At 58.0% G+C, this 68,323-nt stretch overlaps 3 protein-coding genes and 1 non-coding gene across 9 annotated transcripts; 3 read left to right on the top strand and 1 right to left on the bottom strand.

The window, feature by feature from the left end:
• Window positions 1–4,999: 4,999 nt before the first annotated feature.
• On the top strand, window positions 5,000–11,314 carry ZNF596 (zinc finger protein 596). Of its 2 annotated transcripts, none has more exons than XM_054565839.1 (6): window positions 5,000–5,044; window positions 6,240–6,305; window positions 7,919–8,045; window positions 8,557–8,649; window positions 9,288–9,370; window positions 9,837–11,314. In XM_054565839.1, exons 2-6 carry the CDS (start codon window positions 6,294–6,296, stop codon window positions 11,070–11,072), a joined length of 1,551 nt encoding a protein of 516 aa, XP_054421814.1. In that variant the 5' UTR covers window positions 5,000–5,044; window positions 6,240–6,293; the 3' UTR covers window positions 11,073–11,314. The 2 variants fall into 2 exon arrangements, with proteins under 2 accessions (XP_054421814.1, XP_054421815.1); XM_054565840.1 differs by having other exon boundaries at window positions 7,754–8,045.
• A 4,087-nt stretch (window positions 11,315–15,401) lies between these two features.
• FBXO25 (F-box protein 25) lies at window positions 15,402–43,327 on the top strand. Of its 5 annotated transcripts, none has more exons than XM_054566212.1 (11): window positions 15,402–15,475; window positions 28,688–28,828; window positions 30,036–30,139; window positions 31,039–31,088; window positions 33,673–33,765; window positions 35,776–35,869; window positions 36,934–37,118; window positions 38,860–39,039; window positions 40,535–40,678; window positions 42,010–42,036; window positions 42,760–43,327. In XM_054566212.1, exons 2-11 carry the CDS (start codon window positions 28,695–28,697, stop codon window positions 42,847–42,849), a joined length of 1,101 nt encoding a protein of 366 aa, XP_054422187.1. In that variant the 5' UTR covers window positions 15,402–15,475; window positions 28,688–28,694; the 3' UTR covers window positions 42,850–43,327. The 5 variants fall into 5 exon arrangements, with proteins under 5 accessions (XP_054422187.1, XP_054422186.1, XP_054422189.1 ...); XM_054566211.1 differs by having other exon boundaries at window positions 15,402–15,502; XM_054566214.1 differs by lacking the exon at window positions 38,860–39,039 and having other exon boundaries at window positions 15,402–15,502.
• LOC129064915 (U1 spliceosomal RNA) lies at window positions 31,913–32,070 on the top strand. Its single transcript, XR_008528529.1, has one exon. It is a non-coding gene; the product is annotated as a U1 spliceosomal RNA (small nuclear RNA).
• A 6,155-nt stretch (window positions 43,328–49,482) lies between the features above and the next one.
• Window positions 49,483–61,753, bottom strand: TDRP (testis development related protein). Its single transcript, XM_054565838.1, has 3 exons — window positions 61,564–61,753; window positions 50,879–50,982; window positions 49,483–50,090 (listed from the first exon to the last, which is right to left on the bottom strand). Exons 1-3 carry the CDS (start codon window positions 61,666–61,668, stop codon window positions 49,745–49,747), a joined length of 555 nt encoding a protein of 184 aa, XP_054421813.1. The 5' UTR covers window positions 61,669–61,753; the 3' UTR covers window positions 49,483–49,744.
• Window positions 61,754–68,323: the final 6,570 nt, after the last annotated feature.

Here is a 68,323-nt window from a genome sequence, read left to right as displayed (position 1 = left end):
ACAGAAGACTAACCAAGACTGCAGGTACGCAACCACCTTCTGGAAGAAGCAAGATGGCCGTGGAAGGACAACTGTGGTTCTACTGACCTGGACACTGGCCTCGTGACAGGAAGGTTAGTATCTGCCAGGTGGAAGCACGCGGCTGCTGGTCCCCCGTGGGTACCGGGGCGCTAGGGACTCCCCAGGGGAGCAGAGGAAACGGAGAAAGGTGTTAGGGAACGAAGTACACAGAACAGAGTCCTTAGACCAAATACAGATCCGCATATTAAAAATGTGCTTAAATATATGCCAATCTTAGACAGGATAGTCCCTGAAGACTGTCAGCCACCCAATGAAAAAAGAGCAACAACGCGACCCGCTCTGGCCCGCCCAGCCCCCACCACGCAAGGCAGAGGTCGGGATCCACGCTCCCTAAGCGGAGGGACTCGCTGGGAGACACCTGCGTCTCTGCGCCTCTGGGCCCTGCCGCCGCTGAGCGTGTGGCCGCTGGAGGGAGTCCTGGCCGGGGGGGGGGGGGGGGGGGCGGAGCCGCGCCGCCCGAGGCAGAAGGGAAGGGACGGCCAAGCCACTCAGCGGAGCTGCCACTGAGGCTGCTGGGGGTGTCTTCTCAGGAGTGGGGAGCAGCTCACAGGTGCCGGGCACGACCCCCACCCGACCCCCAATTGAGGTTTGGCTGTCCAGGCAGCTGCCCTCTCTCCGCACTGTCCCGCAGGCCTGGGGGCCAGCGTGGACTCACCGTCAAGGCGCTCCAGGCCCCTGCCACCGTCTCTTGCTCCAAGCAGCCGTTCCCCATGGTCAGAGCTTAGACAAAAGGGGAAGCTGCTAGGTTTCTCTAATTCCTTCAGCCACTCAGGCAACAAGTGTTTTCCCAGCGTGTCTCAAGGAGTGACGCCTCGCTGCCACAGGCCCGCCGGTCCCTGCTGGGTCGAGCGCCACTTCTTGAGCACGGGAGTGGGGAGGGGAGAGCAGACACCGTTCCTGTCATCCCCTCCTCTCCGCGGCCACTGCCCTGTGGCCTGTGAGGCCTTGGGAGCGCAGGATGGTGCCCCAGCGTGTCCTTGCCGCTCCCGGCTGTCATCCAGGATACCAATACCCGGCGGGGCCAAGCTCCAGAAGCCCAGGCTTGGCCGATGACGCCCTCCCAGTCCTGCACCCCAACGCCCACTTGTTCCTCGGAGGCCACAGGCCAAGAAGGGACACCGAGGGCCGCCTGGAGGAAAGGGCAGAGGACCCAGAGCCCTGACGCCGCCCTCACGACGACCACTCCTCGGCTTCCTCGGAGGAGGGCAGTGACGGCCAGAGAGGACGGGCCCATGGGCCAGGCTGGGCCCCCCCCCAACCCAGCCCAACCCCCCCGCACCCAGTCTGAGGCTCTCGGGCTGCAGCCCAGCCCCCAAGACCTCACGGGGCCTCTGGGGGGCTGGGGTCTCGGTGCCGTCCGTCTCAGAATCAGCGCTCGGTTCCCAGTGCAGCCTGTTGGACGCCAAGGCTCAGTCCTGGGCCTGACCCGGGGCCCTCCGCTCGGCCTGGCCTGCGGACAGGCGGACCTGGCTTAGGAGGGGCTCCAGGGCAGGACCGGACGCTGGACTCCTGGGGTCCTCGAGCCAGAGCCCAGGAGGAACGTCGCCCACCACAGTCCTGCCACCAGGCTCCAGGGGGCTCGGGACAGAGGAAAGCACGCTGGGCCTCGGCCTCCGCCTCCGTGGGTGGCCGTGGACAAGTGACCTCTCCCACCGCGTCCCCCGTGTCCCGCTGCCCCGTGGGAAGGTCGGGCTACACGCCCCGCGAGCCCCGGGCAACCTCCACCCCCGGACGCCCCTTCCCAGGGGAGCAGGGCGGCGAGGGAGGCCGGCGCCCCCACGGCCGTCAGTGCCCCCTCGCCCGCTCTCCTGGCCGCAGCACGGGCTCCCGTGTGCGCCCTGCGCGGAGGACGGGGGCTGCTCCCTCCGGTCTGCCCCGCCCCCACCACGGGGCGGGCGGAGCCCGACGCCCAGGCCGGGCCCAGAAGGCGCCTGCGGTGGCTCAGGGACGCCTGGCCGGCGGGCAGTGTCCAGACCTCGGCGCCCCCGCCGCGGGAGAGGCCTCCCGGGGCACCAGGCCCCCGATGCCTGGACACGGGCTCTTTCCAACCCTTGGATCCAACGGTGGGAGCCATTTTCTATTAGGGGACAGTGACCTCAGTGGAAACAAATCATCGGCTGAGGACCAAACAGCGACGTCAAGTCCCTTAATTTAGGTGTGGAGGCTGCTGCGCCTTCTCGTAATTCAGAGAGACGCACAAAGCATCACACACACCTGATCTCTAGAGGAAGACAAAACCACACTGAACGATCGACATTTATAAATGATTTACTCCAGATTTTGGGTAGTTGAGGTGACTTGACTTGAAATAATGTGAAGGAAAGCAAGAGTAATGAATTGTGGAGAAAAAGAAAGAGAGATGAGAAGGTAAGAAAAGGTACAGGAGGGAGGAAGGGCAGGGCAGCGGATGGGGGTGGGGGAGACGGGCGGGCAGAGAGCCAGGGCGGCTCGGGGGCGAGCGCGGACCCGGGCCTCGTGCCCCCCTCGTGGCTCAGGGAGGCAGCGTCCTCCCGTTTCTCCAAACAGCGGGACGTGCATGCTGGTGGGTACACAGGCTTTCCCAACGGCTGGGGTGGAGCCGCCATTTTTGAGGCCGCACCCGCCTGGTCTGGGGGCCAGCGCCGGGCCGTGGTCACCTTGCTGTCCAGTCAGTGTTGCTCAGAGACGGCTCTGTTCCTAAGGGCGCTGGCCTGCTGGGGGCGGCGTGGGGACCTGGGGCTGGGACCCGGCGGAAGCGAGGCAACAGCGGGGCTCCGTGCAGGCGGCAGGGGAGCGGGGCTGGGCTCCAGGGAACTCAGGAGTCTGAGGCGAGGGCGCCAGGCCTGGGACGGCCCCCGGCTCGCGTCGCTTCTCTCCATGCCGAGGTGAGGGACACCCAAACCTGTATTTACAAGAATGTATTTGAGCCAAACAGACACAATCACTGGGAAGCAAGGCCTCAGAGGAGGACACTCCGGCCGCCCTTTCATGGGCTTGCTGGGCGGGGGCTGGGTGCCAGCCGGCTCACAGGGTCAGGGGCTTTCCTGAGAGTGGTGAGGGTTATTTCCTAGTCTCCCTCTTACGATGACCCGGTGAGGGTTTACTGCAAAGGTTAAGTTTAGCACCCGCGCCCCCTCCCCCGGCCCTGACATTTCCTCTTCTCCAGCCTGCTCTCTGGCGGCGTGTGCAGTGGAGCCCAGTCTCCGTCCGCTTTGCAGCAGCCCCTATGCCAATTACAGAGACAGTCCCACCCGGGAATGAAGTCTTGCTGTGCTTTATTTAATGTGTCGTTGGGTTTTTTTTTAATGTATCACTTTCCAATAGCCCTGCGAATAAAGAAAAAGATGAAGTTACAACCTATTTAGGAAGTAATCACTTAATCAACTTATGAGATGGCATCCACACCTGTGGAATCATCCCAAAGGCCTTGAATTTACAAGTCATTTTAGCAAGTATGAAACAGAAACAGTTACATGTGAGCGGGCTGTACCCGCGTCGCTGGGGAACCAGGAACAGGGAACAGAGACACAAGGCATGTTCCCCGGCGCCGTCCTGCCTTTCTGTGGCGAGCAAGACCAATAAAATGGCGTTGGTCCGGTCAAGAAAGCACAAAGTATAAAAAACAAAGTGGAGTCATTCCTGTCGACCAAGATGGCTGCCAGGCAGCCAGGATGCTTTGGTCCAAGAGGGAAACTACCTGTCACACTAGACACACCCGGCAAGGAGACACGCCCAAGATCTCTGCACACGCGGCCAGAACGGCCGCCTCTGCACAGCGGAACCACCCGCAGATCGGCTCCTGGGGAAGCTCCCCAGTCGCCATCAGGGACCCAGAAGGGCGCAGGACATCACTTTCAAGGTCCAGGGGGGCAGGCTCCGGACCACCGCGGAGACAGCCGAGCTCTACGCCCCAGGGCGCTGCTCCGCGCCACGCTGGCCTCCCTGGGCCTTGGCCGCCGGAGGCTCTGCCCTGCCGGACCGAGGACTTCGTCTGCTCGCTGCGCGGCTGGCTCTGGAGGTCCTTCCTTGCCAGACGCCGAGGCCCCTTGCCCGCCGCGCTGACTCCCGGACCTGCGGCCTGAGCCTGCGGGACTCGGGCTCGTTATCCCCCATTCTCTCATGGGCGTTCTTACCGATTGGCTCTGAGGAACTCCTGTTGTTAGTAGGTTAGGACAGACTTGGATTAAATCTGCGTTAATGAAATCCGAGCGAACAGCACAGCCACCGGCGTTGCCCCCGTTCTCTCTCGGTGCCGGTGACACCGGTAGGGCTGGTGGCCGTACAGGCGCTCGGCGCTTTCGGTTCTTGCGGCCGGATGGGACGACCGAGCGGGGCCCAAAGGCTGACTTACGGGACGGCTACATCGCGACGGGGCGCTCGGGACACTCGCACGCCCGGCCTCGGGCTTCAGCACAGACCGCTCGGGCCTTGCTCAGTTGAACGGCCCCTTCCAAGTGCAGGAGCCGCAGGCGCTCGGGACCCGCCGCTGCCCGGACGCTGCGCTTCCCGCCCCGAGGCTCAGTCCAGCCCCCGGCACTCGCAGGACGCTTGTCTCCAGCGCGACAGACAGTGGACGTAAAGCGTTTCAACTTGTCAGTGGTTTAAATGGCCTCACAGCTCCAAGCTCTTGCCTTGAACTGTCTTAAACATTTAAACTGAAGTCGGGAAAGGAGCCCGGTTGCCAATGGCGCCAAAGAAACTCCAAGCAACCCGGACGCATAGACTGGAGGTGCGCAGGAGGGAAGGAGGGGCCAACCGGGCCCGGGGGCAGGGTCGGAGGCTCAGGTCCCGCCCCCCCAAGGGCACGCCCCCTGGCCGCACCACTCGCAGCCCAGGGCCTCTCCGTCTGGCCCCTCCCCGCCCTCAGGCCCCGCCCCCTCCGGCTGTCCTCTCCCAGCCGCCCAGTCACGGCTGAGGCCCCGCCCCCTGGCGTAATTTCCGGTGAATGCAGGACGGGACCTCCCCGAGCGAGGGTCCGGGTTGGGTGAGTGAGCTCCGCTCTTAGAGCTTTAACGCCCGGCTGCGCGGCCTCCGCCCCCAGGCGTCCTCCACGCCTGGGTCCGGGGATCTTCGCGGGGAGTCCCTGCTGCCTGAGAGGCCCCGGGGCGAGCGCTCCGGCGCCGCTTCCAGTCCGTTTCTGTTCCGATCGCAGTCGCTCCGAGGCCGCCGCGCACTGCGCGGTGTCCAGTTCCCACTGGGAACGGGGCTCCTCGCCCCGCAGAGCAGCCGCCCCGGCCCCGGCCCCGGCCCCGTGGACCCCCAGGCTGGCTTTCGCGGTGGCCGCTTCCCTGAGGCCTCGGCCTTAGGGAGGTTCCAGATGGAGGAATTAAACCTAATTCTGTCATTTGTCCGTGAAATACACATAATGATGTTTTAGGGGGGATTTACGCACTCGCCGAAATAAACAAGTGAAACTGCAGCCAACAGTGACTGGCGAGGGCAGGGTTCCAGCTACCGCTTTTCTGAAACACCAGACGGCGCCCTGCACTTCCTCCGGCGAGGCCCCCCTCCTGCCCCCCGTGAGGGCGCCCGTGAGGACCGCAGAGCCGGACGTAGCTCTGCGCCCCGCGTGCTCGCGCGGTTCGCCGCCGCAGGGGCCGTCGGGGTGCATTGGCGAGGCGGCGGCCGTCGGCCCCTGTACGTGCAGTGATGAGCCCGGCACAAAATATGCGCCCAGTTCTCTGCTCGTGACCATTTTCGCGCAGAACCAGTCCAAGGTCCCGGGGCGAGCTTGGTGCTCCGGGAACCTACCCCGGAGCAGACACGCTAATTTGGGGCGAGGTGGGTGGTGCTCCAGGAGCCGAACGGTGGGACGGTGCGGGCCAGCTGCTGGGTGGAGCCCGAGAGATGCTGCCTGGGAGCGCGCTGAGGACGAGCGACTTTGTGGCGGTAGCAGTGCCGGAGGTAGAGGCACGCGGGGGCACAAGCCGGGCATCGGGAGGGAGTCGACAGGGTGCGGCGCCACGGGCTTGTACGCGGGCAGCGCAGCGGTTTTCCCTCTTCTCTGAGGCGGAGGTGTGCGGCGCGTCTTAGCGCACCAGACGGCAGAGCCTCTGGACCCGGGGAGCCGAGAGCCCCGCACTGCGTCTCGGCAGGGCCACCTGCCTCTGCTGGTTGGGCCGGCGAGGCACCGGGACCTCCTGGCAGTGGGGTCTCATGTCTTCCTTCTCCTCCCCCAGCTCTGCCGCCTGTGCAGCGAAAACCAGAGGACAGCTGGCCGCTGAGCCGGTGACATGGAGCCCCAGGTGAGGTGGCAACTCCTCTTTCCACTGAGATCGCATCTCGGGTGGGCGTGTTTCCCTGCAGGCGCCGCCGTTCTGAGTGGGTGCAGGAGGTTTCTCAGGCCCAGCGCGGCGGCTCAGTGTCCCCACAGCTCTGGACGGTCGCGTGGGCCACGGACATGTTCCGTGGTGGGCTCCTTCCTGGCATCACGCTGAGATGTGCCAGTCTCTGTTAATGCTATGCGTCCACAGAAGAGATGAGAAAGGTTCCATTTCTCTCATCTCATTCCTGGCCTTGTTAGGAAAAAATAAATTGCACATTAACCATATTATTAACTGTAATGGCCTTAGGATTGAGGAAGGGGCACAATATTATGGCCGGAAAGGGAGCCAGCTGTTCCCACAAGTGAGCTCTGACCCCCGCGTTACCGCGGGGGCGGGGCGGGGGAGGCGGGGGGGGGGGGGGGACGGGAGAGGGGAGTGTAGGTCAGGGGAGAGACGACAGGCGTAGTGACATGGTGATTGTGCCAGAAAACACAGCAAGAGTCATTCACTTACATTTTCCAATTTCAAACCTCCTAAAGTTTTGATTGACTATATTTGTGCTTTTGGAAATCTAAAAAGGAAAACTGAAATTCTCATTATTACCTATGTCCCAAATCGTGCGTTTTCTGTTTGTGATTTCCCCTTTCTCCAAATGTGATTAAGCGGAAGCAATGCATAGGGGGTTTGTTTCCTTAACTGTGGTTGTACGGAGGAGCAGAGAAGGGAGAGTAAAACTGAAGGACTTGTGGGAATTTTTGATGAACCGAAGAGGCCAGAATAGCCGCGGCGTCAGGTGTGCTCGGAAAGAAAGACGAGACGAGGAAGCAAAAGAGGCGATGACAACTGACATTCGAAGGTCCTGGAAAAAGTGAGCAGAGAGGGCGCGGGCCCCAGAGAGCCCTGCGGCACAGAAGGCTCAGGCCGGCCTGCGCTGCCGGGCAGTCATCGCTGTGCTTCGCCGCGAACGTCCGGCTGCGCGGGGATGAGAGGCCGCAGGTGCTGACCCAGGACACTAGGGCCTGTGCTCGGTTCTGCGGAGTTCGGACAGTGCTCCCATGAGCCCGATCCATCCCTGAAGGGTAAGCGCAGAGCCTGTGTCTCACGGTGTTTGCTAGAGCTACCGCTGTGCTCCTGCTCACTGGGTCTTCAGAAATTCACGACAACTGTTGAACGAGGATAATCGGGCCACGGTCCTGGTGGAAAAGTGGCCAATGATGGGTCTGGGTTCCTTGTGGTAACTTTGCAGATTTCCTCAACGGTGGAAAGGAGTGTTTTAATTATAAATTTTCAAGTGCAAATTTTGTAATCAAGACTTGGAGTCATGTATTGGGATCCAGGGTAGAGTACACCACACCTCATGTGCTATTTCTTTATAAGGAAGTTTTATGCACTTACACTGTGTCTGTCTCTGTGGGTATATCTGCAAGTCAGGTTTCCAGGTCAGCAACGAGAACGGCGTGACTGCACCCGAAATGCTGCCTGACCTTTCGGTACACTCAGCTGCCACCTCCTCAGGGCTGTCCCCACCTGTGCCACCCTCCCCAAAGGCAGGCGGCACAGCCCTGTCTGAAGCGGTGCCCGTGCTGTTCTAGGAAGCTGTGTCCTTCAAGGACGTGGCTGTGGACTTCACCCGGGAGGAGTGGGCCCTGCTGGACACCTCCCAGAGGAGGCTGTTCACAGACGTGATGCTGGAGAGCATCAGCCACCTGGTCTCGACCGGTGAGTGTCTCATTACTCCCCGTTGTTGAATGGGTAAGTAAAGGTGTTGATTTTTTTAAAAAAAGTTATTACTTTGCTGCGGGGACTGTGGTTAGACCAGAACACAGTATTAAAAATAACAAGACATTTTGTTTTCCACATAGAAGTTAGCTTTTCTTTTTTTTCTGGTAGAGGTTGTATTTGTTGGAATTTTTTTTTTTTTTTTTTTTTTTTTTTTTTGCTATAATAGTGAAAAAAACTTGTATTTTTTCACTGAATGAAAATCTTGATGGCTCTGCAGTCCATCTTGAACTTGGGCATGGGCACCCACAGGGGTAGGTCCTGAACTTGTCTGGAACAAGTTCAAGAGCCATCAGTTTGCTGGGCAAGACCTGTCCACGCTGTTGTCAACAGTCTTCCCTGGGCTGACCTGAGGGGAACTTCCTCTTTCTCATGACTTGACCTGTGCTGATGATCGTGGACTATTACTCACACAGACCTCAAAGTCCACATGTCATTTTTCTGCAAACAGGCAGTTGGCTCTGCGAATCCGATGTGATTTCCCACTGGAAGGGCGAGCAGCTGTCAGGAGGAGGGATGGGCGCTCTGCGAGGCCTGAGTGCAGGTGAGCGCCCAGAGGGAGGGGGACGGGCCTGGTCCGGGAGGGACGGGGTCTGCCGATGATCCCATAAGGATGTTTCAGTTTAGTCGTGTTTGTAAAACATGGGGGACAGATTCTTCAGATGTCATTGGACCTTGCAGGTATTAACTTCTATTCAAGGGCCCCTGGTCGTCTGTGGCTCGAGCGAAGGCCATGTTCACGTGCTCACAGGAGTTCTCTGTTTACCACCCCCGCCCCGGGGTTCCACAGTGGTAACTTGTCTGCTGTCATTTTACACTCCGTTGTCCCGGGACCATCTCATTCTGTTGTTTGTGAAACTGCCCATTGTATCCCTGACTGGTCAATGAAAGTGATGTTTTTTATTCTTTTAATCCACAAAATGTCCCTTTTTGTGGACCTATTCAGTGAAAATGTTCTCTCTCTTTCCCTCCCCAAGTTGCCGTCTTCCTTTTATTTTTCTCAAATTCTAGATCAGAAACTGTCGGTTGGTGGCGTCTGTAATGTGTTTCTCCTTAAAGCGTCCCTCATTTCCCATGCCTTCCCACCCCCGTTAATATTGTAAACACGCTCCGGGGGGTGTCGGGTCCCTTCACCATCTTAATCCCCCTGACGCCGATCTATTTTCTTTCTCGTCGTTTCAGACAGGAGAGGTGATTTTAAACAACAGGAAGTGACATCGACGCGACCTTCCTGCACAGAGGACACGTCCCGAATCGGCGCCGCGGTAAGCTCCGCATGCGCGGTCCTGCTCTTCCGGACACTGACTGGGGAACTGAATAAGCCGTAGGCCTGGCACAGTTCCCTGACTAATTAGAGTTGGGATCCAGGGCTTTCACGGTAGAAAGTTCTGGGTAGCTTGGTTTTAGGGAAGAAATTTCACCTGAAGTCAAAATTACACCTCAGGTCTTGTGACCAATTGTATAATCCTGGCTCGTGTGCCCAATCTTGGAAACCTAATGTCTGTCTAAACGTTAATCACATATCTACTGTTAGGATGCTGCAAAAGAGGAAATCTCTGTACGTGGGAGAGTAATATCACCATGTTTGTGTAAGTAATAGGGACAATTTTAACTGGAGTCGGTCACTGAATGATTACTCTAGAATTTATATTTATATATAGAGAAGTGAATGAAGGAATGAATAAATGTGGCTACACCTCTAACAGTGGCTCATTTTCTTTCAAAAAACAGAGACTTCGTGCTCAAGAAGACCCTTCTGAATGTGATGATTTGGGAGAAAATTTTACTGAACTCTTAACATTGACTCAGTGTATGACACCTCACATGGGAAAGAAACCCCATATCATCCACGAACTTAGACAAGTGCTCAGGTACTTTAGTCAAGATAAACAAGTTGACACCAGAAGTAAGTTGAACGAATGTCCGCGCGGGAGCGCTTTGACTCAGCGCCCTGCCATGAGGCAACACAACAGCACTCAGGACGGAGAGAAGACGTTTGAATGTCACGTGTGTGGGAAAGCCTTCAGCAACACCGCGAACCGCAGGCGGCACGAGATGATTCACACGGGAGAGAAGCCGCACGGCTGCCGCCTGTGCGGGAAGGCCTTCACCCACTGTTCCGACCTGCGGAAGCACGAGAGGACGCACTTCGGGGAGAAGCCCTACGCGTGCCGTCTGTGTGGGAAAGCCTTCAGTAAAAGCTACAACCTGAGACGGCACGAGGCGATTCACACGCGAGAGAAGCCGCACGGCTGCCGCCTGTGCGGGAAGGCCTTCTCCCACTGTTCCGACCTGCGGAAGCACGAGAGGACGCACTTCGGGGAGAAGCCCTACGCGTGCCGTCTGTGTGGGAAAGCCTTCAGCAAAGCTTCCTACCTGAGGCAACACGAGCGAACTCACGACCGAGAGAAGCCCCATGAGTGTCCCCGGTGCGGGAAGGCCTTCACCCACTGTTCCCACCTGCGGAAGCACGAGAGGATCCACACCGGAGAGAAGCCCTACGTGTGCCGTCAGTGTGGGAAAGCCTTCTCCGACTCTTCCGTCCTCAGGCGGCACGAGAGGACGCACACCGGGGAGAAGCCCTACGCGTGCCGGTCCTGTTGGAAAGCCTTCGCTGATTCGTCCGTCCTCAGACGGCACGAGAGGACGCACACCGGCGAGAAGCCGTACGGGTGTCACCTGTGTGGGAAGGCCTTCAATCACTCTTCTGTCCTCAGACGGCACGAGAGGACGCACACCGGCGAGAAGCCCTATGAGTGCAACGTGTGTGGCAAGGCCTTCAACAGAAGCTACAACTTCGGACTGCACCAGAGAATCCACACCGGGGAGAAGCCATACAAATGTTACCTGTGTGGAAAAGCCTTCAGCAAATATTTTAACCTTAGACAACATGGCAGGACCCACGCTGTAAGGGTTATAAATGTGGAAGACTCACCACCCATGCTTTCAAACTCTAAACACTCTTGAGGACTCACACAGTTGTAAAAACAAGCTGTGTTTGTAGTCAGTCTGGAAGAGCCCTTATTCATCCTTATTTCATTCCGTTGAAGTTAACCCATAACAGAGAGGATCCACACGCATAGTGTCTCCTTGACAAATTCTTTAGACAGTGGACTGACCTGGTGGAACTCCAGCTGTACATGGAACGGATGTGTAAGAGTCGTCACCCACAGCTCTGTTAGACCAGCTGGAGAGATCAGAGTTAGAGGGGCCGGGCACTGTCTGTGTGGCAGGGGCTGGGGCCGGGCAGAGTCCTGGGGAGCCGTGCCGCAGGCTGCGGGGCTGCAGCGGGACGTGGGTGGGAGGGCCGGCCGTGGGAGGGTCAAGCCCACAGGCCGCTGGTACGGCAAGACTGGGCTCAGGCCCTGGCGACGAGACACTGCTGGCCGGAGCCGCGGTCCCCACGCCCGTGGGGGCAGGCGCTGCGGCAGGGATTCTGGAGCACCATGAGGGGCCCTTTTGACTGCATCAGGGCGCGACGCCAGCCAGCTCCATGTTCGACGTGGGGACGACCCACCCCCGGGGTCCTATCCAAAGCCCGTGCTCCAGCCGAGAGCCAGAGCCAACGCGAGTGGCAGAGCCTGGCTGCGGCCACCACCATCCCATGTGACCACCGTTCCCTGCAAGCAGGGTCTCGCCCGGGAGTGGGTCCCAGTCAGGAACCAGCACCTTTTTCTAACCAGCAGTGAGATCTGAATGCCGACTCTGGGATGAGAATCGCCCAGCCCAGCCCTGGGTCTCAGCCAGGACTAGACAGGACTAGGGCGGCAGCGGCGAGAGCAGGTCAGGGACTCTGCCTCCGTGCAGCGCAAGCCAGCGGGCGCGAGTCAGGCCCCCAGTGGCTGCCGGCGGTGCCTGCCCAGGTGTTTTCGCAGGCTCCTTGCTGTGTCTTCGCTCAGAAGCCACAGGGCAGGAACCTGAATCGGGGACCCCGCAGCAAGATCAAAGGTTTAGTTAACCAACCGAACCCACGGGTGACTGGGGGGAAAGTGGAGAGAGTCCATGTCAGAGAAGTTCTGTGTATCTCGTCAGCGCAGAGCTAACTCGACTCACGATTTATCCTGAAACAAGTTAGTGAACCGCACAGGAGAGGAACTGGGTCCGTCTCACTGAGCACTGCTCGGTGTGCACCGGAAAGCTCAGCGTCAGGTAACTGCGGGATCAAGAAGTGGAAAACATCCACTATCCGGAGGGCGACGACTCTTGGGGATTAGCAGATAGTCTATGCTGAAAACATTCCATGAAAAATGGTAAAATGTTGTTTACAAGTGAGCCTAGGGTATGACTACCTGCCGCAAACTGCTTTTAGTTAGGTTTCATTTCAGACCCTCCTGTGAGGCTACTGGAGGTCCCGAGTCTGGAAGGCCACCCCGCAGGCCCCCCGAGCCTTCAGGCTTAGCATGGGGCTCTTTTCCTTCCACACTGCTGCTGCCAATGGCTCTGATTCTTAGACTGGCCCCGCGTAGGTTTGGTTTTCAAGGAAGCAACATCAGAACCAGCTGTATGATGTGGTCGATCAATTCAGTGACTTAGTCGATGTGGTAGGACCGACAGAGTCCAGCAGACACATTTACCCCTGAGGTCCCTGGCGTCAGAATGTAGCACAGGCGTGCGTCTTCGTGGGATGGGTGTGGGAGGTGAAGTTAATGGGGAAATAAAAAAACACCGGTAAAATTTACATATCAAGGTACCATTTGGGTAGAAAGCTTTGGACATTGGTAAGCCTTGTACAGTGGGCTAGAGTGAAGCCAGCTGACCTCTCGTTTAGTGGACAGCTCGCCAGCCCCACACGGCAGGACCCGTAACGGAGAGAATCCATACACATAGTGCTTCCTTGACAAACTTAGTGGACTGACCTGGTGGAACTCCAGCTGTAAATGGAACGAACGTTTAAGAGTCGTCACCCGCAGCTCTGCTGGACCAGTTGGAGAGATCAGAGGCTGGCCTGGGTGCTGGCTGTGTGGCAGGGGCTGGGGCCGGGCCTCTGGGCTGGGGGCAGCCGGTGCTGCCCCTGCCCCATCACCACCTCCGCAGCCCCCCAGGCCCGCGCAGGGCATCATCACGTGCACAGTTTCCTGTTTTACTCATTTACATATTTACTGTCCTCTGCACTGATCTCGTTGTGGAGGGTCATGCCCTGCCCTGGTTGGTGGGGCTCGGTCAGTTGGAGTGTCATCGTGTAAACCGAAAGGTCCTGGGTTTGATTCTCAGTCGGGGCACATGCCTGGGTTGTGGGTTTGATCTCCAGTTGGGGCTGGAATCAAGCTGCAAGGGCACAGGGCTGGAGCTTCCCCACATCAGCTTCTGGGGGAATTGGGAGGGGGTGCCTGGGCCCTCGGAGGTGGGGAGGGGCCGGAAAGGCTCTGGACCTGGGTCTCCTGCTCCCCACCCCCCTGCACCCCATCTTGCAAGTGGTTTCCTTTTCCCTCTTCCTGCCTGTCCTTTGCCCTCAGGTAACATGGGCTCTGAGTCCTGGTACCGGCACTTGGTCTGTCACTGGCAGGGCCTGATCTCTGCTCCTCTGCACTTAGGGTTATTTTTAGCTTCCCCATTACCCGTTGCTCTTGTTAATCTTCATGATGACATTATTGCCACCATTGTTGTTAGTCATTCTCATTACAGAACAATGAGTGGCATTCTCTATCCCCAAAGAGCGTCTGTTTTACTGAAGAGGCTGAAAGAGGCCCCCAGTAGACACTGCTGCTCCCGGGTCCCCACGGTGCCTCCCAGCAAGTGAGGCAGAGATGGCCTGGGGGGTGGGTTGAAGACATCAGTCTTTTGTTCCCATGATAATCTCAGGTAAGACATCATAATGCCTACCGGATAAGAAAAAGCCACTGCGAAACAAAGCAACACGGGCCTCCTGGAGAAGTTCAACGTCCAACACTCCGCTCCCGCGCTCCCACCTGCATTAACGAACACAGCCACCCCTGGTCATGTACGTTTGTCGGACGATCTCTTAGCCCAAATGTTGCATTCAGTGGGTGTGGGCTTCCCTCTCCTGCCTCCCGCGTCTGCACTTCGCCCAGGCCAGCCCTGAGGCCGTGCGCACCGGCGGGTAGACCCAGTCCTTGCCCCCCTTCCCGAACCTGCACGCCGGCTGGGCGTGGTGACGCTCGTTGCTTTGCTCCGCGGTCTCCACGGGCTGCTGTGCCCGCTGTGTGCTTGGCCAGGGGCCGCCCCGTCTTCTGATCTCCCCCGGTGGTCCCCGTGGCGCGCCGAACCGCACACGGCGGCTGAGTTTCAGGTTCCCTCCCACAGTGCATCTACACGCCCGGCTGCCACCCAGCAGGCGCAGAACCCTGCGCGGTTGTCATTTGCGGCTGTGCTTCACCATTCATCGGCGCGTCCAGCAGGACGTCTCGTTCCTTCTCCTGCTCTCAGGCTGAAGAGACTGCTATTTCCTCATCACTCGTCTTTCCTTTCTGCGTCACACAGACAGACGACACACGTCCAAGTCTCTGCCTGTGCATGCGTGTACACGTGTGTCTACAGGCATAGACCCATGTAGTCGAGCATTTTTTTATTTCGTGGGTTCACGAGCTATGCCTGCTTTAGGTGGCTTCTAAAACAAATTCTAATATGACTTTCCTTCATTACTTAAGGGCCTTTCAAGTAACAAGATTTTAAGGCCTCTGTCTTCACACCAACGGGCCACCAGATGTCAGTGTGGCGCTGCCCATGTGACCACGTCCTTCCTTCCGTGAACATGGGACCCTGCTGCCCACTGAGACGGGTGTCGTCTTTCAGCGCCGTTACCTTATAACTTCTCATGTAATTAAAAGCAATTCCCAGTCTCTGCTTTGTCTGTACCCCTTTTGTATTGTTTAGTTTATTTCCAGTGCTACTCTCCGCACGGTGCGCCTCGTGTGAAGGCAGGTGGTAAACACTGTCAAGAGCGGTCTCTGTTGCGCTTTTTTCGGCTCTGCGTATATTCACTTGTATGCTTGTTTTTTTTACTGTTTCTCTTTGCTCTTTTGCATGTTTCTCAACATTTTTCCAATACCCCATTGTTTCAAATACTCTGGTATTCCAAACCAGCTTATTCTAACATGTAAGTGCCTTTGTCAGGAAATATTGAAAACCGGCGACATTACCCTTTGTTGTTGTAAATGTCTTACACGGACCCCCGCCCAAAGCGGTCCAGCTCCGGGCTCCCCAGGCGGCGCGCAGCGCACGCGGGGCGGGGCTAGGAGGGCGTCCGTTGCGCCTGCCCGCAGCCGCGGCCCGGACCATGACACGGTCACGCGGGCCGCACCGCCAATCAGCGCGGCCGGGGCGGAGCTCTCCGCAGCGACTTCCGGCAATAAACCCGGACGCGTCGCTGCGGTCGGGTGGGGACAGGGACACGGCGGTGGTCCGCGCTCCAGGTGGGGACTGGGACGTTTGGCGCGCAGGTAGGGACAGGGCGTGGCAGCCGAGGTGCTCGCTTCTTTGGGGGACAGGGCCGTGGGCGCGCCCGATGGGGACCCCTGAGCGTGGTCAACCCGCCCCCCCCCCCCCGCCCTCGCTGCGCCCGCGTCTACGGGGTGGGTTCCGCCCGCTGCGCCGCCTCCGAACATCGCCCCCTCCGCCGTCCTGGGGACCCTCGGCCCCGGGGCAGCTCATGGCCGCCTCTGGCCAAGGCCCCGTCTGTCCTCTCCGTGTCGCCCCGCAGCTGACGTTTCCGCGCTGTGCGTCCCCCACACAGTCAGCTCCGTGCAGACCCGCCCCCTCGGTGCCGTCGCCTCCCCGGGCGTGTGCAGCTCGTTGTGCAAACTCGGGGTTCCGGAGCGTCGTTTCCCTCCCGGGGAAGCCCGGCTTTCCTCCAAACCCTCACATCCCGCCCTGGTCGGAAAACACACGTTACCTTTTATTCCTTCACGTTCCGTTCCTCCCCCCTTTTCCGTGCACCCTGCTTCCATGAAGCGCCGGGTGTGACCTCAGGTCTCCTCGCGGGGAACCGGTCCTGATCCTCAGCCCTCAATTCGCCAGTTCTTGATGATCTTTATGGATCAAATTCTTTGACTCCTATAACCCATAGTCACGTTTGACCCTAAGTGACTCGGAAATCTTGTAAGGAAAACAAAGCAAGTAACAAGGGTCCAATGCTTATACATTTGAGGACCATTAGTTCTTTCTCAGAACAATGAAAATTATTTTCTCAAAATTTATGATGAAAAATAAGGGGAGAAAACTTTTGCTGGTGTTTTTTTCCTCTGAAAGTGCCTTACTGTTATTGTCATCATAACCTTTTGTTTTTATTTTTTATAGTGTATTTATAGCACCAGCTCTCGTTCAGCACTTACAGTTCTTATGGTTTAATAGCTGCTGTAAACTAGCTACTCCATCCCTTACCATCTCACTTAAAAGCAAATAGCAAAACTATGTGTAGCCCTTTAAAATGTAAGTTACACTACTTGTCAGATTTTTTTGGTCTGTTTTTTATGTTTAAATCAGTCATTTCTTTAAATCATTGCTGCTGCTCTTTGCAATACAAGGTTAATAATGTAAAAAAAAAAGAAGGCCCCCTGCAATCTTAGGACACCTGTCTTCCCGGGTGCTCGTGAGCTGCCATCACAGAAACACTGGGACAGGGCGTTGACCTTGGGGCGCTGACCCCACCAACTGCCTCGGTTCCTGCTCTAAACTGGAGAATTACCCCTGGGAACGGGGGCAAGAGCGCCCCCTCCCTGTAGGGCTGCGAGGCCTAAATGAGATCACACGAGGAAACGGTCCAGAGCAGTGCCTGGCCCGTAACTGTGATTCACACATTTGATTAGCATTAGTTAATAAAAAGTGGGCTTGCTGAGTACAAGAGGTCTCTTGATGAGTCTGACTGTCCAGGCAGGAGTTTCCGCTGGCAGGGAGTGTCACCAGGCCCGGCCACCGGCCACTCTGATCTGCAGGGGAAGGCAAGAGTGACAGAGGCTTCCTTTACTTTGGGCGCATGTGCTCTCTCATGCCAGTCAGCATAAAACGTGTATAAAATTGCAGATTTTACCCGCTATTTCACCAGTTAGTAGCCGCCCTTTGAGTTGTTGCTCCTACACACGTAATTTTCAAGAGTGAGTTCTACTTTTTATTTTTGCATTTTGACATTCTGAAGACAAAGGGAATTGTAATTAAACTTATAAAACCTTAGTAGTTCCGGTCTTTGGCAGAGCAGATACATAAATTCTCAAAGGCGATGTGATGAGCCATCCGAGTTCAGTGATGTTTACTGATTGGCAAAGCTACGGGCCTCAGACGGGGGATATTTTTGAAAATTTGAGACCCAGGCCTTTGAAATTGCAGCTTCTCTTCAAACCCCTCCCTCACCCCACGGCTGTTTGTTACTGTTTGTAATACCTGCTTATGGGGTCAGCGCTTTTCAGTTCACGATCTGTATGAGATTATGCTGTGAAATAAAACTTTACTGTGATCCGAACAGCATAGTGTGACAAACCTATGGAATACGCACATCTATAGTGAAACAAATATTTTCCTCTGTTGAAAATAAAGGCCTTGGAAATGCACTGTTTTTATTTCCATGGTCCATTCAGCTGCATTTTGCTCCTTCCAACCCATGGAAATACAGACACTTAGCAGCTGAAAAACTCAGGGTAACTACACCCATTTCTGAAGAGTTTTTAAGGTCAAAATGCAGTGTCTGTAGGGATTTAGTAGTTGTAAAAGAGTTGATTAGCTTACTGGAAACACCAAGCTCACACTTTACAGTGGGAACCGTGTTTGCTCATGGGGCTTGAGTATCAGCGTGTTAAGTGGTAGGTGGACAGAACGTGGAATAGCTGAGCACAATGTCTCTGTATCATAAAGTTTTAGAATATTTTGTTAGCTGAGGTGTCAGCAAGTTTCTTTTTGCCTAATTTTTTTGTTTTTTCTGCCTCTATTCTCCCACTTGATCTATTTCATAGACCCTGGAAAACTGTTCTCAAACCAGCAACTGCGTATGGAGCTGCATAGCTCAAAACCTTGTTTACTTAAAGACCGCGGTCCAGACCCCTTTGATACTCGACATTCGCCGCCATCTGGCTTCCGCCACCTTCCTAGGCCTCTGGCTCGAGCCCGCCTGCGGGTCCCTCTGTCCACTCGCCCCGTCTGCTCACGGGGGTGTCCTCGCACAAGCCGCGTGCACCCCTGCTGCTGTAGTTTCCACCCCCACGTGTGACCGGTGTTTTGTCCTCACCTGACCGTCACGTGAGGTCTCGCACGCCCGAAGGCCGGTCTCCTGTCCTGCTCCCTTCCCAGGGTTCCCAGGTGGCTTGCTTTTTTTCCTCTGGATTTCCCGACTCATTCAGTGCTCACATGACAGAACTGCACAGATGAATATGTTTTCACGTGTGTTAAATATATTTGCATATAGCATTCATTGTGTGTGTGGGTTTTCTCATTTCTTTGGCTGTTGTTTTTTGGTTTCTCAGCTAGATGCCACACCCTTCGGGAGGTGTACACAGCAAAATAACACATGCGGTCTGTGCTTACATGTTTTCCGTTGAAATAATGCTGTATTTGGTCTATTTAGCAATATTCTGCACAGTTGCCACTTGATTATTTTTAAAACACAGAATTCTGATCCACAGAATGCTACTGAGAGATACTTTCCACGCTAGTCAAAGATTGTCCTAACAGCTGTTTTCTTCTGCATGTTTTCTACGAAACTAACTTGCCATTTATGTATCACTGCCTGCATCACAGGACTTGCCGCCTTTTGTAAAAGTCCTCTCTGGCTGACATCTGAAGCCTCATGAAAACAAAATGTCAGATGCATGCTATTGGAGACAGTCCCAGACAGTTCTGGGGATTGCCCGGGCAGGGGAGGTGGCTTCTGTTTCCGGGCGATTAGGCTGTGAAACGAGCCTGTAAGACAACGCTCATGAGAACAGTGTTCAGAAATGGCCGGCGGGGCGGGGGGCGCGGCGGGGGGGCGAAGACAGCTGCGGAGTAGGTGGAAGCTGCTCACACCTCCTCCTGAGACAGACCAGACGCACAGCTGAATGGAGAGCATTCAGCCTGAGCGACCCACCGAAGGGCGGCCAAACAAGACTACTGTGTCCCCGGATTTACGCAGGAAGCTGCCCGGAAACGGGTAAAAAGGGCGGAGACACGCAGGGGGCTGCTCCCTGCGTTGTGGTGCTGCAGCCGGGAGGCCGGAGGGCCATCGTGGCAGCAGAAGTGCTCCCTGTGGACTGTGGGGCCTCACCCCAAACCAGAGCACCGGGGCCGGGAAGAGGAGCCTGCATAGCAGCAGGCCCACTGTCCGCGGGAAGAGGGGCGGTGGCTGGAAGCCCCGGCGTCCTCCTCCAGGACGACGTGCAGGCCTCACCCGCAGGCGCTCGTCCAGGGCGCCGGCCGAGGGAAGGTGACTCGGGTGCACGGGAGCCACGCGGGTTGGGGGGGGCAGGCTCTGGCGAGGGATCTGGAGGGGCAGCACGCCCCTCCCCGCCCCTGCCGGCGTGTCTTCCAGGCCAGGCGCTCCTGCACTCAGCACCGGCACGCGGCACGCGGCCGCGCGCTCGGCCCTGCAGACGCCGGCTCTGCTGCCCCGCCAAGGTCAAGTCCGGCAGAAAGGACGGCTGGCTGCACGTGACCGGAGCCCAAGGTGCGCCCTTTGGAGAAAGTCTAGCTGAACCCTCAGATGGTCATTGAACTGGGAGCCTTTGGAACACGGGCCAGTCTCCACCGCCTCCTGCGGGCTCTGCAGGCGCCGCCGCGGCGGAGGACCCCCTTGTCCGGGTCTCGGGCGATTGCGGGCAGCGCTCAGTGCAGGCGCACAGCTTGCTGCCCTCCCGGGGCCAGCGCCGCCCCAGCGCAGGGCTGCCTTCCTCTGGTCCTGTAAGCCCCGCTCTCCCCGCCCTCCTGGGCGCAGTCCCACCGTTGGGAGGAGGCGCCACTCCCAGCTGGGACACTCGAGTCCCGCTCCCTCAGAGTCTCCAGTGCGGCTGGAGCAAGCGTCGCCACAGAGCTAAAGGGAGCGCTGCAGCTTCCTCCCCTCCACGCCCAGCCAGTGCCACCCGCAGCAGAAGGCTTTCCTGGTCTGTCTGCCCAAGTCCTGGCGGCCTTGCTCCGCCGGGCCTGCCCGTGCAGTGGACCGCTGGCGGCACCCGACCTGAGCCTGTGGCGCGTTTCTCCCGTGGAGCTCGAGTTGGAGACTCCAGCTGCGAGCAAATGGTGTGGCCCTGGAGCAGGGGCCACATTCTCCCCGTTGCGTGCCAGTCCACACTGCCCCCAAGTGGGGGACCCAGTAGCCCCATACTCCCAGCCTGGTTGCCCCACCTAACCGAGCTTGAGCCCTGCGGAAGGGCCAGCGGGGCCCAGCCAGCTTGGGCCCACTCTGCAGCCTCTCTTCCTGGGACCTGGAGGAAGTCCAGCAGCCTGAGGGAGGGGCCCACAGCCGACAGGTAGACACGAGCCTCGCAGAGCCTTGGACTTAATCGCAGAGGTCCGGGAAGCTGACCCTGGTACGTAACCCGGCCCCACGCCCACGCCCACACCCAGGCCCAGGCCCAGTAGACGCAGCCACAGCAGTGAGGGGCCTGACAGCTCCAGAGGGTGGCCCATGCCTGTTTTTCACACACAGGGTCTGACAGGTCTGCACCGGGGCCCTGGCCAAGGGGAACCTAAGCCAGCAAAGCCAGCGGTGGGCTTCGCACCACACCAGAGCCTGACCTAACGAGCCACACACACGGCGCAGCCTAGGGCGGCTCCGGCAGACACCAGACTCTGCTGGAAACAACTCTCCCTCGGGGCGAGGCTTCGAACAGTGACTCCTACATGGTGAACAAGGCCTGTCTGCTTAGACAGGCAGAGGGTTCACTCTCATGAACGGGCCAAAGGCATTCAAGACTCAATGGCAACTGGAGGGAGAGCATAACCCACCCAAGACCCGTTTCTGCACCCGGCTCAGGTGATCCAGAAGATGGCACCCCTGGGACCCTCACGGCCCCCACATCACGAAGCCCTCACGACAAGCTGGAGAGTCGTAGCAAACCTGCCTAAGACACAGACAAAACACACAAAAAGCAGACCGAATGGGGAGACAAGTGTGCCCCTAAATGAAAGAATGAGGGAAATCCCCAGAAAAAAGAAGGAAATGAAATGGAAGCAACCAAAACACCAGGTGCAGAGTCTGAGGTAATGAGTATAATGATGCTCAAGGACCTTCGGGGAAATTGGATGATCTCAGTGAGACTTGAACAGAAATAGCATTAAAAAGGACATAGGGACCATAAAAGGAACCAGTCAGAAATGAGGAAAACAGCACCCCTGACCAGTGTGGCTTGATTTGCTGGAGCGTTGTCCCACAGACTAGAGGCTTCCCGGTTCAGGTTGGCACATTGACCACCGGTCAGGGCACATGCCTGGGTTGTGCATGTCGAGCATTGTCCCACAGACTGGAAGATCCCTGGTTCCATTGGCACATTGACCACCGGTCAGGGCACATGCCTGGATTGTGGGTTTGGTCCTGGGGCATGTTCGAGAGGCAGTGATTGATGTTTCTCTCACTCTCTTTCTCTCTCTCTTCCCCCCCTCTAAAAATAAATAAAATCGGAAATGAAGAATGCATCTAACAGCAGGTTAGATAGAGCAGAGGATCAAATCAGCGATTTAGAGAAAAGATAGTAAGCAACCAAGGAAAATATCAAAAAGAAAAGAGAATTTTAAAAAATGAGGGAAGTCTAAGGGACCTCTGGAACAAGAGCAAGTGCAATCAACATCCATGTCATAGGGGCACCAGAAGGAGAGGACAGTGAGCAAGGGATAGAGAACCCGTCTGAAGAGAGAACGACAGAAAACTTCTCTAACCTGGGGAAGGAAAAGTCCCATGAGCTCAGGAAGCACAGAGAGTCCCAGCCAGAGGCCACTCCCGGACACCTCGTAATTAAAATGGCAAAGGTTAAACACAAAGAGAATCTTAACAGCAACAAGAGAGTTAGTTACCTGCAGGGGAGTTCCCATAAGGCTGTCAGATGATATCTTAACAGAAGCACTTTTAGCCAGAAGGGGTTGGCATGAAATTTCAAAGTGATGAAAAGCAAGGACCTATAACCAACACTGTTCCAACAACACTATCATTTAAAGTTGAGGATAAAATAAAGAACTTCCCAGACAAAAGAAAACAAACCAAAAAAACTAAAGGAGTTCATTACCACAAAATGAACATTGCAAGAAATGTTAAAGGGCTGCTTTAAGAAGAACAAGAAGAAATATAGAGAGAAGCACATAGGTATAAAGAATAAAATGTCAATAAGTACCTATCAGTAATGACCTTAACTGTGAACTGGTTAAATGCTCCAATCGAAAGACACAGGGTCACTAAAGGGTTAAGAAAACATGACCTGCATCCACAGTATCTACAAGAGACTCGCCTCAGAACAACAGTTACAGAATGAAAATGAAGGGGTGGCAAAACTATTCCATGCAATTGGAAATGAAAAAATCTGCTGGGGTAGCAATACTTATATCAGACAAACAGACTTCAAAACAGAGCCCCAAACAAGAGACAAAGAAGGTCACTACGTAACACTAAAGGGATCTCTCCAACCGGAGGCTGTAACCCCTGTGAACATACATGCACCCAGCACAAGGGCACCTGAATACGTAAGGAAGGTCCTGGTGGGCATCAAGGGAGAGATCAACAGCCATGCGGTCATAGCTGGGGGTTTTAACACCCCATTGACAGAAAATCCACAGAGAGTCTACGTTTACCACCCTTAAATGACACTCTAGATCTGATGGATTTTTAATTTTTTTAAAAGATTTTATTTATTTATTTTTAGAGAGAGGGGAAGGGAAGAAGAAAGACAGGGAGAGAAACATTGATGAACAAGAGAAACATCAATCAGTTGCTTCTTGGGCACCGCCAACTGGGGCCCCGGCCTGCAACCCCGGAATGTGCCCTGAAAGAGAATTCAACCGGCAACCCTTTGGTTTGTAGGACAACGCCCAACCCATTAAGCCACACCAGTCAGGGTTGGATCAGATGGATTTAATTGATATCTTCAGAGCCTTTCATCCCAAGGCAGCAGAATATACATTGTTCTCAAGTACACATGGAACATTCTCTAGGATTGATCACATGTAAGGACACAGACCAAGTCTCAGGAAATATAGGAATATTAAAATAATATCAAGCATTTTCTTGGACCATAATGCTATGAAACTAAACCAATCGCAAGAAAAACGCTGAAAAATACACAAAAACATGGGGACTAAATAACATGTTACTAAACAATGGATGGGTTAACAATGACATCAAGGAACAAACCAAAAGATACCTTGAAACAAATGAAAATGAGAACACAACAACCCAAAATCTGTGAGGCACAGCAAAAGCAGTTCTGAGAGAGGGAAGTTCATACCACTACAGGCTTATCTGAAAAAGCAAGAACAATCTCTAATAAACACTCTAACCATACACCTAAAAGAACTAGAAAGAACAGTAAACAAAGCCCAGAATAAGTGGAAGGAAGGAAATAATAAAGATCAGAGTGGAAGTAAATGACATAGAGGTTTTAAAAATAGTACAAAAGATCAGTGAGACCAAGAGCTGATTCTTTGAACAAGTAAACCAGATTGATGAACCTCTAACCAGATTCATCAAAGAAAAGAGAGAGAACCCAAATAAATAAAATCAGAAGTGGGAGAGAAGTAACAACTGATGTTACAGAAATACAAAGGAGTGTAAGAAAATACCATGAACAACTTTATGCTAGCAAGTTGGACAACTGGGGCCCAATGGATAAACTCCCAGGGACACACACGCTTCCAAAACTGGATCAGGAGGACTCCGAGGACCTGAGTAGGCCAATCACAACTAACGAAATGGAAGCAACAACCAAAAACAAATAATCCAACACCCAGCCAACAAAAGTGCTGGACCACATGGCTGCATGGGCAAATGTCACCAAACATTTAAAGAAGAACTAACACATGTCCTTCTCCAACTATTCAAAAAATTCAAAAGGAGGAAAGACTTCTGAGGTTTTTTAAGAGGCCAGCTTTATCCCAGTTCCAAAACCAGATATAGACACTACAAATAAGGAAAGTTACAGGTCAATATCCCTGATGAACATAGATGCTAAAATCCTCACAAAATATTGGGAAAATGGATCAAGCAATACATTAAAAAGATCATAAACCGAGATCAAGTGGGGTTTATTCAAGGGATGCAAGGTTGGTACAGTATTCTCAAATCAATAAATGTGATACATCCATAAACAAAATTAAGGATAAAAACCACATGATCATATCGATACAAAAAAGCATTTAATAAAATCCATTTATGGTAAAAAGTCTCAAAGTGGGAAGAGAGGGAGTGTACTTCAACGTAGTAAAGGCCATATATGACAAACCCACAGCCAACATCATACTCAATGGGCAAAAACTAATAGCATTTCCTTTAATATCAGGAATAAGACAGGGGTGTCTACTTTCATCTCTTTTATGCAATGTGGTGCTGGATGTCCTGGCTGCAGCAGTCAGACAAGAGGAAGAAATAAAAGGCGTCCACATTGGAAAGGAGGAGGTAAAACTCGTTATTTGCAGATGACATGATGTGGTGCATCGAAAACCCTAAAAACTCCAAAAAAGTACTAGATCTAATAAATTAATTTGGAAATGTAGCAGGATACAAAATTAGTGAACTCTAGTAAGAAATTAAGAAAGCAATCCCATTTACTATTGCAATAACAACAAAAAGTACCTACGAATAAATTTAATGAAGGAGGTAAAAAACCTATACTCAAAAAATTATAGGATACTGAAGGAAAAAGTTGAAGATACAAATAAGTGGAAGCACACAGCATGTTCATTGATTGGGATACTTAATCAAAATGTTTATACTACCTAAAGCAATCTATAGATCCAACACAATTCCTATAAAAATATCAATGGCATACTTCACATACTTAGAACAATACTCCAGGTTTATATGGAATTACAAGAGACCCCGAATAGCCTCAGCAACCTTGAGAAAGAACAAAGTTGGAGACATCATAATACCTGATATCAAACTATACTACAAGGCCACTGTAATCAAAACATCTTGGTACTGGCATAAAAACAGACACACAAATCAGTGGGCTAGAGTAGACAGCCCAGAAATAAACCCACACTTTATGGTCAATTAATATTTGACAAAGGAGGTAAGAACATAAATGAAGTAAAGACAGTCTCTTCAGTAAATGGTGTGGGGAAAATGGGACAGCTACCTGCAGGGGGAAAAAAAGAAAGAAACTAGACCACGAATCTACACCGTACACAGGAATAAAGTCAAAATATGTCAAAGACTTAAATGCAAGTCAAAACCATAGAAATCGTGGAAGAAAATGAAGGCAGTAAAATAAAATCTCAGGCATCTCTTACAGCGTTTTTTTCCCCAACAATATATCTCCTCAGGCAAGGGAAACAAAGGGAAAAAAACAAATGGGACCTATATCAAACTAAAAAGCTTTAGTGTAACAAAGGAAACCAACAAAATGAAAAGACAACCCAATGAATGGGAGAATGTATTTGCCAATGATACATCTGATAAGAGGTTAATTTCCAAAATATGTAAATAACTTATAAATCTCAACAGAAGGCAGACAAACAACCCAATTAAAAAATGGGCAAAGGACCTGAATAGATACTTCTCCGAAGAGGACATACAGGTGGCCCATAGGAAAACCTGGAAACATAGGCAGACACAGGAAAAAAATTCTCAACATCACTAATCATCAGAGAGATGCACATTAAAAGCACAATGAAATATCACCTCACACCTGTCAGAGCGGCCATAATCAATAAATCAACAACCGATACGTGGGGGCGAGGATGTGGAGAAAAGGGAACCCATATGCACTGTTGGTGGGAATGCAGACGGTGCGTCCACTGTGGAAGGCGGTGTGGAGATACTTTGAAAGATTAAAAAAGGAACTGCATTTTTAACCCCATGATCCCACTTCTGGAAATAGATCCTGAGGAACCCAAAACACTAATATGAGAAGAACGTACGCACCCATATGTTCATTGCGGCGTTCCTTCCATCGCCAAGGCCTGGAAACGCCCCAGTCTCATCAGTGGATGAGTAAGAAATGGGACATTTGCACAATGGAATACTACTCGGCCTTAAAAAAAAAAAAAGAGAGGGAAGTCTCCCCTTTTGCGACAGACGGGCAGACCCGCAAATGATGGTGCTGAGGGAGATGAGCCGGTCCGAGAGGAGAGGTGTCACGTGACCTCATCCACTCGTGGGATCCAATGAACAAAACAAAAACAGGCTCCGCTGCGGGGGACAGACTGGCCGCTGTCGGGGGTCGGGGGGCGGGGGACGGAATGAACGAAGGTGAAGGGGTTAAGCAAAGACAACAACAACGTCTCACACAAGGACACAGGCAAGAGAGGTGATGGCCGCAGGTAAAGGGGGGCAGCTGGACGCGGGCAAAGGAGGGGAACCGGAGGGGAAAGGGCCGCGCTCGCGGCGACGAGCGCACGCGCAGGGCACAGACGGCGCCTCGTTGAGCTGCGCACCCGAAGCCGGCGCCGCGTTGCCGACCGTGTCAGACCAATAAATTCAATTACAAACAAGTAAGACTTAAGGAAAGGTTTCTAAGTATCTTCTAAAGCAAGAGGTTAAATTGATACATGACTGCAAACGTGTTCTGATTATAATTAGCACGTTTCTGAGGTCATCTTGGTAAAAAGGAAGATTTCTTCGTCGTACATTTCAGGTATCGGTTCAGGAACCGAGCTCCTGTAGTAAGTTGACCGAGAGTTGAAGACTTAGATTTCCTCCCGAAAATTTTTGTCTCCCCTAATGCCCATTTAATAACCTTCATTAGTTACAGTAAACAGAGTTGGGAGAGGGTATTTGAACCTTGCATTTCTCATGTACTACACACGTCTTCCACCTTCGTGAAATACGCCAAGTCTGCTTCGGGCGTGAGATTAACTTAACAGTCTGTTGAAACTTTTTGGTTGAATTAGCAACTTATATTTTGGAGCTAAATTCAGTGCATACTTTTTAATTCTCACAATACAGGCTTCTTTGTAACATTATCCTCTCTGGAAACATCGATTCTTTCTAAAACACATTCTTCTCTCGGCTTCCCCTTGTCCCGCCCTCTGCGCCTGTCCCCGCGCAGCCTCCTCCTCGGCTCACCTTCTGCGTGTCCCGTAGACGCCCGCGCCCCTTGGGGTTTTCCGGGCGCTCTGGTCCTCCTCCGCGCGCCCCCGGGCCCCGGTGTTGTTATCCTGTGCCCCGTTACTTTCCGAGGCCGCTGCCCGTCCTGCCGCTCTCCCCGGCCCCGGGCGCGCCGGGCGTGTGTGCGTCCGTGTCTCCGAGCTCCCGTGCGGGGCCGCAGTTGTTCGAGGCCGCTGGGTCACCGAGTAGAACGTGACGCTGCGTTTTCTCGGAGGAAGATGGGCGGTGCCTGCGCTGCGAGCTCCCCGGCGCCGGCGGAGAGGCGCGCGGTGGGACGCGGGGCCGCGCCGCGAGCTGTGGGAACCGGTGGTCGAGAAGCCTCTCTGGGGCCGGGACAGTCCGAATCGGTCGTGAGGGCGCCTGAGGCCGTTCGCGGCCCTCACGGTGCAGGGTGGTCGCCGGTGGACCTTAGAAAAAGGACGCGGCCGGCACCGCGAGCGCTCCCGTGCAGGGGGCCTGCGATGGGGCCCTGGTATGATTTGAAAGCCCCCAAGACTTTGCCCCGCGGGGGTTGAGAGCCGCTGGCCAGAGCCGGCATTTCAAGGCAATGGAAGAGCTAGGATTCGAGGCCTTGCTGCCACCAGTTCATAAGCGCCATGAAGGTGTCGTCTCATCAGGCTTAAGTCTTAATTTTTGTGCCTGGAGCTTGCGTCGTGCGGCCACCGCAGGCCTAGCAAACCTAACGGGCGTGTGCAAACCCGAAGGCCGCGCCGTTTCCTCCGTCCGCTTCCGCCCGCGCCCTGGCCCTTTTCCTGGGGCAGCCCGGAGCTCGTCGCCGGGTTCCCCCACTCGGAGCGTGGCCAGAGCGGAAGCGAGAGCGCACAGCTGGGAGCCCCTGGGTGGCCGACGCCCTGCCGCCTCGGCGTTTCCTCCCCTCGCTTTTCCTGGGGCAGCCAAGGTCCCCCTTCCAAACGCATCCGCGCGGCTCCAGCCCCAAGTACAGTCCTCCAGCCCCGCCCCCCGCCGCCGATCCGCTCTCGGCGGTGCGAGCACGACGTCTTCGTAAAGCGCAGGTGTATCTGCTTGCTCTCCCGAAAGCCCCTTCGGGGCCCGCGGGGCCCTTTGCCCTGACTGTCCCCCGAGCGCGGCTGCGCCCTCAGCCCGACCCTCCACTGCCCTCGTGGAGCCGGTGGGGCCGATGCGCGCGAACGCGCCTCCCCTCCCGGCCTCCGATTCCAGGTGAGCGCGCCCGCACTGCCTGGCCCCGCTCAGCCCCGACCACCCGTCATCTTAGTGCCCCTGCGTCGCAGGGCTCCCGTCAGCGCTGTATCGCCAGTGCCCGCCGGGGGTTGAGGCCTGTGCAGGTTTTAAATACCAAGTAAGGACTTAGGTTTTAAAAATGAATGAGCCAATGTTTGAAGTGGAGGGAGACGTGCTGCCTCCACACCCTTCTGACACAAATCGACTGTGTTTGCAGCCGGACCATGCCGTTCCTGGGCCAGGACTGGCGGTCCCCCGGGTGGAGCTGGACCAAAACGGACGACGGCTGGAAGAGGTGTGAGCCCTGCAGCGAGGAGCCGGGCCGAGGGGCGCTGCGGCCGGACGGAGGCCCCCGGGTGTGAGTCGGCGCGGAGCCGGGCGGAGCGCGCCAGGAACGGCCTGCCTAAAACTGGCGGTGCCGCCTATTTTTCAAGTCACTGCGCAGCGAGCTCTGTGACTGTGTCTTGGCTGAGCTTTGCCCACACACGGGTTGGTGGGAGGACAGGAGTTACGTAGCTAAAGCCTTTGCCCGCAGATGGCCTGGTGCCCACCCGCAGAGGCCGCCTTGTCACCGAGCAAGGGCTCACTGCCCGGCGCCCGGAGGCCCAGGCCGTGGCCCCCGGTTCCCAGAAGGGAAAAGGCGTTTAGGGTGAGGCCCGTCAGCAAGGGGACACGAGGCGGCAAGGGCCAAATTTGCCTCCCGATCCAGGGTCCAGGGCAGGTTTTCTGTTGTTTTGTTTCTTTGTTTCTTTAAGAGAGAGGGGAAGGGCGGGGGAAAGAGATGGAGCGAGACAGCAATGTGAGAGAAGCAACGGTGGGGTGCGCTTAGTGCGCAGGCGACTTCAGACCAGACCCCCAACGCAGGCAGGTGCCCTGGCCTGGACTCAAACCCGCAAACCAAAGGTTCGAACGGCACCCAACCCATTGAGCCACCTGGCCAGGGCTCAATCTTCATTTTTTAAAGACTTGTTCTGTGGCCTACCATATGATCTATCCTGGAAAATGTCCCATGTGGCTTGACAAGCATGTGTGTGTGCGCCTGCTCTTGGGCGGGAAGTTCTGTGCCTGCCCATTGAGCCCGCCCGGTCTGCCGTGCCGTCAAGGGCCGGTGCCCACACAGACCGCGGCGGGGGCTCGGCCCACCAGGGACCGTGTCGAGGACCATACTGTCGCGGTGTTTTTTCCCAGGGTGTTTACAGTATGATACCATCTCCTGTTTTAATGAAACGCTCTGAGGTCTGAAGCTGCCTTGGTTGAGCATATCAGACCCGGGCGTCACTGTGACACGTGCTCGGCTCTTTCTAGTGTAACGTTCTCGAAAGAACCAGGGTAAATCTCAGGTTTCTCAAAACAAAAGAATCTATTACATATAATACAGACATGAGCTGTGTTGTGTCAAACTGTGATGTGTTGCTTTGAAAAATAACTGATCGCTTTCAGAATTGGACATGATTTTTATTTCGATCTCCTAAATTACAAACCAAATATTTATTATTTTTTAAAAAGAAAAGCCAAATGAAGATCTCCCTATAAAGATATTTAAATAAAATGTATCTTTATTTCAGAATCTTAAATAGTGAACATGAAGAAACATTCACTGATGAAGAGCATGGATATGCATCCAAAAAAAGGAAAAAGGACCATTTCAGGAATGACAGCAATACTCAGTGTAAGATCTTTTTCATTGATACTTTTGCGACATTTCCTTCACTGTGTGTCCCTCCTAAGCGCTTTGAGGGTGCTCTTAGGAAAGATGACGCCAACACGCAATCCCAGGCCACGTCCAGCGTCGCCCACAGACCTTGTGATCGCACTTCTTGCAGCTCAATTATTTTCTTAGCAAGATTTGCAAAAACAAAAGGTAGCAAAACCCACAAAAGAGCCCGCGCTTCTGAATGACCGAATGGGGGTCAGGATCAGTTCACTCCCCCGCAGTGGGGCCCAGGCTGAGGCGTCTGGACTTTGGACTTTTGTGCAGGCGGTGCTGCTGCTGGAGAAGGACACAGAGGTGGTCAGAGGTGGGTCAGCCCCTGGCGGGGGTGCGGCTGGAGGCAGCCCCCCCGGCCCCGAGGGCCAGGCCCTGCCCCGCACTGCGGCCGCGCGGGAGTCGGGAGACGTGCTCTCCTGCGTTCAGTCTGGGGATGAAGGTGGGTCCTAGGGGAGTAGCCATCATGGTCCTCGAGGCTTTGGGATTTGAATTCCATGAAAAAAATAATTTAAATTGAATACAATATAAAGGCAATGACAGAAGAATAGAACTTTTCATAAGTTACATAACAGTGTATTAATAGTTGTATTTTTTATGATGATATGTTTCCGTATTACTACAATAAGTAGCAGTAATTCTCTTCTAAGTTACTAAGAATTGGTGCTGTGTGAAGATATGCTTCAGACCCTCTTAAACTGTCAGGATACAAAGCAATTCTGTTTACATTTAACGAAGGGAACGCACCTCCTCTCCATACATCAGCTGCTTTTGTTAGCATATGCAGCTGTTTTAAGTTCCTGATAATCTTCATCTTGAAATGATTCCCCGGGTTTTAAAAACAAAGTTAATTTTTATTTTAGGTTTTTATCGTGAAAAATGGATCTATGTCCATAAAGAAAGCACTAGAGAAGTAAGTATTGTTCCAAGTAAGCGTATACTTTGTCTTGTTTCTGTTGACTGTGTGATGTCATGTTAAATAAATTACTTCTGTTGCAATACCACATCTGCAGTTCACATTCTAACAGGTGGAGAAAGGGGATGTTTGAAACAGTGACTCTTGTGTGTGTGACTGTGTGTCCACGTGCATGTGTGTGTGGTCAGCGTCCCAGGGCGCCTGTGGACCCAGAGAGTGGGCCTCCCGGTCCCTGGCAGCTGTTAGCGCCCCCGGTGCCAGCAGGGGGCGCTGCAGGCCGCGGGGGTGGGGAAGCGAGACCTGTGCCAAACCCTCATTTAACACATGAAGCAGCTAACGTGACGTTCAAGTAGCTAACGTGACATTTGTCAATGCCTGTACGCACCTTCTCCCTCCTTTCCTTTGCCAAATGGGAGAAGCTTCTTTGTGAGCCATGAAACAGCCTGTTCATTTCAGCTCCGTGTATTTCCTTTTTCTCTACCTAGTACCCAGGGAGGCTGCCTTGCTTTTGCAGTCTGAGAAACTCAGCATTTGCATTATTTTGCAGCAACCGGGGGAAATAATTCAGGGAGTAGTTGTTGAGTATATATTCTGTTAGCATGAATTCAGTGTTGCAGACGTGTTAGTAATGGATGAGGCTTCCTGGAAGCTTAAAGATTAGATTCTGACACAAGGCTTATTTCACCCATTTAGTGATGGTTAACATTGTTACACGTGTGAGAAACAACTCTAACCCCTTGCACAGAGTCGGAAGCATCCGTAGAAGAATGTTCGGCAGAGCTTAACGTAGTCTGAGCTTATTGACGACGATTAGACATTTCGTACTTGCCCGGCAGGGGGAGCCGTGATGGCGAAGGTTGTCTCCCCAGGGCGAGGCTTGGCCACTGCACTCGGGGGTGCCCGCCCTTGCGACTTCCCCAGACGTGGGAACTTGCTGCATAGTGTGTGGAGTGGGCGCCTGCGTTTGCGCTCTCCCCTGAAAACAAAACAAAACAAAAACAAACAAAAAAAGAAATTAAATATTTCGGTCACTACCTGTTGCCACACGGATTACAGAAAAGAGATCCAGCTCAGGCCAGCGCCAGCAACAGAGCAGAATTCACCGTGAGTCTGGGGTTCTTGTGTGGACCCAGGAGCGGGGTGTGGCCAGGCCCGGGAACGGAGCCGGACTCGGACCTGAGCTGGCGCTTCTCTCGCCGGCTGTCTCTGCTGCATCAGGCTGGCTGTCCTCTCGGCTGGGCGGACCTGTCTGCATGGCCGACGGCAGCCCCCGCCCCCTCTGAGCCCTGCCTGCGTGGTTCCGGCCCCGATGGGGTGGGCCTGCCTATGCCGTTCAAACACGCCTTTTACAGTTCACTCTCTCTCTGAATCAGACTTAAATCCCCCAAAGGAAGAGGCTGCTGGGAGGCGGGCGGCCACCTGGGAGGCCTGGAACCGGCACGGGAGCTCTGCTCAGGGAGAAGACAGCAAAGTGGGCATGTCCGCGGGGACCGATTTCAGATCCCCTGTCACATTGACCTTTGCCCCCCACAGCCCCCGGGAACGTGCCCGCACGTTCTTGGTGCGCGCGCATCAGGACTGGCCTAGGGACTGGGAGCGAAACACTAGCCCTTCCCGGGCACCTGTCACCTGAGCCCGAGGCGCGTCTCCCGTGGCACCGCCCCTGCCACGTCTGCTGTTCCCCGCCGCGTTCCCCAGGCCGTCTGCCCCGTGACTGTGAATTGAAAGTCTCTTCCTATGCTCTTTGTATTTCAAATACTGAAGATCGAGTCTCTGGTGGTGGTTGAAACCTGACGTGCAAACCAACCTGCACAAACCACCTAGAACACGGGGCATCACTGAGAAGCGTCTGGAGGGGGAGCTGCGCTCGCACTTCCTTTCTTTGTAATTCTTGTCCGAGGACGGGGACGTGGACGTGATTCCTGATTTTAGAGGGAGAGGAAGGGGCGGGGAGAGACAGAGAGAGACGCCGATCAGCGGCCGTGAGACGAAGTTCCAACCGACTGGGCCACCGGCCAGGGCGGTGTCCTCCTCCTGAGCGAGAGGGACTCGGGTTTCGTTTGTACCTGAGGGTCTGATTACCGGCTTCCTGGGGCCAGGTGCGGGGCAGGCCCTGCTCCCGAGGCCGCATCCGACCAGACGGGCAGACCCCGGGCCTGCGGGCCTGCGCGACCCCCGCAGGGGACTCGCGCTCTCCGCCCACGCCCGGGAGTATGTGCTCTTCACGGCAGGAAAGCGCCGGACTTGTGTGTCTGTAGATGTGTTGCCGAGAATAGTCCCTCCTCCATTATGACTTTAGGCTTAATTTGCCCTCCTACTAGAGGTGCCCCAACAAGAGAAACGGAGGCCATAACTAAATGCTGGGTCCACAGTGGCCGAGAAGGTCAGCGCGCGCTGTCTCCGCGCCGTGAACGGCTTTGGCTGGCCCTGGCGTTATCTCCCTCCACTCTACGGAGGGACTAAATCACAGTACAAACGAACGCCCTGCGCCGGAACTTACAACCCTGTCGTGCAGGCTCAGCCCCGCCCCGCGCGCAGCCGGCCCGCTTCGGCCGCGCGCTCACGGCCGCGTGTTTTCCAGCGGCACGGCTACTGCACGCTGGGGGAGGCCTTCACCCGCCTGGACTTCTCCAGCGCCGTGCAGGACGTCCGCCGGTTCAGCTACGTGGTCAGAGTGAGTATTTGACGCTGTGGCTCCTGCATGAAGCTGCGCTTGTTCGCTGTGGAAAATGAAGGCCTGCCGGGGGGTCCCGGGGAAAACCGAGACTCCCTGCAGCTCGGGACGGGCCTCCGCGGGCGCGGGGCGCAGGGCACGGGGCGGGCGCGCGAATCCCTGGGCGGGCGCAGTGCGCGCTCGGAGGCGGCCGGGACGCAGACGCCTCCTCGGGGGGCTGCCCGATGGTCGCCTGCGTGTCCTGCTTCCGGCGTCACAGAGCAGAGCGCTGCTTCACGGGGACGCGAGCTGGTGGAAAAAAAGGAAATCCATCCAGAATAGAACTCACAAAGCCAGTTGTGTTACTGATACTTTTTAAGAAGAAATTTGTCTTGTTCTACACGCAAAAGGGAAGGCCCTCGGCCACGAGTGTTTCACGCTGATTCGCATCAACTCACCTGCTCTGCGGTTCCCTCACCTCCTGCTGTTGCAGGCGAGAGCAGGCGCTGCGCCTGCAGCCGCTGGTTGGGCTGCAAAGGGCTTTCAGGCGCTTCCACGTGTTACCAGGACAGACTCTGGGGGGCGGCCACTTTCAGCCTGAGGTGGTCTCCCCTGAGCCCCTCGGTTTCTGTCGGCCTCCCAGGCATCTCGCTGTCCTTTGGCACCGGGCGGGGCCCCCCACAGCCGCCCTCCTGAGGTCTGCGCCGACGGGTGCGCCGGTCCCATCACGGGAACCGAGCTCCGACAGTCTGGCTGGAACGGCCAGGAGCTGAGGAGCCGGAAGCACACGTCGCCCTGCACAGGGGTCTGTGTTACGAGGCATGTCTGCCTGTCACCCTTTCACCGCGGGATCCCGCTCTGCGGCTCCCGGCAGCGGCCCTGCTCGGTCCACAGAGCGGGGTGGGGGTGGCCTGGTCCAGGGAGGGCCGAGTGCACACTGGTGGGGGGGTCGTCGGTGGCCACCGGTGTCCCTGTCCCCGTCCCCTGAGCCACCTGGTGATTCTGTCCCGCCTGCGGCCCTCTGTTGCTTCCTGAAGGTTTTGGTGATTAGACAGTGTGCAGGGCAGCAGGGTGGCGAGGCTCCCCCGGTCAGTCCTCTGAAGCCCATTGTGGCTGCCGGCTCACGTCAGTCACATCTCAGTCCAGCCTTCGTCAGCAGTGACGCAGCTCGGAACCTCCGTTGGCGGAAGTCTGTGTCCGTCATTGGTTCCAGTGCAGGTGGGAGGGAAGGGGCGCTACTCAGCACGTGACGAAGGTCACACGAGGAGGACACTTAAGAACACGCAGCCGACGAGGGGGACCAAGGAGCGGGAGGGACCCTTTAGCCGTGGGCTGGGTTCCGGTGGACAGAGAAGTCACAGGCCTGGCGGGCGGCAGAGGCGGGCGGCGGGGTGAGCCCTGTCCCTGGAACCAGCCCTCTCTGCGGGGCGGGGGGCGGGGGCGGCCCCGGGCTGAGGGGCTGGACGGCCCTGCGTCTCCTCCAGAGCCTCCCAGGGTTTCCGACAAGGGAGGACAAAGAGCGCCGCCGGGCGCCGGGGTCCGGGGCACCAGGGCCTGTCCCAGCGAGGGGGGCAGGTCCAGCGGGAGTGGGAGCCCCCACGGCGGGGGAGGCGGTCCCAGGGGGTGGGGAGCAGGCAGGCAGATAGGCAGACAGGCAGTGTGAGCTCCTAGACAGATGGAGGAAAGCCGGGCCGCGAGGACGGAGGGGGCAGGAGGGAGCCCTGAGGCGATGAGAAAACTGACGGAAGAGGAACAGTAATTGCAAGTTTTGAAGGACGAGACAGGAAGTGACAGGTCCGCGGAAGGACAGACCGAGAGGAGCCCTGGGGAAGCAGAGCCGCAGGACCGGTCAGAGTGCAGGGGGAGTCTGCACCGGGGGGGGGGCGGGGGGGGGCCGTGCCGGCGGGAACCCAGGACACGCGGGGCCGCACCCTCGGCCAGTGGGGGGGGGGGCCGGCAGGGCGGCCCCCTGCGCGGCCGTAGGACACTGAGAGGGAGACCCCTGCTCAGCACGTCCCTCTTTCTTTCAAGCTCCTGCAGCTCATTGCGAAGTCCCAGCTAACGTCGCTGAGCGGTGTGGCTCAGAAGAACTACTTCAACGTTCTGGACAAAATCGTTCAAAAGGGTGAGAGGACGACCAGCACTTTAGGAAAACTGGCACTTTGAATTGTTTAAGTCTCACTGAAGCGCAGTGTGAGGCGGGGGCTTCTCTCCCGCCGTCCCCCAGCGGGCGCGCGGTCCGGGGACCCCCAGGCGTCCGTGCTGGGGACGGCGCCTCACGGTTGTACAGTTGCTTTGCACGTGCAGGAGCGCGTTACACTGTTGTAAGAAAGGTAACGTTGTGACAGTGTAGCCAGGGGGCAAGCGGAAGGCGTTCACCTCTGCGGGGTTCGCTGGTCACATCTCCCTTTGGCCGCTGGATGTTTCCCTGATCAGCAAAGTCGGGGCTCAGTTGCTTCGGCATCAAATATACCTATACTTTTCCTTTAATTTAATGTTTGAATCCATCACCCAGTGGCTAATAAATGGAGCTTCAGATTTCCTGGCGTGGGGGTGTGCCCGGAGGTGAGTGTGTGACAACGCACAGCCACTGAGACGTCAGTTCTCTTTGTGACGAAGAAAACAGACTGACAGGCGCGAGTCAGACCTGTAGACCTGGCCCAAGGCAGGCTGTCAGGAAACATTTTAGAGGTTTTGAATCACATTATACTTGTGATATCGGAAGCATGCCAATTTGGGGTTGCAGTGAAATTAGATCACTCTTTTTATTGTGGCAAAAGATGCGTAACATAAAATTAACAGTTTTACTCAATTTTAAGCCTCGGGGTCACTGGCATTAAGCACGTGCACACCATGTGCAAACACCCCCACTGTCCTTCTCTAGAACGTTCCATCCTCCCGGCCTGCACCTCCGTCCCCACAAGACACTCACCCCGGCCCAGACGCAGCCCCCGGCCGCAGCCCCGGCCGCCTCGCGGGCCTGGCGACTGTGCGGGGCCCTCGCACAGCGAGTCACACAGCGTCGGCCCCCCAGATCTGGCCACTGTCACGGAGCCCCGCGCCGTCAGGGTTCACCCCTGCCGCAGCGCGCGGCGGGCGGGCTATCCTTCCGGAGGCAGCGCGAGGCTCCGCCCTGTGCGTGGCACGCTGGGCCCGTGACCACCCACCGCTGCGCTGTGTCCCCTCCAGTCCTCGAGGACCACCAGAACCCGCGCCTCATCAAGGACCTGCTGCAGGACCTGAGCTCCACGCTGGGCGCCCTGCTCCGCGGCGTCGGCAAGTCCGTGCTGGTCGGCAACATCGACGTCTGGGCTTGCCGGCTGGACACCATCCTCGCCTGGCAGCAGCAGCTGCAGAACCTTCAGGTGACGCAGGTATGAGTCCGTCACGGAGGGCACGACCTCCTCATAGCGTTGTGTCAAGGTGGATTAAGACCAAAGACCCTTCGTGGGTTATAGCTGTTCCCGGGAAGAGCTGATTCTGTGGGTGACAAGGTAGTAAACTAAGTTACCTCCAAAGGGAATCGGGTGTTCTCGCCCTGCCAGTACGGGCTGGTGGTCCCGCACAGCCCCCTGCGCCCCTCGCGGCCCCCCTCCCACCAGCCGTCTCCCGGGTGCTGCGGGTTGCACGTCCGGTCACCGCTCCTTGGCCGCAGTGAGCGAGGGCAAAGGCACAGAGGGTGCCAGTCTGACATGGTCGTTCATCTGCTGACTCACGTCGGCAGGAAAAATGTTACCCTGGTCACCGAAGCAAGCGCTTTTCGGTTGTGCTTTATTCGTTGTTGTCTGGAAGAGGCAGGACGGACGGCTCAGGCCTCTCGGTGCCTCAGGGGTGAACCGGGCTACAAATCGTCCCCTTTTATCAGGTGTCTCCTGGGGCCCCAGGAGCCCCGGGGGCACCGGGACGGCTGGCCATCTGTTTGCCATCTCCCTGCGGGATTTATGGAGACGTGGTCCCCTGACCATGGGTCTGAGTCTCGGGGAGGACGTGCCACCTGTCGGCAGCGCCACACAGACTCGCCGTCCGGCTGCCCCTGACGCTCTCCCGGTGCAGGCCCGCCCCACGATGCGTCGCCCTCAGACGCGGGGCGTGTGGTTGCCGGGGGGCCTGGGCACGACTGGCCAGGGCGTGTGAGCGCCCCGGGTCCCCGGTCCCTCGTGTGGCTGGTGCGGGAGAAGCCAGCAGGGCAGCCTGTCCGTGGACGTGGCTTCAGCTCAGGGCCTCGGGTGTTAGCCGGGAGGGGGCCCTGTGTGCGGGCCCAGAGCACACAGGGGCGCGCGTGCAGCTCACCCCTGGGGGGCCGTGACGCTGTGGGGCCTTCGCGGAGTACAGCTGCCCGTGCGGTGGGCGCAGGGCAGTGACTCAGACCCGCTCTGGGGGCAGAGTCCTGCTGGAGCATTGTCCCTTGTGGCTGATTTCAAGCTGGCCAGTCAGCTGCTCCCTGAAAGGTGTGGACTGGCTCCCGGGGGCTGGTACAGATGCCTGTACGTCACTGCCAAAGCGGGGACATGGCGGCCTTCGGGCGCAGAGAGCGGGGCAGGACCACGCAGACATCTGCTCCTGGGGTCACTGAGGGACGGGGCGTGAGCCCGGCGGAGGGGGGGCGCCTCCTGTCCCTGGCGCCCCTGAGCCCCTCGGACTGGGCCCTCGGGCGAGCACACAGGCGGCGTCAGCCTCCCTGAGGGACAAACGCATGTGTTCACTCACCCGCTCGAGGGAGGGAGGGGATGCTTTAAATCCGAAATCACTGCATCCCAGCCATTCAAGCTCGAAGGCGCCTCAGGGGCAGATGAGCTGCATCCGGGACCGGACCTGCCCCAGGCCGAGGCTGCAGGGGCTGGAGCGCGGCACAGGGCGACCGCCACCTGCGCGGCCTGCGGAGTGTCCTGGGCAGCTGGTGTCGGTTCACGTGTCACCGCCTGGTAAACGCGCCTGGCTTGTGCGGATGGTCACGGAGGAGCTGTCACCTCAAAGCAGCCCCGTCCTGCGCTGGCCCCTCCGCTTCCCGCCGCCGTGGTGCGACGTGCCCCCTGAGCTGCCGTGGGGGCGGGGGCTGTGTTTCTGTGGGGCCGGCGTGCGGGGGCTGAAGGCGCGTGCCCCGCTCCCCGCCTGCAGGTGAACCACGGCCTCACACTCAGCGACCTCCCCTTGCACACGCTGAGCGACATCCTCCACCGGCTGTCGGACGGCTGGGACGTCGTCACCCTGGGCCAGGTGACGCCTGCGCTGTCGGTGCTCAGCGAGGACCGGCGGCTGTGGCGGAAGCTGTGTCAGTACCACTTCGCCGAGAAGCAGGTGCGTGCGGCGGCCCGGCCGGGCCGCGGGGGCCGTTTCCAGCAGCAGCAGTGCCGGGGTTTATTCAAATCGCGACAGTTTCCCTCTGGCAGCTCGTACGCCTTGCTGTTCAGACCGAAAACGCCGTGATTGCCAAACGCCCCGAAGCGAAAGGCAGGACTGAGCTTTCGTCCTGTGGGGCAGGGCTGTGAGCCGCCGTCACCACGGGGCCTCCCGCTCCCACCCAGCACCTGCCTTGAAGGCCTGTCACCTCGGGCAGCCGAGGTCTCCAGCAGCGGCGGCCGCTCTCCTCTCCATCCCTGCTGCGCCGAGGAAGGAGGCAGGGACAGAACCAGCCTGAGGCCGGCAGGCAGGGCGGGGGCGCCCGCAGGGCTCCCCAGGGAAAGCGGGGATGGGGGCGGAGGCCGCGGGGCCTGGCAGGTGCCCCAGGCCCGCAGCTGAGCGGCGCTCATGAGACAAGGTCTGGCCCGCGGTGGGCCTTCAGGGCGCACGGGTCCTCAATCTGCACAGCCCGGGAGCCGAGGCAGAAGGTGAGGCCCCGAGGAAGTGGCGGGCGGGGTCCCCAGGGCCTGAGAAGGTGCCCCCGGACTGGGCTGGGCGGGCCTGTCGGGGCGCATCGATAACGTGGCTGAGCCCCGTGAAGCCCGCGCCGCCCCGGCCCCCTCTGCCCCGGACGTTCCGAGTGCAGCCGTGGCAGCGGGCCCCACGCAGTGGGCTGCGTTCTCGCCGCGTGACGCCCCGTGGCCACTCATGCTACGGCGCTGCCCGCGCAGCCCTTCCTGGATGCTCTGCAGGGGCCTTCGCTCGCACGCCTCCCAGCCGCAGACCCGGGGCCGGGCGTCAGGGTCTGACGGGGCCTGCGCTCGTTTTCTGAGGAGCCGCCAGGCTGCCGTCCGCCGCGGCCGCCTGTCTCCCCTCCCGCCAGCCAGTGCCCCTCCTCGGCGCTTGTCACGGCCTCGCGACGGTCACGCCGTCCTCGTGGGTGCGAAGTGGCCGCTTGTCCCGGTCCCCTGGGGACCAGGATGCTGAGCATCCTTGGCCGTTTGTGTATTTTTGCAGAAATGTCTCCCAGGTCCTTTGCCCATGTTTTAATTGGGCTGCCTTCGCGTTGCTGGGTTGTGTCCTCCGTGTGTTCTCAACGCGAGTCCCTCGTCAGATAGATGGTGTGTGTGTGACTTACCATTTTTTAAATGTATTTTTCAGTTGCGGTTGACATACAATATCATATCACTTTCAGGTGGACAGCCATATTTTCAACTTAATAACATTTCCTGGGCATCGTTCCAGGTCTGGATATTTAAACTTGTTTTAACGGCTGTGTGGCGTTCCATCGCACAGACACGTTGTGTATTTGATTAGTCCCTTATCGATTTATTCCAGCAAGTTTAGTTCCAATAATTCCGTGTCTCAGGCACCACCTGCCTCCTTAAGCAGCTTTGCCCCCCACACACTCCACAGCGACTCGTGCGGATCCTGAGCAGCTGTGTTTGTCCAGTTTTGCAGACACTTGATCCTCTCGGAGAAGGGCCACGTGGAGTGGAAGCGGACGTACTTCGCGCTGCAGAAGTGCTACCCGGCCCGGGAGCAGTACGGGGACACGCTGCACTTCTGCCGGCGCTGCAGCACCCTCTTCTGGAAGGTGACGGCGCGGGCGGGGCGCGGGCGGGGCAGCGGTCACGGACGGGAGCTTCTGGGAGCCAAGGAAGGGGCGGGGAGATGTGGCCAGACACGGGGGCAGCGGAGGAGGCTCACGAGTGCAGAACCGCCCTGTGGTTTGGGGGGGCGCGTCCCCGAGGGGAGGCCTGGCCGGCGCCCTCGGGCCTCGTGCTGGCGGCATTCCCGGGAGCCCTTGGCCTGAGAACAAGGGAGACCGCTGCTTGCCCCCGGGCTTGGCCTTCACCCTCAGTGTCCCCGGCCGCCCTCTGACGCCCTCAGGGTCAGCCCTGCCCCCCACGGCGCCCGGACCCCACAGTGGGTGCGGGGCTTCCACGGGGAACGTGTGCTCTCTCCTGGGCTCGGTCAACTGGACCCGCCTCTGCTGGCTCACCCACACGCCCGACCTTTCAGTGCGAACCCCAAACCTGGAGACTTCATCTCCGGCGATTTCCGCCCCCAGAGGCCGCGGGAAATCTCCTTCCCAAGACTTTCCTGGCCCTCGTGTCACTGCCCCGGCCCAGGCCACCTCGGACACACGTGCACGGGTCGTCCGCGGCCTCCTCTCTGGGGAAAGCCGCGTCTCCCGGCGCAGTCTGGGCTTCGCCTTGAGCCCGGCCGTGACCCTGGGAGACCCCCTTGTCCATGTAGCAACGCGTCACTTAACAAGGAGATGTTGTAAGAAACGTCACCAGGTGACCTCGTCCCTGTGGGCATCACAGACCCGATGGCACAGCCGCCCGCCGGGCAGCGCGTCCCGGCGCCGAGAGCGGTGCTGCGTGCAGCTCGCAGGCAGGGCAGAGGCGCCGGGGGCTGCCTGCACAACGCTCTGCGGTGGCGCAGAGGGCGTTTCATAACGAGCAAGAGCGACAGAGAACACACCCGCAGCCTGTGGCCGTGGGCACCGTGTCCCCACCGTGCACCTGAGCGGCTGCCGGGCCAACACGTGAGCCCAGGCCCACGGAGGAGTTTCCCTGAAACACGTTAGACGGGTTTTCCGTGCCGGCCACGTGTGGAAACGCCAGCTCTGCCCTGCCCTTTCTGATGACCCTGAGGGTTGGGAGCCCCTGCGGCCTCGTCACTGTCCATCGAGACTCTGGGAGGGACGTGGACCGTGTGCCCGAGTCTGAAGGCGACCCTTGCGTCACGGGTCTTTGGGGCACTCGCTGGGGCCCTGTGTGCCTGCGTTAATACCGTCGCCACCGCCCAGCGTCACCGGCGGTTTCGGTGGCTGTCCTCGTGTGCGTCAGCGGCACTTGCTAACCTCTCGCCCTTCCCTCCCTGCTGCGCTCCTTCCGGCCTGTCCTCGCACCCCAGGACTGCCACCTTGCTTTGCTGTTCAAGGTACCGCGTCCCCCCCTGCCCTGCCCTGCTCGTGGTGAACCCCGCGGCCACCTGCCCCGGCCGTGCCCCCGGGATGCCGTGCGCCTGGGCGGCAGCCTCAGTGCCGGCGCGCGGCCCCGGGGGGCCTGCGGCCAGACTGGGAGGGTCTTGCCCATTTTAGCCGCCACCAAAGGGTTTTTATGAAATGCTTCCAAGTCCCGCACTTACGCAAAGGCTCAGCCTTCAGGGGATGCTCCGGCCGTGTCCGGCGGAACTCCCTTCGGGCAAAGGCCCCATGCAGTCCCTGGGGTGGCCACGCCCGGCCACGGCCACGCAGGGAACGCGCCCACCGGACGTGGCCTCCGACCCCGCTGGCCACAGTCGTCCGGCACTGCGTCCTCTGCAGGTTGTCCGTCCTCTCACATAAAACCTATGTTCCCGTTAAACGGGACCTGCACCACCAGCTGCTGTGGGAGTGCGGGCGGTGGTCCGGGGGCAGCGCACGGGGCCAGGGCGGCAGGACCGGGGCGTCACCATCCCCGGCGCAGCGCTGGCCGCCAGGGACCCGCTCTGGGCCACCGCCGTCCATCCACCTGGGCGGAAGTGCTCCGGGAAGCGTCTGCGCCGAGAAGCGGCGCGTGCCGCCTCGTTTCCGAGTCTGAGCGCCCCTGTCGTGGGCCCGGGGGCCGTGCGCGCTCGCGGCTGGGGGCCGGCCTACGTAACCCGCTCTCTCTGCGCCCGCAGGACTCGGGACACCCCTGCACGGCCGCCGACCCCGACAGCTGCCTCACGCCCGTGTCCCCGCAGCACTTCATCGACCTCTTCAAGTTTTAGGTGCCCTGCGCCCCACGCGGCCCGGAGCCAGCGGCGCCAGGAGGTGCTCCCCGCGACGGAGGGCTGGCGGCAGGGGTGGGGCACGCGCCTGGGCAGGGGACGCAGGGGACCCCGGCCAAATCATCTCAACTTCCTTAAGAAACTCTTTTCTTCTAAGCATATGGCAGTTTGCAACTTTGCGTATTTAGAAATATGGTTCAGAAAAGATTCTAGATTTTCAGCTCCACGTTCTGTGCTGAACGGACACTAACAGCCAATAATGTGCTTAATTGCCATGTGATGGTTTCCCAATTTTGCAGTCGTTGGGGGTGGGGACAAAACCACAATCCTTGTAAAAACATTGTGCAGAATGTTTATTTTTCTGAAGATGTGTGTTAACTGCACGGGAAGTGCCCCGATGAGTCCTCTCTGAACGCAGAACGAACCTCAGGAGACACTTGCGGGTCCGGTCTGGTGTTGGGCGACTGTGCGGGTCCCTGTGACCAGCCAAGGAGTCAGGGCGGGGCTGCGCCCTCCCCGCACGGGCGCCGGGCGCCGGGGCCTCTGCAGCCTGTGGAGGGACAGGCGGCTGCGGGGCGTGGCGCCTCGGGCAGCCTGCAGCAGCCGGCCTTTCAGGGCTAAAGCGCCTTTTATAGACAATAAATCGGTTCACTCCAAACTGAACTCTGTCCGTTTTCATCTTACGGAAGAGAGTGGAGGTGGGGACTTTGATATCACTTATCGAAACCTTTGAAACCTTCAGAAGGTGGTTCTGTTTGTAAAATAACGCACGGCCGTACTAGAAAATGAGTACGAGGTAGAATCGCCCATCACCGTGCTGCCCAAAGGCAACCAGCTGCCGCCGTCGCGGGCCCTGCAGCCGCCGGCCCCCCCCGCCGCCCCCCAGCCGGCTGTCGGGGGGGCAGGGTGTCGCTGCGTGTTCCCGCCCCTGAGCTCACAGAAGCCAGGGCCATGCAGACTCTTGCTCCCCTCCCTTTACCCTCTTCCTTCTAAGCATAGTAAACTGTGTAGCTTGGTCTATGGTAAACAGCGGTGATTCTGGATTTTCACACCTCATTCCGTGCCGAACAGGCCCTGCCGGCCAAGGAGGCCTTCTCACCGGCCCCGCGTGTCCCCAGGGTCCGGGAGCGCGGCCCTCGTGAGCGGCAGCGTCCTCGATGCTGCCTGCCTTTCATGACCAGCCTGTCTCTTGGAAGCATTTGTGGAAACGTGGTTTCTGTGGGCTACACAGTATCAGCGACGGGACAAGCAGGAGGTTCTGATTTTTGCTGTTCACAGAGTAGCCCTGTGACAAGCAGTGTCATAATGAACTCTTGTGTGTCTGCTTGTGTCCTTAGGAGACCGAGAGGGATACACGAGGGGACAAGTCAGTTTCTAAGGGTGTTTCCAAGTGGCCCGTGAGGGGAGAGAGCGTAATAATCTTTCTAAACAATGACACATGCATCATGGCCATTCCTCGTGCTGTTGGTGCTGTTTTAACAAGTCGGGAACGGATGGTGAGGGTTAAGTTTCTTTTTTTACTGGCCCGCGGTTCTTGTTTTGTATTTGCTAAATCACCTCATGTGTGTTCCTTGCCTGTTTTACTTTTGGGGTTTTGGTATTGTATTAATTTTTATTTTTAAAAAAAATCCACTGACGCACTTTCAGAGAAGGAAAGGAACATCGACCTGCTATTCCACTGGTTTATGCCCCCGCTGGCCGAGCCTGGCGCGTGCCCCGACGGGGGACAGAACTCGCAGCCCGGGCGCCTCGGGCCGACATTCCCGCCACCGCGCCCCTCAGCCGGGCTCAGGCCGCCTTCTGAGCGGGTCCTGATCTCACGGAGTCACAGCTCTCGACCCTCAGTGACGACGCCGTGGTGTCAGGACAGGAGCCGAGCTGCCCTGCTCTGGCAGGAACCCCGGGGCAGGGCCACGCAGGGTGCTCGACCCAGGGCCGCAGGCGGCAGGCGCAGGCGGTGCGGCGCAGGGGGGTCAGGGAGGCGCAGGCGGCGACGGGGAGCTACTCGCCGGAGACCAGACGCCACGTGGGGTGGAGGCGGCGTCCTGAGGATCCTCCTTTTTTTATTTTTGAACTTATTAGGGTGACACTGGTTAATACGATTACGCAGGTTTCTGGGTTCCGACTCCGTAGCCTGTCTTCTACCTGTTGTGGCACCACGTGTTCGCCGCCCCAGGTCCGGCCTCCTCACTGTCTGTCCTTCATCCTTCGACCTGGGCTGTAGGAGCCGGGAGCCGGGGGTTCTGGGCGGGGGGGGTTGGGGGGGACGCTCCGGCAGTGAGGCTGCCCTGGAGCCATGCGTTTCGTTTCTTTCCTGACTGGCTGGCGGGCCTGCAGGCCACAGGGCTGCACGTGGACGGGGGGCCTTGGTCTCGGAGGCTCTGGGAGGGGCTGTTCCTGTCGCCCGGAGTGGGGTTGCCTCGGGACGGGGCGCATTTCCTCCTCTTCCTCCTGTTCGTACCGGCAAGGGCCGTCCCTGCGTTGTCGGCAGGGACACAGGGAGCGGCCGTGACCCTGCTGGACGTGGGCGCCGCGGTCCGGGGGTCACGGCCGGGCCGCGCTGCCTCCTGCCGTGTGTGCCTGTGCAGGCGGCTGGTGCTTGGCTCCAGCATGTTCGTAATCACGACTGTTTGGTCACGTGAGTTGCACGTACTTTTGGTGTGTTACTGATACTTTTTTTGCTTAAGTTTTCCACCATTTAAAAATGTAAAACTTCCTTGTGGGCGGGCCCCGCAGACACAGGCTGGTGGGCTGCCGGTCGAGACTCGGGGTCTGTACGTTGCATTTTCTGTGCGTTTGGCAGTTTCCACTTACGAAGTCAGGTGATGGGGCCTTTTGCACTTCTTACCCTGCTGTTCGTAAAAAGCTTCCTTAAGCCAATACACAAAATGATTTAAATACCACTCATATTTTGATCTGTCGTTCCAATGTGTCCCATGTTCTGCCTCCTGCTACTCTTGGGAGAGGTGAGCTCTCAGACAGAGCGAGAGAAGCAGTTCCGCAGGTGGGTGCAGCGCCCTCCTCTCGCCTGCTGGGGTCCAGGGTCCCCGCGGGGCCGCGACTCAGGGGGAGCCACCTGCCCCCAGGGGGAGGGTGTCGGGCGCCTGATCTCCGAGGGAAAAACCTGCTTCTCCAAAAAACCGCAAAACGACTGGTATTTCCTCTCACTCCCCACTTCCAGATCTGTTCAGTTTTCTTGAAAATTCTAACTTACCTAAAGTGCACTTTTAAAAAATTATATACATGGTTCCCTAAAAGTACAACACTAGCTTTGACTAAGGTAATTACATCGAACAGCAGTAATTCCAGAAGAATCAAAAATAATCAGAGTTGGAAGGTGCCCTCTGCACAATTCCTTCTGCTTTTGCCTGATTTTTCTCATAATAAAATGGTTTTTAACATTGAAATGCTTGTCCCCCCAAATAAGCCAAACTGAAGGCACCGGGTCAGTTACAAAGACTCCGGAACAACCGGCCTCCAGCTGCCACGCCCGCTGCTCTGCCCTTCGCCCAGGAACGAACGCGGCCCCCGGTCTGAGACTCGGGCGCCCCGGTCCCTCAGAGCCGCCGAGGACAGAGCGACCGGTGCTGGCAATGCCGGCGTCTCCTGCTGAAGTCGGGGGGGCTGCCCGGCGCCAGGGCCTCCGTGTCCGGTGCCGCCCACCTGCCCTGGGCACGAGGGAGTGGACCTGCGGAGCCAGCGGCCAGCCCTGCCGCTGGGCAGCTGGCAGATTTGAATGGTCAGTTCCAGGGAGGAGCCCTGTCCCTTTATCCACTTGCACTAACAAGGCTCCTTTAGGGCATCGGTCCGATTAATTCTTCACTTAACTGTCACTCATCTGACACAGGCACAGACCAAGTCCTAAAGGGGCTGCTGTTGCCATGGAAATGGCTCCAAAACTCTAATCCACCCAGTTTCTGGCCTGTGCAGTGACGCGGCCTCCTCCTGTGGACTCCACGCTCCCAGCACGCGCTGGCCACAGAGCTGCTGGCCGCCACACGCGGCCGCCCCGGACCCCCGCTGCTACTGAGATGGGGGCGCACTGCTCCTCTGGCAAGCCACTCCCTCCGTGTGCCCCCCGACGGCTTGCCCTCTCGGGGCTTCTGAACTGCGCTCACGGCCTGTCCCTGCGGGTCCTCAGCCAAGGGCAGCCTCGGCCGCAGTGCGGGGCTCTTGCAGAGCTGAGCTCAGGGACGGGCTGGGGTGCATCCCTGGGGCCGCCCGGGGGGCCTGTAGCGACCTCTCCCAGCCCCGACTTCCCCGCCAGCCTCATGGGCCCCACCAGCTTCCTCTTGAAGAACCGGAGGTCGGAGGCCAGATACACCCCGAGCATCTGTCAGTGTGGGAACCAGGGCGAAGGGCTTGTGCGGGGACAGGCAGCAGGTGCCACCGACACGCAAACCACCTTTTCTGTTTCTGTGGGAGCCACCTGGTGCCCCCGCCTCCGCCCAGAAGTCCCAGCCCGCGGCTGGCGAGAGGTTCCCCGGTTCTCACAGGAAGCGGCTGTTCCTCCCAGGAGCCCCTGCTTCCAAAACAGACTTTCCTCTGAAGGTAAAGACTCTTCCGAGAGGGTACGGATGAATACATTGTATTCCTAGCATCACCAGACACTCAATTTCTCAGCGGTGCTGGGGAGGCTCCAGCTCAACCAACCCGTGGAGTAAAACCCCAGAGGCCGCGCGGCAGCAGCTGTCCCAGAACCGAAGGCTCCGGCTCGATTCCCGTCAGGGGGCCTGCCCGGGGCGCACCCCAGCCCCAGGAACGGCCGCAGAGGCGCAGCCACACAGGCCGAGCACGCCCCGAAACCTCGGGTGGAAAACGGTGACTTATTTACAAAACATCTACCAGTATCGTTTGCTTTTTAAAATGAGGTTTGAAGTGACGAGAAAAGCGCGTTAGCTCAGAGGTCAGAGCCGCGGGCGCTGACCCACCCCCAGGTGCCAACAGCCAATCATGCGACTGACAAGGAGAAACGGTATAAATGGTAGTTTTATTTTTTTAAAAATCTCAGCATCAAGGGGGAACTGTACGGTGATTGAAGCCAGCACTTTCATGTTACAAAACAAGGAAACGTCGGGAGGAGCACAGACGCCTTGCTTTTCAAAGTGACGCCGTCTGCACACGGAACTCAAACGCAACCCCCAAATGGACCCCTCCTCTCCCTCAGCCTGTGACGAAAAGTCGCTTTGGTAACTATTTTTCTCCCGAGGCACACCAATGCATACTTACACTGAAACCCACAAACAGCTACTTTCATTTCATCAGATACGACAGAAGAACACGACTTTGCAGCCTTTGCAGAGCAGCAGCGGATCGGCAGCGCATCCCCCGACCCGGCTGTGCCGTTGGCCGCGAGGGACGGCACCGCAAAGCACGGTGCTGCCAGCCGGGCAGCCGAGCGAGGTCGGTGGCCGCCGCTCACAGGCCGCAGAACCCGGAGCCAGGGAAGGTGTCACCCCACCGCACCCCGAACGCCCAGCCCAGGCACAGAACAGACCTCGCCACAGACGTGGGCCGCGCCCGCAGGAAAGAGCTCTCAGCCCCACTGTTCCACCCCAAGGACCAACGTCCCTTCCACCAGGTCACGGTTCTGATGCCGCTGGAAACACGTCCCTGCCTCAAGGCTCGGTCAAGTAAGCTCCGTGTTCTCTTAAAAGGACAGGGGTGGATGGACAGAAGCCAAGGAGAGAGAGGGGTGATTGAGAGATGGTTTACAGGCCTGCTTGGCGGATGACAGAGACGGAGACTGGGAGCGGGTGGCCAGAGGGACAGCAGGCGACAGGCAGATGCTCGCAGCCCCCAGGCGTCCGGCCTGGTCCTCGGGAATAAGACAGCACCAAAGTGCACCCTGAGCAACTCGAGACAGTGTTTCTTACGGAGGAGCACACAGTGTCCTGGAGGGTTTTCTTTGTAACCAAAAACTAGGATACTTTTCCTTCTGAACCAGCCTAAGGCAGCCACGTGGCCTCCCAGGCAGCAGGCAGAGCTGCCCTGGGACCCTGAGCTGGGGTCGCCATGACAACACAACAGCAACGACAACAACGTCTCATTCTCAAACCAAAACCCTGGGTGTTGCAGAAAAGAGGCACTTCTAGTATTTTATGTAGTTTTACCCCTATAACGAGCAGGTTGATATTTTCCAAACAAAATCACAATACTATCAAGTTATTAAAATTGATCCACACTTTATAGCATTCTTTAATCTGTAATCAAAAGAGAAGAGCAAATTTTTAGAAGAAAATAAAGATCAGTATTTAAAATTCCAGCAGTAAAAATAAAACCTGAACGTGAGCAGCCCCACCGCACCGGCCGCAGGCGCAGGCCTCTGCGCGGGGGCACCTGCGCCTCACCCCGCGCCGTCCCCGCTTCTCCAGGGGCCGATTTGCTTTCACACGTCCAAATGCGCCACAGGAGCCAGTCTGATCTTCCAGGTCAGACACGACTGGAGGCGGCCCCTGCAGGCTCCCTGGGTGCGTGGACGGGCGTCGCTCTCAGCTGCTCCGTGGCGTTGCCAGCGGGACCCACCGCCCCGCGGGGAGCTGACAGGCCGCAGAGCCGCCGGCCGCAGCCGAGGGCGGCGGGGGGGTCAGGCCGGGCGCCCGCGGGGCAGGACCCGACACCCACCCCTCGGGGTCAGTTCACGGGGAGGCCCAGGGCGGCAGCCGTGAGCGGTCACGGGGCTTGGAAATCCCTGACCCAGCGTGTGAGACTGAAGTCCAAACGGGAAACGCGGCAGCGTGGACCCCACTCTCTTTATCTGGGAAAGACTGACAACCGGACAGACTAGTGAGAACACCCTGGTACGGCAAACGCTAAGGATCTGAACGCGAGGAGATGCAAAGCAGCAGCATGAGGCGGACCGTGGCGGGCAGCACTCGGGGCCGCGCGGCCGCGGTCACTCGAGCTCCTCCCAGGTGTCCGCCAGGTGGCCGCGGCTCTGGCGCCGGATGCCGACCAGCTTCCCCGCCGACTTGAGGCTCCAGCGGGAGCTGCCACCCGGGCCGGCCAGGCTGGTGTACTTGCTGGAGCCCCGGGGCCCCTCCTCCCAGCCCGGCCCGGCCGCGCGGCTGCTCAGGCCCTCGCCCGGCTCTGCCGCCACGTCTTCCAGAGCGAGTTTGGGAGGCTCCCAGCCTTCAATCTCATCTGGCTTCTTAGGCTGTAAATTCTGTTTTAAAACCAAATTGTCCCAAAACCCAGATTTCTTCTCCATCTTCAACTCTTCTTTTAATCGTAAGCTGGTTCTAAGGAGACAAAAGAGGGAAGTGTTGGCACTGCGTGGGCCTTGCATTCTGAGCCTTTTACCAACATTAGGGCCTTTTTCTAAACAACTTAAATTGTGTAGAAAGGAAACACGAATCTGTACGTAAATCTTTAAGCAGAAAAATCAAGGACCAATCAGATACTCCCTGTCATTAATGACACGTGTGAAAACCACAAACTGCACGCAGAGCCAGGCCTCGGACCGAAGACGTGACAACTGGGCGCTCGGAGCCCAAGTGTCAGCCACGCGGGTCAAGGGGCCCAGGGCCCAGTGGGGGGTCCCCCCATTTCTCCAGCCGCCTTGCTGTGGGGGCATCCCTCCGGCACACGGCCTCCAGCACTTAGTAGGTAGTTTGCTCACAAAACTGAGGAATTCAGAGCCCTGTCTGCCACGGACAGAGAGGACAGCCACCCGGCGGTGGGGACAAATACGCTTCGAAAATTTTCAAAATATTTACAACACACTAGCAGCAGCATGTCAGTATAAATATATGCGATTTTCTAAAATCTTTTACATCCTTTGCATTTCTAAGTTTTCTTCCCCGAATTTCTGGAACTGCTGAACGTATAACGCACGGCCCCGCCTGTGCAGCCAGAGCCGGCCTCAGAGACGGGGTCACCCTCCTTGGCGCCCCCATGGCTCAGCGGCTTTGCGGCCCTCGGGTCCGTGCTGCGTGCTGTCTGCCGGGGGGCGGGGGGCAGAGCCAGGGACCGGGAGCTTCGCCTGCCCCGGCAGCCGAGGGCCGACGGCCCGGCCCGCGCGACTTACCCCCTGGCCTTGGGAGACCTGCATCCTCCCAGCAGCTGCTGCTCGTCATCGTTGCTGAACAGCGAGGTCACGTCCTTCCAACCTCGGAAACTTGCTCCCTGCGCCTGATCAAAGGTTAAGAGACAGATCAAAATGCATGCTTGTGGCCCGTGTGCCCCGGACCCACGGCAGAGAACGGGGCGGCCGGCAACTCCTGCAGAGCCTCCCCGGCGGCTGCCCCGCAAGCTTTAACTGTCGCGCCGTGCGTCTCGGTTGGCCGTTTGCACGGCTCGGGAGCGACAGCCCAGGGCTGAAGCCACCCTCTGCTCCTCCCGGTCCCGGAGGCTGCGGCCGGTCACCGTGTGGGCAGATCTGGTGCCCGTGAGGATTTCCTGGCTCGCGGGGGACGTCCCCTCCTGTCCTCCCAGGGCAGGAAAGCCCACCCGGGGCTGCACCTCACAGCCGATGCCTCCCTAGGCCCCGCCTCCTGCCCCGCACATGGGGTGGGGCGCCGTGTGCATCCGGGCATGGACCGGCAGGCCCCGCCCTGGGGGTGCATTCCGGGCCGAGCGGTGCGTCCTCAAGCTGTCACAGCTTTCCCGACGGGCGCCCCTCACCTGAGCCACAGGACGGGACGGGGTCTGAGCGGCTCTTCCTCACCCCTCTCAGGGAGACACACACTGGGCGCTTCTAGGGGCACAGACGTAACTTGCTTAGGGCCACATTGCGCCTCGAAAAGCTGCCGTGCGGGAAGGAACTCACAGGTGAAGGGCCCAGCGCGGGATGGCCGCCGCTCTGGGGCAGGGGTCTCGGGGGACGGGCACCCAGGAGACTTGAGGACGCAAAGCCCATAGCCGACCCCTCATTGCACGTGGGGGGACGCAGGGAGGAGGGGCTTCGCCGGGGCTGCCTGGGGGGCCCAGGACTCGGAGTCACTGACGGTGAGAAGTGACTGGCGGTGGCACAGAAACGTCGCTGGATGGAAGCGGAAGCGCAGCTACAAGACAGTTGACACGTTGACACGTCCCCTATGACTCTCACGGGAAAAGTAGTAGAATATTGAGAATGTTCCGGAGCTAGAGGCAGACCCGGAGTGGCCGCACGGGGCCCACGGCCAGGCCCCAAGAGGGAACGCGGACGCAAAAGCCGCGAGGAAACCAGACTTTCAGCCACAGCACCGCACGGCCCAGCTCATTGCAAACACCTGTCGGGGTCGCGGCCGGAGTGGGGCCACCTTCCAGGCACTGGCGGAAGCCACCGCTCGGCCCAGCAGCAGCCGGACCCGTGGGCCCCTCTCTCTCTGAGGCTACGGGGAGCAGGCGCCCCCAGCCTGGCCCCAACACCCTGGGGCGGGGGGAGCCGCCCCCACAGCCTCGTCCTGCTCCCTGGAGGAGAAGCACTCAGTTGGGAGCATGAAGTCAAGGATGTGGAGGAGTCGCCTGAACCGTTCAGTGACAACTTGAAAGCCAAGTCCCACTGGGCGGGGACCTGGGAACTGCCTCTTTTAATCACATTTTATTATGGTCCTTTGTGAATTTGAAAAACAAACAAAACCTTGGCAAAATAGTAGGGACAATTTCAATATGTAATGATAAAGTTCCAATATTCCCCAGCATCAGCAGTTGTATAAAGCAATAAACAAAGGCCAAGCGGTACAACGGGCAGCAGAGAAAGGTACAGACTCTGCAGCGTGGAAAGCACCTTCTCGTTTCCAGGAGGACGCGCCCGACACCGAGCCGGCTCCACACCGGGTCTCAGGTTGTCTCTGCAATTTTAATGTGTCAGGCAGACCAAAGTCCTGCTGGGGGCGGGGGCGGGGGCGGGGGCGGGGGCGGGGGCGGGGGCGGGGGGGAGCCGGCCGGTGGCCTGAGAGGCACAAAGGAATCTTTGTTGCCTGGCCAACTGTCACTTCAGCAGCGTCCAGGAGGCGAACTGCTCTGCCTGGGCTCACGGGGACCCAACGCAGCCTCATGGCACAAGGCCCCGCACCTGCCAGGGGCTGCAGTTTCTGTAAAACGTCTGGGAATCACAGGGCCAGCCTGCGAAAGCCCTTGGCCACCCTCTGGTCCCCTCCTTGTGCCGGAGACTCTGTGTGTGGGGGACCTGTCCTTTGTCCTCTGGTCTTCCTTCCCTGTGGAGCCCCGGGTGGCACTGTCCCGAAGGGAGGCCGCGCCCCCAGCGGCAAGGGACCCAGTCCCAGGGCGCCGGCACCCTCGGTCCCGTTGGAGGCCCACGTCCTCTGGGGAGGGACGGCCATCGTTTCAGCCACACAGAACCTGTCGGCCAGTGATGTGTCCCCAGGCGACCGAGCTCCCATCCAGTGTGGCCCTTTCCTGCGGAGCGGTCGCTGGGCAGGCCCGGGTGCCGTGCCGCTTCCAGCAGTGCAGGCGGCGCGAACACAGGGCTCGCGCTTCGCTTCTGTGCCTCGTGCACGCGTTGCCCAGGTGTGCGGAGCTTCTAAGCTGCATTTTTAATCGTTTCCCACCTGAAGAACATCGACCTTGTGTCCTTTGAAAACAGCTGTTTGAAAACGAAACGGCACATTGTCTATCAATAGTGGTGATTACTTATTTAGAGTATGATCTAGACAGCGTGGAAAACGCAATGTTTACTCCCCGCAACAAAATTTTTAAGAAATTCTTTCACTGATATAAAAGGTAAAGTCTTCAATGACAACTTAGCACTTATGAAACCTGTGTAAATTATAACCTTCATATAATCTTGATTGCCTGATGAAAGCAAACAGATCAATTCGTGCGGAGGCCTTCACTGGTCTGAGATCAAAAGCCACAACCTCAGCTGTGCAACTTCGCGGAGCCCCTGCAAGGACGGGAAGAGCCAGCCCCACGCGCGGCAGCCGCCCCGCACGAACCCGCGCGCCCCGCGAGGGTCCCCAGTGACGGCTGCAAGGCCGCCCTCCCGGAGACACGGGCTGGCGGGGGCTTTGAGCAGGGGACACCTCACTCTTTGCAGCACGAAGGCGCCGTGGGGCTGTCTGCGCCCCCAAACCCTGCCCCTCTGGGATGGGATGGGATGGGGGGCAGGGCCTGTGGCAGGTGGTGCTGGGGGCACCCCTCAGGACCCCAGAGCTCCCAGGCACATGCGCAGGGACAGGGCGCGCGGGAGCGGCGGCAGGGACAGGCCCCGAGCCCCCCAAGCCAATCCCGGGCCTCTGCCGCCCACGCCACCCCGTCTGCGTGTTGCACGGCGGCAGCCACGGTGGACCCAGGCGGACACTCACTCCAGTTTCTCTTCTAAGAGCCTGGCACACGCGATCCCGACGAAGAAACACAGCGCGCGGCTTCGCCGGCCACAGTCCAGACACAGCAACGTCCTTCCGAGGAACGTCTCAGGCCGCAAGGCACCCACAAGCCGAAGCCAGTGGGGAACTGCACCCACTGCTTCGCCCCGTTTCCTTCACACGTCCTCTGAAGCGCAGCAGGGCTGTTGCCGCGTTTGGGTCTAAATGTGCCCAGAATGGGGCTGTGGGGCTGCGCGGCAGTGTTTGAGGCGCCCCCGTCACGTTCCCCACGGCAGCCCTGCCGTGTGGCGTCTCCACCAAGGTGCCGGCGGCTCCGGTGGGGCCACGGCCGTGCGACGCTCGTCACCTGCTGTTTTTCCGACAGCAGCCACCCTGGCAGGCAGGAGGTGACCGCCCACCGGGCCTTCTATCTCGTTTCCATGACGATTCGTCGTGTTGAGGATCTTTACACACGTTTGCAGGCCGGTTGTAAATTTCCTCCGGAAAATGTATCCGCGAGCTCGTTGCCCAGCCCTTCACCAGGCCGCTTTCTGGGGCTGAGGTGCAGGAGGTCGTTGCAGGGTCCCCGCACCCCCGCAGCGGGAGGTGCCCGCGCGGTTGAGCTGAGCAGCACGGAGCCCGGGCAGGTCAGCCCCGGGGCAGGTGCGCCCCCCCCCACCCCGCGCCGTGGCCCCCGCTGGGGCACGAACAGAAAGCGAGAACCCTCCCCGGGCTTCTCCCCGTTACAGAAAACGGGCACTAACGTAGGTCTCTCTGTGAAATCAACGTGGGGAAACGCAAACTACGGGACCGGGGGGCCTGCATGGCCCGCTGTGAATGTGCCCGATGTGGGGTTCGCACACATTCTCTCGCGCACAGGCGGCACCTCCACTGATGTTCGCCGCCGCTGCACGGAAAGCCCCAAGGTCCCTGTGGCTGGCTCCCTTGTCTGCTGCTGCTTCTCGAGGCTGTGCCACGGGGTGGCCCCGGGCAGCACGATGAGGACTTTGCCTGTGCAGCTTCGGGCCAAGCGTTGAGGTCCCTAGTCCTCCCGAGCTGACGCCTGCCGAGGGGGTGACAGACGGCTCCGCCTCACTGTTTGCCGGTGTGCGCCCCGTTTTCCCTGGCTTACCTGCCGGGGCGGCCGCTCTTTGCCACAGCGTGTTCTCGGCTGCTGTCCCAGGCCACCTGACCACGGGGGGGCGGGGGCGGGGAGGGGGTTGTTTCCGGGCTCTGCGCGGTCCGTGGGGCGGTGAGTCTCTCCTCACGCCGGGACGTGCCGTGCACATGCCTGGGGCTCAAATGCGCGTTCGGCTCAGGAAGGGCGAGGCCTCCAGCTTGGCGTCTCCTCAAGACGAACATCGCTGCTGCCGAAGGCCCTTCCGCGTGCCACCCACGCGGTGGGACGGCTTCCCCTGGCTCTGCCAATGCCGCCCTCGGGTCTCGACGGGGGCGGCGCGGGTTCGGCTGCCCCTCCCACGGTGTGGACACTGTCACGGCGCTAAGCAGGCCACTCCATGGACACAGTCTTTCCACTCATTCGTGTCTTTAATGTCTTCCAGTTTCAAGGTGCAACTTTTCTGTCTCCTGGGATGATTTTTTTAATCTCCTCATTGGATTTCCAAAGTAGCGCCTGGAAGTGCGGCTGCTTCGTTATCCTGCGGCTTCTCTGAACTTGTTTAGTAGTTATATCAAGTTTGTTGTGAACTATTTAGTTTTCTACACATGAGGTCACGTTATCAGTTGAGATTTTGCTTCCAGGCATCGCCTCTGTTTGGCTCAAATAAACGTTGACAGAACTTCTGCACAGCCCGCGGGGCGCGGCTCCGTGGATTCCCAGGTCAGGGCGCAGGCCTGGGCTGCGCGCCAGGTCCCCAGCAGGGGGCGCACGAGCCGCAGCTACACGCCAATGTTTCTCTCCCTCTCTCCCTCCCTCCCCCTCTAAAAATAAATAAATAAAATCTTTAAAATTCTGCACAAATTTGCAATTTAACTAAAAGTTAACTTCACGGGGGGCGGGGGGGATCTGATCATAAATTCCTCCTGGGGCAGGTCCCGGCTGTGTGATAAAGCATGTTGGTTATAATGAAGTTTGCTGCTGGGACACAGCAACGCGAAACAAGAAAGCAGGACGGATGTTTCCCGAGATTTCTCTTTCCCTGAGTCCAGGGAGCAGTCAAGGGGTAGACAAGGTCAGGAGTCTGACTCCGTCTTGTTCCCCTCACCTCCCCTGGCGCCATCCTCGCGCAGGGACAGCGGCGGGGCGGGGGCGGGGCGGGGCGCGGGGCGGGGGAAGGTGGCCGACCACCTGCCCCCCACATGCGGGAGGACGGCGCGCGTGGCTCCTCACAGAACCGGCCAGAGCTGGCCTGGAGCTGCCGCGGGGTGCGGGGTGCGCGGTGCGGGGCGCAGGCAAGGGCAGCTGTGCGCCCACTGGCGCCTGACGTGGGGACCCCGGCCCTCTCTCTCAAAGGGGTGGCTGCGGCCCCAGCCGCACCGAGCCAAGATGCAAACCGGCCGCACACAGCCCGACCCCCAGCCACAGTGCTCCGTCCCCTAGGCCACCGGGGCCCTGCCCCCAAAGCCCCGCTCCGCCATCTCCTCCCGCAGCTGCGTGCCCACCACGCCGCGGCCCCCCGGGAACTGGGCTCGAGAGCAGCGTGTGGAGGGAGGCAGGACGCCGCCCGCCCCCCACACCCACGTGCGCCCGCGGGGAGGTTCCGGCCCAGCGCGCCGGCCCCACAGACCGCGCGCGCGCACCACGGTACTGCCTGCACTGGGATTTGAGCCAAAACACAACTCCATCAACACCGCTCCAAGGGGCTGGCGGTTGAAGCCCTAGTATGTTTTAATACAAAATATGAATATTCCACAAATGAAGAAAAATGAAATCACGAATTTATCATAACCTGTAAGGGAAGAAGTTTAAACTCAGAAATGTGGGTGCGAGGACACGGCTTCACAGAGCTGCCTAAGGGCCCCAAGTGCCTGGGATGCAGGTACAGGTGAGTCCTATTGCAAGGCAGCGACGTCACAATCGCCAGGGGGGCGGCCCCCGGTCCGCGTCCCGTCTCACCCGCAAGCGGCAGAGTCACGCCACCCTGAGCTTCGCCGCGCCTCCGGGCCTCCTGGCCCTCCACGTGCACCTGCCCCCAGACCGGACACGGGCAGCAACCCCGAAGAAAGCAAACCCCGTCCCCAACCCCTGGCCTCACCTCCCGGGCCGGGGGTTGGGGGGTCGGAGCCAGGTGGGCTCAGCGCAGGCAGCCACAGCCTTTGGCTGGGGGGTGGGGGGGGCCGGGGCAGGGGGGCTCCTCTCTGCTCAGTTTCACCCACAGCAAAACCCAGTCTTCCCTCTCGAGGGGGCCGACTGATGGAGTTTTCTAAACCAACACTTAGGTCCTGCTACCCCAACCTCTAGGAAAATCCTGTTAAAAACGCATCTCATCCATTAGGATTTTACACCCTTAGGCCCCGCAACCTCAGTATCACTGTGTGACTTAGCCTCCCCGGGTGACGCCCACACAGAGCGACAGGCTCAGACGTGCCCGGCGCCCACCGGGAGCAGCGGCCCCCACTGCCGCGCGCCACCACCCTGGGGCTCAGGGCCCCGCTGACCCCGCCTCGAGCGGCCGCTCCGGGCGCGCTCCCAGGGCAAGGCCCCCCGCCCTGACTCTTCCTGCCTCCGAGGGGATTGACGGAGACAGGAAGTGGCCCCGGGTTGTCCTGGGGGGGTGCCCACGGAGTATGCCTCAGCTCTTAAAATTCTACCGTGAAAATATGCCAAAAATTCTCTGAGGCTTGCTTTTCAAGGCATTAAGCTGAAGCTGCTAAATTCCGGTGCCGCCCAGCCCGCAGCGGCCGGGGCCGGGCACCGGCACGGACCTCCCCGCGCCTCCCACGGCGCCGCCCGCGGGGCTGGGGGCGGGGCCGGCGGGAGAGGCCCCAGGAGGCCCGGGGCCCGGGCCCCCGGGCCCCCGGCCCCCGGCCCCAGGCCCCCCCCCGCCGCCCGCAGCCGCGCCGGGGCCTCCGCGCTGTGACGCAGCCCCTGAGGGGGCGGGGGAGTGTGTGCGGTGCGAAAGCACATGTGTGATTTTAAACACAGGCTGACGCGTACACACCAGGGTTTCATGGGTCACTTTACAGAAAGCGTAACAATACTTCCCACGGCAAAGAAGTTGAGGCCTAACCTTGAACACCCAGGGGGCTTCTGCTGTGTGCACTGCAGCTGTTTTTTTAAATAACATGAGACTCATTAAAACTTGCAAGTCTCTCCTTGTTGTTACAGAATCACAATGACTGTTTCACCTGTAAACCTCGATGTTTCACCTGCATAGGAAGGAGATGTGTATTCCTGACAAGAAAAGGGCGACGGCCTAAGGAGACGCTCCCAGGAGTCCGTCTTCCACGGCGTTAAAGCTACGAGGTTTCAGGAGGAGTCAAGTGTTCCTTCGTCCCAGCGATGGGAATGCCTTGCATTTCAAACGTCTTAGAACCTAACATTAAGCTACTTTTTCTTTTTAAAAACAACACAGATTAGAGCTGTGTGGCCTGATTTTCAAGGAAGTGGAGCACCCCGGATCCGAATGCAAACGGACCCGCTGGTGGGGTGCGGCCACGCGCAGCCCGGGACGCCGTGTCGGGGGCCCGCGGGCCGGCGGGTGCGCGCGGGCGCAGGCGGGCGCCTGGAAGTCTGAGGGTGAGAACCGAGAACGCCGTCCGATGAGACCTGGACGCAAAACAATCCGTGAGTTCCTCCTTCTTTCAACTTTACCGTGGAATGTTGTAGGCAGAAGTGTCACGGTAGACTTGTCAGGAATTGTCAAATTTATTTTCGAGAGAAACTGGCTTTCAGGAAAGACCAGTCCTCTTGAAGCAATTAACTAAATTTAGAGTAGGACTACCCTGTCACAATGACTTTTCAAAGTCCGTTTTTCTACAGAAGAGTTTTTCCACACGTTAAAACATAGGCACCCTTAATAACGAAACGTAAAGCCCAGCCGGTGGGGTCTCACTCCTAGAAGCCACGACAGGAGAAAACCCGGACGACGTGGGCGGCGGCTCCGCGCCAAAGACACAGTCCGCGAAAGAAACAGCTGATGCCCTGACGTCACTGAAATGAAAACCTCCTGCTCCGAAAATGACACTGTCAGGAGATGGAGGAGACAAGCCACGGGAGAAAATACGTGGAACGGACACATCTGATCTGGCACTGCTCTCCAAAACACCAAAGAGCCCTTCAAATTCAACAGGAAGAAAACAGAAGACTCCGCGAAAAGCGGGACCAAAGGCCTTTCAAGGCACCTCCCGGAAGACCGCGCGGAGCCCACCGAGGCCGCGGAGAGACCCCACGCCGCCTGTCACCGGGGGGCGCACTCTGCGGCCGCAGAGAGGCCACCACTGGCCTGTCGGAGGGAAGGCCCCGCGCTGCGAGGACGGGGCGGCAGCGGGGTCTCGCGCAGTCCCGGCGGGAGCGCAGGCGGGGCAGCCGGCCCGGAAGGCGCGCGGGGGCTTCTCTCAGTCAAACGTACTCCTGCCACGCGGCCCAGCGTCGCACGCCCCGGAGCGTGTCCAAGCGGAACACTGCTGTCCACACAAAGGCCCGCACACACGTCTCCAGCAGCTCCGCCCCGACGGCCGCTCGGAAGCAACCGGGGCGCCCGTCGGCGGGAGCGGGTCAACCGCGGTCACCAGGCGGTGGGATGGCATCAGCGCCGAGGAGAAACGGGCTCTCGGGCCCCGGAAGACGCGCAGGCGCCTGTGACAGGCATGTGACCGAGGGAAAGGGCCACCCTGGGAGGCCGCGGGCTGTGAGCCCAGCCCCGAGACCTCCCGGAGGGGGCGAGGCCAGGGGCGCGGTGACAGCTCAGGGGCTGCGGGGCGGCGGGGGGGGGCGGGGGGCGGGGGGGGGATGAGTCGGTGGCACAAGCAGGTCTTTAGGGCCATGTGACGTTACAATCTCGGGTACATTTCATGTGACATTTGTCAGAATCTGCGCCAAGGTAACCTGTGGTCTGGGGCCGTCACGATTGCAACGAATGGGGTCCTGGGTCGGGGCGGGGGGGGGGGCGGGGGGCGGGGGGGGGGGGGCGCTGTGCTTTTAGGCGCAGAGGGCACAGGGGGACACTGTATTCTCCACTCCGTTTTTCTGGGTGCCTAACAAATCACCTATAAAACACACATAAAAAGGACACAGCAAAAGAGTACAGACAATTTTGTAAACTAGAAGACCAGAAAAAAACTTTCATAAATGCGTTACCAGCCGTTGAATCTAGATGGAGTACGCGTTGCTGTGCAGTCTCCTGTTCTTCCAACTTTTCCTTAGGTTAGAAATTTTTCAAAATAAAACTTGAGGAAAAACACGTTTTTAGGCTTCATCGGGAGAAACCGAAGCAGGACACGGGAGGATCAATTTAAAATTTTAAAGGGTTCACATAAGAATAACATTGCTTATCTTTGATCAACAATAGTCATTTAGAGTCTTAAATAGCTCTGTAACCACATAAAAATTGTCGTCGTTACATTTTGAAATTGAAAAGATAAAAAACTCCAGTAGGCACTAATCCTCTCAAAAAGTAATTTCTGATAGAAGTTCAGACAGGAGCGGCATTTAAAAGCTGAATCCCATTCATTGGTTAATAGAAACAACCGGTAAACCCCTCGCAAGTTCAGAGGACATGGATCATCGCTCACTTCCGTAGCCGCTTCACACCCAACAGCAGGCTCCAAACATTTGGCAAAAAAGAAATGTTCTGACCACCTTTCCAAAGAGAGCGTGGAATTTCTGACCTGAATTCCCGAGCTCGTGAAAGGTTAGGAACAGGCGAATGCGCATCGGAAAAAAAGCGGCGGGGGGGAGGGGGGGAGGGGGCTCAGGCACCACACGGAGGATCCGCCTGGGATCCTCTTCAGGGAGCGAATTCTGAGCATTCCAAGCGCGTCTCCGAACCTGCAGGGCCGGTGTCTCTGTTTTCTGTAGAAAGGTCATCTGCCTCCTTCCTCCAGACAATCAAAGGTTTAAGAAAAGGAAATAGCTGTTATCCAAACAAGTGTTCTGTCCACTTGGCACGCCGCTGTGGTCGCCGAGAGCTTTCTGGTCCCGCGGCCGGGCGGGCGCGCGCGCGCAGCTCCCAGCGACCCAGGCCTTGCCCGCTGTTCCGCCCCGCGTGGGAGACCTGCCAAGGTCCCGCGCAGCCTCCACCGCAGCAGCAAGGCCGCGGCCACGCGCCGGCGTCGCAGGTGCCCCGTCTCCTGCCCCGCGTTCCCGACCCCGTGTGGGGGTGGACAAGACGGACAACGGCGGCGGGCCCCGGATCTTAACGGGCCGGGGGTCCCAGGCCGCACCTGTGCACCGTTACCTGTGAGCCCCCATCCCTGTGTGCCGCTCTTGCGCAACCTCACCTGCGCGCCACCGTCTGCGCGGCCTCAGGCTCACCTGCGCGCCCCCCACCTGCGTGCCCCTCACCTGCGCCGCGGCGGCGTCGGCGGCGGGCGTCGGCCCCCCAGGCAGGCCGTCCTCCTCCTCGGGGGGCTCGTCCAAAAGCACCCGGCCGCGTCCCAGCTTCCACATGCTCCGGCCGGGTTCCGGCGTCCGCGCGTCCGTGCGCCCCTGTCCGGCCGGGCGCAGCGCGCGGAAGCTCGGGCGGCGGCTCCTGTGGGGCCGGGACGCGGCGAGGGGGGCGGGGACGGGCGGGGACGGGCGGGCGGGGCCACATCACCCTCCTGGACCCGGACCCGCCCTGCGCCCCCTACCCACCCAGACTCCCGACCCACCACGGGTCCCTACCTCCACTCGGGACGGGGTCCCCGGCCCCAACAGGGCCCACGGCCCTTCCTATGCACCCTGCGCCCAAGGACTGGGCCAGAGACCCGAACCCAGCCGGGCCAATCGCCGGTCAAGGCCCCCGGCCCCCACATGGGGACCCCGCCCCGCGGCCAGGCCCCGCCCCGCCAGGCCACCCAGGACGAGGCTCCGCCCCCACCGACTCCCCGCCCCCATCCCGCCGACCCCCTCACCCGGCTTGGGGCGCGGCCTTGTCCGCGGGGCTCTGGCGCTGGGGGCGGGGCTCCCAGGCTCCGGTCCCCATGGCAACGGCCGCGGGACGCGAGGCGGGCCAGTGCGCATGCCCGTAGCCGGCCGTGGGGCGGGGGCGCCGGGGCCCGGAGTCGCGGTGGCAGGAAGGGACCTGTAGGCGGCCGGCTCGCCCAGAAAAGAGACGCCGCAGGCCAGTGACCGCTGTGTCCTTGGAGCGAGGTCCACCCACGCGCGGGAGCCTCACTGCATCCTCAGGCGACGCTGGGGCCCCCGATGCCCGGCCGTGCACGCGGCCTGGACGGGCCGGGTTGGGCCCCGGTGGTCACAGGGCGCAGAGAGCCCCCACCCCATCTAGGCCGAGCGGCCTCTCGTGTCTGGGCGGCGGAACCCGGGGGGATGGGACCCGCAGGGGCTGGGTGAGCCCCAGAATGGCGAGCGGGCAGGTGCGTCCGAGGCACCAGCTTCTGAGACCTCGGCCCAAATAGGCGGGCGACCTGCCTCCAAACCTGCGGGAGAAGAGCGGCGCAGGGCGCAGGGGCCCTGGCGATCCGTGGCTGGCACTTTTCCTGGCTAAGGTAGCACTCCCAGCACGGGGAGCCGAGGACCCCAGCCTGCGCCCCGCGGGGGGCGAGCGACCCCGTCCCCCTAACAGGGTCCGGGCAGGAGCCGGTTACTGCCCTGAAGCCCAGCAGGACTTTGTTTCTGTCACCGAAAAGGGCCCAACAATAAAATACAGAGACACTCAACCCCATTATCAGAAAAGTGCAAACTACCATGAAATGCCTTTCCCCCGCCCATTCAAGGGGTGAAAATCTATGGGGGTGCGTTGTCCTGGAAGCGGCAGGTGCCCTCCTACCGGCTGCCGGAGGCCGGGCGCCGGGCTGGGTGTCAGAGTGCGCGCCCTCCCGGCGGGCCGAGGGACTTCTGCGGAGGGACGTTGTGCCCTTTGTCCTTCAGGGTTGCGCGCATTTTCACACCAACTACATATTCCTGTGCTACTCGAGTAATTCACAAATCATTTATAAAGAGATCCCAGAACTGATCACAGATTCTGTAAACAATTTTCTTAAGCATTGTAACTTGACTAGTAAAAAAAAAAAAAAAGTGCCTTTTCGATGTTTTTTCAGAAGTGACCAGCAGCAGAGCTTTTAAAATGGAAAGGCTCTGAGTGTGCGGGGGTGAGAGGCCTGGGGGAGCCCCAAGCACAGACCGGTGTGAGGCTGGGGGCCCTCGGGGGGCGCCGTCCGGTTCTGGAAGGGACCGGGGTTGAGCGGGAGAAGCCAAACTTCAAATGCGAGGCTCAGGGTCCCGAGCTGGGCCAGGACACGCACCCCGGCCCCGGCCCGGCCCCGGCCCCAAGCGTCTCTGGACCCGCTCGGCACAGACACGGCAAAGCGATGCGAAACCGCAGAGCACCTAGTGAAAAACACCCAGTAGAAATTTAATTTAAGAACTCTGTCTTCACAGGAATGGATAAGAATGTTAAAAACTCATGCAGGCGCACCTTCTCAAACCAGGCCACGTGAGCGTAGCCTTCTGGGCTCAGGGCTCTCAGCGCGGAGCGCAGGGCAGAGGGGACGGGTTCGCACCCAGGGCCCGCGCGCGCTGTCAAACACGCGCTCTACAGGGGCAGGCGCAGTGAGACAGGTTCCAAAGCAAAGGCGGGACCCACACCCACAGCCTTCGAGGGCACGGGCTCCGGACGTGTCCACCGTAGCGCAGGCGCGCTGGTCACCCACGCAGGGAGCACTGGGCCTGCGCCCGCCGCTGGCTTCCTCTCCGCGGGGCACAGCCACGCTGCGGCGCGTTCAGGGCTTCGTTGTGAACTACATTGCAGCCTCCTGCAAATCCAGGACAATCTGAAGAAGGAAGCTGGGCTCACTATGTCAAAGAGCTAAATTCCAGACTATTTTAAACATTTTGCGTCATTTCTAGGGGAGGGGGCTTCAGGCATTCTGGAATTCTGAGAAGCACTTCTCAAGTTTTAGAAATGTGAGCATCCTTCATTCACTTACAATTTTGTGAAATTAAGTGACACTTATTGATTAAAAAAAAACAACAAAACACCAAACTTGTTTTCCAACAACAGTTTGGTAAATTGAAGCAATACTGAAGTGTTTTTATTTTTCTTTCTACCTGATTTCTTCAGAACTTGGAAACTCTTAATGAGTGAATATATTATTTTTCACAGCAATATGTTTACTTGCATGAATCCGATAGAAATCTGATTTCTTCCACTTTCCAACTGTGGATCTATTACCCAGGACTCTGAATGGAATGCCCTGTCCGGAGAGACAGGCCTGGCCTCCGGACCTCAGGGAACAGCTTTAGGTGAGAACGAAGATCTGGAGCCAACCAAAGCCCCCTGGAGAAAGGGCCTGGTTTATCCACGTGGCTCATGGCAGCCTTTCCAGGGAAGAAGAGAAAGTTGCTTTCCTGCGAGGTGGCAAGGAAGAGCCTCAGGACATTTTGGGGACTTCGAGAGCTTGAGTTTACCCAGACTTACAGGTCCTGAGGCAAAGGCTGATGACAACTGTGCGGCGTGGCTTCTTTGCCCCGAAAGGCTAATGAGAGGTCGATCTGGAAATTCCTTGCAACGTTCCAGCAAAGTAGATGCAGGAAAGCTGAAACGATCAATTGCTGTTCCTGCTGAGTCCATGCAAATAATCAGGTCGAACTGAAACTGCATTTAATACAGTAAATGGATTGCTCTTGATTTGGCTCTTTGATTAAAACGAGAGTGATTTTAGGAGAAAAATTTATGTTTCAACAGAATCCATTATACATAGTTATAAATATTAAACTAATTCAATGGCTCTAAAATGTTATTTTTCACCTGTGAACTACCCTGGATCCTGAATTTTTCTAATTTTCTTAAAGGTCTTGGCTAAGGCCGCCTCACTTCCTGAGGAATGGAAGAAAGGGTGACCGGGGGCACCTGTGTGTGACGAGGGACACTTGTGGCTGTGGGGAACTGGGGTCCACCCACCGTCCCTTTGGCCTGGCTTCTGCAAGTGCTGCCTGACCGACACGGAGCTTGCAGAGGAGCAGCGTGTTTGTGTAAGAATCCTAGGAACCAGCTTCAAAGGATACAGACTGACCTTCAAGTGCAGAGTCGGGAGGACGTAGTCAAAATGACAGACCGGAATGACGCACGCACAGGGGACCATCACTCAGCGGCCGGAAGGACTGTGCGTGTCGGCACGGGAGGATTTGCAGCCCCTCCCCTTGGTGTCTTTGCTCTGCTTCCCTCTCCCTCCCGATAAAAACTTCTGTCGGCACCGAGAGGGGGAGATGGGCTTTGAGATGTGGGTCCCCCCGCTTCCAGGTGGCCGGCACCTGAAAACAAACCGCCTTCCTCTCCATCAGCACCTGTCTCCCGGGTAGTGGTTTTCGCAGCGGCGGCAGCGGGACCTGGGTTCAAGGACACCCCCTCACACAGAGAGCTCACTGCTGGATGGGGCGAAGGAAACCTCTGCTTGCTGGACCCTTTGTCGGAAGAAACCGCTGGCTTCAGCCTGACTCGCCCGATTGGCTAATAGAGCCCGTGAAAACTCACGGGTAGAGAAACTCCTACTTTTTGAACAGCAGTCAGCCGTGCCATTTGTGACTGAAGGCAAGCATTAGTGAGATCAATACTCTGGCCCAGTTAATTTTAAATGCAAGTATGGCCTGGGGTGCCACAGAGAACCTTCCAGAACCCTGGGCTGCTTGAGGACAGAATGAACAGCCTCAGGAGACAGCGAGGGGCAAGTTCCTCACTGGAGGTGGGGGAGCAGAGGCCGCTGGGAAGGAGGCCGGGCTGTGAGGCAGGCCAGGCCTCCTGTCTGGGGGCACGGTCCCCATACCCCGAGAGCGCGCAGGCAGGCGTGCCTGACTGATGCGGGCGGTCACAGGCTCCGCGGCCGGGGACACTCGTCGCTAACGGCCGGAGGGTCGAGGTTGTCTGCTACCTTTAGGATCGATATGGCCTTGGAGAGCAGCTTCCCCATCCTGATACATTAAGTTTACGCCTCCCTTCCTCCCCTTGTTTCCTCTGCACCCCCTGGGCAGCAATCGACATTGCCTTCCTTGCCCTCCACCCTCCGGAGGCTCTTCCCCAAACAGCGTCCACAAAGGCTGTGCTCAGTGCAGTGAGGAGAGAGAAATATTTCTGAAGTCCCTAATTTGCCAACTAACTCTCCTGATTTGAAAATTACTACAATAAAACTGAAAACTACAGCTGATATTTATTGAGTGCTTGCTACATGCCAGTATTTTTACTAGAACGTATGTACATTATCTCATCTAATGGAAAGAACACAGAAATCGGAGCATGTTGACCTGGATTACAACTTCAGCTTTGCTTAGGAAAAGCAGCCTCGAAAGGATTCACACCAACACACCTGTGGTTAGTAGCCTGGGGGGATTCCACTTCGGTTTATGTAGTTGTGTAAATGAATTATCCTGTATCGGCGTATCGGTATATCTATGACATACAATAGTATGTCTACGGTACATCTATGGCATATGATAGGTACAAGCCTTATGTGTGTCTAGTACGTATGCAAGGTGTTCTAAAAGCATTCACTGTTTTGAACTTTTAAGAAATTTACTACTCTGTAAAACATGAACAATTTGCACACTGCAATAGATCGGGAATTTACAGCAGATATAATTTAGATTGGTTTGTTCTTATTTCTCTTACTTTTTATGTTAAAACCTCTGCAGTGCCCCAGGGACTATATCCGAACACACACTCAACGATGGCGAACAAGTCAAGCTCGCATTCCTGAAAATGAACACAACGTACATCGTAAGTACGATACGGAATTTGTGTCCTGGCTCTTTACTTTCCTTTTTTTTTTTTTTTTTAACAATTTTTATTAATTTTTAGAGAGAGGGGAAAGGCAGAGAGAGAGAGAGAGAGAAGCATCCATGTGTGAGAGAAACAGGGATCGGCTGCCTGTCCCCCGCGCCCCGCTAGGGACCAAACCCGCAGCCCCAGCCCGTGCCCTGACCGGGAATTGAACCTGCAACCTTTCGGTTTGCGGGGAGACGCCCAACCCACTGAGCCACTGGATCAGGGCTACTTTGCCCTATTTTTCAAATTGAAAAGTTCCTCGGCAAATACAAGCGAGCCCTTCTGCGTACGGTCTGTGACTTTAGGCAAAACTCCCTCGGCCACGTGCCACCGGGACCCTGGCGGCTCTGGGCGAGGGGATGGGGGAGGGCTGCCTTCGCAGAGCATGCCGGGAGGCATTGGGGGAGGGCCCGACCCGGTCTGCGCCTCGGTTTCCATGGTGACCTCGGCCGCGGAAAGGTGCTCCCGCTCACCCGGGCGCGCGTTCCGGGGGCGCGCGGCGCGCCCGCGGCGCTGTCGGTCCGCGCTCGTTCCCGGGTCACAGACATTCTGGGCCCTGAGGCAGCCGTGCTCCTCGGCCTCGGCCTCCGCGGGTGACCTTGGCTGCGTCCGGTCGGGCCGGCCGGCAGGAGCCCAGCCGAGACCCACCCCACCTGCCGGCTCGGCGGAGGCCTGCACCTGCCGCGGGCGGGTCTGACCCTCTGGCTGCCTTCCGCGGAGACCCGGCAGGTCATACTGTCCAGAAGCCCCTGCCCCGCCCTCCGGGGCCCGAAACCTGGGTCCCCGCGCAGCTCCAGAGCCCCCCCGCAGCCCCCACTAGCCCCTGAATGAGGAGCTGGCACCGCTTCGCCCTCCCGTCCTGGAACCTGAGCAGAAGGACGAAGCGAACCCCCGCCTGCCCTCCCGGGAGGGCAGCCCCTGCCAGTCTCCACCCAGGACGCCCGCTTTTCCGGGCCGGTGGCCCCTCTGCCTCCAGCTTCTCCGCATCCTCTTTGTCAGCAGAAGGTCAGTGAGTTAATTAATTCCTTCCTCCGCCGGAGGAAGCGCTGGGGCCATCACAGTCATTGGCCGAGACGTCCCTTCCGTTCTTCCCCCGCACGATGGCTCTAGTAGCGCTTAGATGTCTTTAATTTCATTGAAACAATTTTGTTCAATTGTATTGTGACAGTTGTCATATCAGCATGCATTTAAAAAAAACTTACCAAAATTGGTGAATTTTTGTGCAGCCATTTTAATATGGAAGACGGAAGAAAATACACGACATTTTTGGCATATTATGCTTTATTATTTCAAGAATGGTAAAAACGTAACTGAAACACGAGAAAATTGTGCAGTGTATGGAGAAGG

Source organism: Pteronotus mesoamericanus, unplaced genomic scaffold (genome assembly GCF_021234165.1).
Source record: "Pteronotus mesoamericanus isolate MK-2021 breed Mesoamerican mustached bat unplaced genomic scaffold, CSHL_Meso_final contig_169, whole genome shotgun sequence".
In the NCBI taxonomy this organism is placed as follows: Eukaryota; Metazoa; Chordata; class Mammalia; order Chiroptera; family Mormoopidae; genus Pteronotus; species Pteronotus mesoamericanus.
The sequence above is the reverse complement of the archived record's forward strand: the minus strand, read 5'-3'. Positions and strand labels throughout refer to the sequence as shown.

Coding starts and splice junctions, on each gene's coding strand:
- TDRP (XM_054565838.1), bottom strand. CDS start 61,668: ATGTGGAAGCTGGGACGCGGCCGGGTGCTTTTGGACGAGCCCCCCGAG. Junction 50,983..61,563: donor CCGACGCCGCCGCGGCGCAG/GTGAGGGGCACG, acceptor ACCTTTGATCAG/GCGCAGGGAGCAAGTTTCCG. Junction 50,091..50,878: donor AGGTCTCCCAAGGCCAGGGG/GTAAGTCGCGCG, acceptor TTGTCTCCTTAG/AACCAGCTTACGATTAAAAG.
- FBXO25 (XM_054566212.1), top strand. CDS start 28,695: ATGCCGTTCCTGGGCCAGGACTGGCGGTCCCCCGGGTGGAGCTGGACC. Junction 33,766..35,775: donor GGTTCAGCTACGTGGTCAGA/GTGAGTATTTGA, acceptor CTTTCTTTCAAG/CTCCTGCAGCTCATTGCGAA. Junction 35,870..36,933: donor GGACAAAATCGTTCAAAAGG/GTGAGAGGACGA, acceptor TGTCCCCTCCAG/TCCTCGAGGACCACCAGAAC.
- ZNF596 (XM_054565839.1), top strand. Junction 8,046..8,556: donor CAGCCACCTGGTCTCGACCG/GTGAGTGTCTCA, acceptor TTCTGCAAACAG/GCAGTTGGCTCTGCGAATCC. Junction 8,650..9,287: donor TCTGCGAGGCCTGAGTGCAG/GTGAGCGCCCAG, acceptor TCGTCGTTTCAG/ACAGGAGAGGTGATTTTAAA.